At 35.9% G+C, this 72,089-nt stretch overlaps 5 protein-coding genes and 3 pseudogenes across 5 annotated transcripts; 4 read left to right on the top strand and 4 right to left on the bottom strand.

The window, feature by feature from the left end:
- The window catches only part of LOC110708416, a 9,057-nt pseudogene extending 4,275 nt beyond the window's left edge, over positions 1-4,782 (top strand).
- A 15,471-nt stretch (positions 4,783-20,253) lies between these two features.
- Positions 20,254-30,061, top strand: LOC110708413 (annotated as a pseudogene).
- A 148-nt stretch (positions 30,062-30,209) lies between these two features.
- On the top strand, positions 30,210-32,879 carry LOC110708414 (probable aldo-keto reductase 1). The gene is made up of 7 exons (XM_021886543.1): positions 30,210-30,709; positions 30,996-31,163; positions 31,494-31,697; positions 31,786-31,958; positions 32,071-32,167; positions 32,259-32,412; positions 32,549-32,879. Exons 1-7 carry the CDS (start codon positions 30,647-30,649, stop codon positions 32,737-32,739), a joined length of 1,050 nt encoding a protein of 349 aa, XP_021742235.1. The 5' UTR covers positions 30,210-30,646; the 3' UTR covers positions 32,740-32,879.
- Positions 32,880-32,883: 4 nt separating this feature from the next.
- Positions 32,884-36,448, bottom strand: LOC110708412 (annotated as a pseudogene).
- Positions 36,449-41,708: 5,260 nt separating this feature from the next.
- Positions 41,709-42,720, bottom strand: LOC110708411. The gene has a single exon (XM_021886541.1). It carries the CDS (start codon positions 42,470-42,472, stop codon positions 41,876-41,878), a length of 597 nt encoding a protein of 198 aa, XP_021742233.1. The 5' UTR covers positions 42,473-42,720; the 3' UTR covers positions 41,709-41,875.
- On the bottom strand, positions 42,488-43,240 carry LOC110708870. Its single transcript, XM_021887093.1, has one exon. It carries the CDS (start codon positions 43,238-43,240, stop codon positions 42,488-42,490), a length of 753 nt encoding a protein of 250 aa, XP_021742785.1.
- A 548-nt stretch (positions 43,241-43,788) lies between these two features.
- Positions 43,789-44,886, bottom strand: LOC110708869 (glutathione S-transferase T3-like). The gene has a single exon (XM_021887092.1). It carries the CDS (start codon positions 44,884-44,886, stop codon positions 43,789-43,791), a length of 1,098 nt encoding a protein of 365 aa, XP_021742784.1.
- A 919-nt stretch (positions 44,887-45,805) lies between these two features.
- LOC110708410 (peptide-N(4)-(N-acetyl-beta-glucosaminyl)asparagine amidase-like) lies at positions 45,806-59,994 on the top strand. The gene is made up of 17 exons (XM_021886540.1): positions 45,806-45,982; positions 46,088-46,141; positions 46,231-46,419; positions 46,695-46,793; positions 46,901-46,990; positions 47,696-47,778; positions 49,629-49,742; positions 51,819-51,873; positions 51,965-52,051; positions 54,079-54,134; positions 54,709-54,768; positions 55,218-55,305; positions 55,414-56,166; positions 56,274-56,334; positions 56,576-56,678; positions 59,220-59,354; positions 59,443-59,994. The coding sequence occupies exons 1-17, from the start codon at positions 45,905-45,907 to the stop codon at positions 59,525-59,527; spliced, it is 2,190 nt and encodes a 729-aa protein (XP_021742232.1). The 5' UTR covers positions 45,806-45,904; the 3' UTR covers positions 59,528-59,994.
- The last annotated feature ends 12,095 nt before the right edge of the window (positions 59,995-72,089 follow it).

Below are 72,089 nucleotides of genomic sequence, written 5' to 3'. Positions count from 1 at the left end.
ATTTTATTTTCTAAAGATATTTTCCGAAAATCAGAAAAAGGAATAAAATAAAATCTTTTTAATTTGAGAAAAAGATAAACGTTTAAATGATAACAGTTTTCCTAAAAACTAGCATGCACATATTTTATCTTTTAGACCAATTCCACACAGATTTTTCGAGTGCCATTTAATATCATATACTTACATAAATCCTAAAATATAAAAATATATTTAGTCTTCATGTTCTCTGATGAAGCTTCTACTCCGATGCTTCTGTTCCTGAGGAGGAACTTCTCTTCTCTGATGAGGCTTCTTCTCTAAAGCTTCTGTTCCCTGAGGGAACTTTCTCTTCTCCAGTCTTCATTTCTGAAGCGCCAGTTCATGTGGGGGAACTCTTCTATATGACTAGCTCTGCTTCTGGCCTTCTTGTTCCTCATGGTATTTTTACAAGACACTTCATTCTCCTAGTCTTTGTAACTGAGTACACACTTAAACAATCAAGCATTTATTAGTTTGTAAGTAAGTGAGGTTGTGTCATCATCAAAATCATTAAGTCCAACACTCAAGAAACTAGTTTAAGAAGGAAAAATTAGATACATTGGACTATCAGAGGATAGTGTAGACACAATAAGAAGAGCACATGCAATTCATCCTGTGTCTGCTGTTCAAATGGAGTGGTCTCTTTGGACACGTGACATTGAAGAAGAGATAGTTCCCATCTGTAGGTTAGTTATTCATGTATACTGCTAATAATTATCCACATATTCCAGTGTACGATGCTTTTTTTTGTTAGTACTTATTGAAGTTACCATGCATCTATCCGCACTGTTACTGTTTCTTCATCTTAGCTTTTTCTAGAAGTTCAAATCTCATTACATGTTATTACTTGCTAAAATTTGTATCTTCTGTTTCTATTTTCTTGGGTTGGTCGGAATTGATACATGTATACATACATACTTTGTATAATATACAATATATAATTGCTTGAAGGGTGTCAAGATTTCTTGTATGTATGTGATACTGTATTTATAGTCTGTATACAAAGTACATAACTAATGAGTGTAAACCTGCTATTTTTTTTCAACAGAGAGCTGGGCATTGGTATTGTTCCTTACAGTCTTCTTGGTCATGGATTTTTTGGGGGCAAAGCTGTCGTAGAAACATTGCCAGAAAACAGTATTCTAGTATGACAAAAGCTGATGACCATTTTGGATTTTTACACATCCTTTCCCTTCCATCTTTCCCCTCCACCTGGCCATGAACAAGGGTTGTTGAAGGACTTAAGTGGCTATTATTTCATTTTTCTAGACTTCACATCCTCGGTTTCAAGGGGAAATTTTGGACAAAAACAAGATAATATATTCTCGGCTGGATAATCTTTCAAAGAAATACGGATGCACTCCAGCTCAGCTGGCGCTGTCATGGATTCTGCATCAAGGGGATGATGTTGTACATATATCTGGTGGGTGACTTTATTCACTCTAATCCTCAGATGCTATGTGAAAATTATTCACCTATCAGACCTGTGGATTGGTGTGATAAAAACGTTTTCTTCCCTTGTTTGTGAATTGCTATCATAAACAACAATAGACCTTGTGAAATGAAGACACTATTCCATTGCCTAGAAAAAGACCTGGTGCTAAAGCTCCATGAAACGTATTTGCGCTTGCTGAGCTTTAGGTGATATCACCCCTGCACTTGGATAAGGTGGTACTGCTGATAGCTAGGCAATGGCTGATGCAATTACCTGCATGTACCATTATTCTTCTTATTTTTTATTGGAGCCGGAGGTGCACGTTATTAGTTTCCCTTGTGCACCACGGACACTGTAGGAGGAGCTTCTATCAGATCTACAAGATTTGCTGATGGAATTTTACTGATCAAAACTATCATTTTATCGATAAATTTATAAGCTAACGGAAACAAGGCCTTACTCTTACAAAGATTGTGTTCTCACTTTAAAATGATTTGTTTGCCTCTTAAACGAACAATGACTGGTTTCTTCTCAAAGTTGCACTTGAAGTCTCTTGTTGTTTCAACAAGGTCAGTTACTGATTTAGCACTGAAATGTGGAAATTAAAATGCTCTGCAGGGACAACCAAAATTAAGAATTTGGATGTCAATCTCGGTGCCTTGAAACCGAAGGAGTTAAGTGCACACTAAGGTACTCAACTTTAATAAAAGTTGCAATTAGAGTACCCTAGTTGCAAAAGTTGAGTCAATTTTCTTCAATTACACCTTTTTCATTGTTTTTTTATTCCAATTTTTCACTCTATTATCATGGTTGAAGAGAATAATCCATGGCTTGGACCACACTTGTCTCCCGCCAAAGGTATGCTACTGTAATAAATTTTTAATTTTTTTACTTCTTCTTTTTGTAATTTGTGTAATTTCATTTGTTTAATACTTGTTGTTGATAAAATATAGTTATAATTTTGTTTAGGATTGTGATTATGTTGCTATTAATTTTTTATTTTGGGGTTTAGGGTTTTGTTCTATTTTAATTTTCTTTGCAGTTTAATTTTTTTTAGTACGAATTTTTGTTTAAAGTATGAATTAATTGAATTATATAATTCAACAGTGTATGTGCTTGAATTGTGATAAAATTTCAATCTTTTTAAATTTGAAGTTGATGTAATGAATAAATTTTAATAAATGAAATGATTTTTTTTGTTTCTTATTATCACTCTTATTTGTTTTTTTATATGTTGTTACAGATTTTCAACTTAATCCATGTTTGATAGTGCACCATGGTGGATTTTGGTCAGTTGACAGTGGACTAGCCTGAACAATATGTGAGTGATTATTTCAGAAAGGGCACATACATGAAGGCTTATTCATACCTATTGGAGCCTTTGAATAATGCTGAGACATTGGTTACTGCCCCCCCATTGAAGAAGGTTCAACATAGGCCTCAGACAAAAAGAAAGTTACAAGTAGGTGAGGTAACAAAGTCTGGTAAACTGAAAAAGGTGGGCATTGTTATGACTTGTAGAACCTGTGGGATTCAAGGACACAACAAGAAAGGTTGCCAAAATGTCCCTAATGAAAACATAAACAACAAAAATGGGCCATCTGACAACAATGAACAGATTAGTTCAAGGAGTATACCAATGCACAATAGGGGTGTACGTGGGAGTATACACATATCCTAGTGGATATCAGAGGATAGCAACTGTAAGTGTCCACTACATTATTCATTAATTTTGCTTAACTTATAACAATCTGACTATTATTTAATGTTTATTTTGTGTAGCCTGCAAGACCAATAACACAGCCTGCATTCAATTTAAACCATCTTAGACCATCAGCAGTCTACTCAGACTTTGAAGGAGAGCCAAGAGTATCACTGGTCACAGACTGAAATGGGATCACAACACTCACTATTCATCACTACACAAGGCCTACAAGACTTAGCAATGGTTAAAAGAAATCAAAACAGGGCAAAGTAAAAGTAAGTTTACTCTCATGTAGAAAAATCGAAGAGAAGTTTCCCAGCGCGATTTTTCGTCTTTCTCAATTTCGCAACGAAAGATTTTGCTCCTAATTTTGCAGAAGCGGTGACAACTTCTACACTCCAATCATTCGGTGGCTTGATTTGCTCTTGTTCAGAGGTAAAAAATTTAAACTTTTCCTGTATTTACTTTTGATTTTCTGGTGTGCATTGTATGCGTATATAGTGGATTTTGCGGTGTTTGTGTATTTTTAGTTAATTATGTCTGAATCTGTAAAGAACTATGTTACGAGTGAAGCCATTGTGGCTGACCCATTTATGCACTTGTCCTCAGCGCCAAAGAAGGAAGCTGAAAAGTTCTCTCGGCGTGTTAGTACTTCTATTTTAGAAGACATTGATATTGTCGAAGTTGAGTCTGTCAGTATTTTTAATCAAAGCGACTCAGAAATTCTCATCGACGAGTACGACTCTAACATTGGCAAAATAAGTGTTTGAAGCGCGGAGATGCCGAGATCTAAGCGCCCAAATATCGGTTCTGGTCAGGCCGAGAGCTCCCTTAGACGCCCGGACAAAGAACCACTAGATGAACCTGAGACTCAAGGGCTGACATCCGTGATGAAGATGTTAAGTTAGTGGAGCGGAGCATAGATTCCGAGAGGGATGAGGATGAGGAAGAAGACGACAGTGTTAAGAGCATACTTAACATAATGTGTTTAGAGTACTAGCAATCTTGATCTTCAAGAAGAAAGACCTTTTGATTTTTTTTTTTTTTTTTTTTTTTGGTTTTGTTAAGAGCATACTTAACATAATGTGTTTAGAGTACCCTAACTGCAACTTTTGCAACTAGGGTACCTAAACTGCAACAATCATGCATGAAAGTTTAGTACTCATGACTGCACTTAACTCGAAAGCGAAGCTTACAGAAAAAGACCTGAAAGAAATTTCTGATTGCTGTACCTATCACTGAGATTGCAGGTGACATGACATATGCAGGCTTTAGCTCCAAGACATGGAGGTTTGCAAATACACCCTTGAAACTTAATTAGAGTGGAAGCCAACCACTTCGCTGGAAACTTTTAGGATTGGGGCATTTACAAGGGCATTGAGATTTTAATTACTCCATCTAATAGTCAAGTCTTATTACTACAATTCTTTCTTAATCCATACTATATTTCTAACCTAGAAATAATGTAATCATCTAAGCATGAAATACGCTGGTTATAGATTATGGTTGCCCCATGTTCTGCTTAAATAATTCATGTAAGAATTTGGAAAATATGTTCAACATTTTAAGCAGCTTGGCTCTTTTATGCTATTATCTGTTAGAGTATTGAAGAATTTAAGTAAAATTTCTGCATTTATTTATTTTATTTTATTTTGTTTATTTTATTTATGTATTTATTTATTTAATTTTTTTATTTTTATTATTATTATTTTATTTTTTTATTTTTTTGTGTGTGTTCATGTGAACTTTGCTAAACTTTCAATAAAATTGTGTGCAAAAACAGAGGGCACAAATTGAAGTGTTAGTTCAGTAGTTGATTATATAGTTATATATCTTCAGTGAACTGCAATTAGAAAAAAAAAAAAAAAAATCCATGTTGCAGATTATAACAGGCCATTGTTAAATAAATTATAGAAATATTGCACTTTCTGGGTGACAATTTCAAATTTCCAATCCTATATTATAATCCCAGGCCAGCCTATAAGATGAATATCATATTTTATGAACTATAGTCTTATGACTTATACGTCTGATCCATTATATTATTAATAGTCAAAGACAGGAAGAAGAGAAGTGCAAGGTTGTAATGGGCAAGAGAAGAGCGGGAACTTGAAGTTCCAAGGGTCAAACTTGGAAGCCAAGGACTTTTTATTATACTACTTCCATTAAATGTTTTCTGCAACTTTAGAGGGGTTTGCGGTTTATGATGCAAAATTTAAGAGGCAAATATTAGAGAAAGTTAAGGGAATGTAATACCCGAATATTTTATGATTTTATACAATATATTTTATAAAAATATAGTTTGTTTTTATTTATTATATAACTTTTCAAATCTCATATTTTTGTTTAGAGTTCGTAAAGTTTTAAAACCCTATCTTGTTTAGATAGCACTGTACTATTCAAAACGTATATAAACTATTTTTAACCCTAAAAATATTCTCTAACTCTCAAAAGATATTTTATATAAAAAAAAAACGAAGCTATTCCTTTTTTTTGCGTGAAAATCATATATGAAACCCAAGTCTTTAGCCTTATTCATATACTAGGTTAGATCCCGTTCCATGCACGGTAATTTCAATATTTATCATTAGTTTTTAATACAATTATTTTACTATAAAAAATAAAATTTAATTGCAAAAATAGGATGAAAGTTTAATTACAATTTTTTTTTTGAATCTTTAAAGAAAACAGAGGAAGAAATGCATGCAAGACTAATAAAAATAACTATGGATTACATTACAAAGTTATAGATAATATTACATTATTGTATTACATGACTTTGTTCCCGTCATAAAATATATAAATCTTTGTTGAATGTGTACAAATGAATATACTTGCCAAATAGAAAAGAAATATTATTGTAAAGTAAGTATTAAATTAAATACTTCTCTAAGAAGCTTTGGCAAAAAAAAAAAAAAAAAGGCCTTTTGGAGGGAAAATTTTTAACCAGGTTATGACAAGTGTCATTTCTGGTTTCGCCTTTAGTATAGGTATATTGATGACTTACAATTTGCTTTTTGATTCCTTTTTATTTGCCCATATTCTTCCAAACAATTATTTTCCTAATAATGTTAATTTAGTTCACGAAGTTTGGTTGTGTGATCAAGTAGTTTGATCTACAAGGCAATCACACTATCGATCTTTTGGAGTTGCTTAATTATAATGTGATTGTATTAAATTATTAGAATTTTTTTGTTATAATTTGTCTATTAATTGTACTCTGTATTATTATGTGTGTAAATTTTATAATTGTAATTCGTGTGATCAAATTTGTATATGTATATGATTGACTATTGGTATTATATGATTTGATTGGATATGAGTATCGTATTAATTTTATTGTTTATGATTGATTATTTTTAGGGTTTTTAATGTTGTTGTTATAAGGAGTATTGTTTTATTGAGGTTTTAGCATTATTAATGCAGAGTATTATTTTTGGGTTGTGAGATAATTATTTTTAGGTGCTAGTATTATTTCCCTAAGAGTTGAGATATTTATGAATTGAATCATTATGTTATTTGAAAACATGTGCCATTGTTGAGATACTATGTGAATGATTATCTGGTCGAAGTATGAGATCAAAAGGTTGAGAAATTATTATTTTGTTATTGGTTTGAGGCTCGGCGTTATAGACCTTAGTCATTGGCATGTTGGTAATGAGATAATAAACATGAGTTAAGAATGAGGTACAATCTTTATTATTTATTTTTCTATGGTCCCCTATATAGTGGGAATTGGCCCGTATGTGGTCTGGTTCAAGGTGTTTTTTTTTTTGTTATTAAGAGTATTCAAGTTTTTATACTTGTTGGTTTGTTATTCGAATTGCCCATGTCCAAGGCTAGGTATAGAACAAAGAGTGTGTCACACTTATGGGTTATGAATTAATTGAGTAGAGGATTGTATTATTATTCGAGGTTGAGTTGATAAAAGTTATTTTTCAGAGTACAATGTGTAATGAAGTTCTAAACTACATTGTTTAAGTGAGCTAATAATATTAATTATTATATTATACTCTATACTCTGTTATGTGATGATTACTCAGCTTTTTGCTGACGTGTGTACTGTTTTGTTGTGCTATTTGTGTTTGCGTCCATGTCTTTTCCTTATTGTGGCCCTACAACGATCTATTTTGGAATTTGTCCTTATTGGTGAGCAGTCAAGATTATTTAAGCAGGTTGATCAAGTGATTGTATCTAAAGGAGCTCAAGTGTTTCGATTAGTTTGTTATAACAAGTTTGTAAAGTTGTATAAATAGCTCACCTAGATTTATTGAGTTGTAAAGTTGGAATTTTGTAAGCCTTAACACTCGACAGGTTGTTGAGTGTGGCGGTGATACCTCCGATTCAGGTGTATGCTTCCGCAAATTTTATTTAAAGGTCGTTTATTTTCCTTTTATTCTTGTTTATTATTAATTTATTAGTTAGTAAATGGGGGGTGTTACATGGAATGATTAAATTTTTAAGGAGAGAGAATGTAGGACCCCCCCCACTTGCATTTTAGTGGGAAAATCTGTCAAGTAAGGAGGAAATTCCATTTCCCTCTAAATTTATCACCAAATATTTAAAAACTTTGAAATTTTGGAAGTTTAAAGCTTCCCACCTGTGTAAAAAAAAAAAACAGCCATCTTTTTTCTCACTTGTTTGCAAACAAGTGGCTTCCTTCATTTACGAGGCTTATAAATACAGCCTCTTTTTACTACAAGGATTCAATGTTTAATTCAAAAGTACAAGCCATGAAAACATTCAAATAATAACAAAGTTTTTCAAAAGTTAGCACTGACCCCACATAATTACCCCATCAGTACCCAAAAAATTAGCCTAACTACAATTAGTGTTGCACAAAAACAGACGATTCATTGGCTTGAGACCTCCATCATCCATACAAACCCATAGGGCAGCTTAATCTCCACAAAAACAAGCTACCGCCACCCCTGTGTCATCAACCCTAAACTGAAAAAAAGAAGGTAAGCACAACACATGGCAGAAAACTTGGAGGATTATGGGTTGTATGAACATGAGTCCGATTGCAATGAAAAAGAACAAATTTTGATTGCAATGAAAAAGAACAAATATCCATCAGAAGGTCATAAATGTTGTTGAGTAATACACTCCAAAACATTGTTACCTCAACAACAATCTCATACAAGAAAATGTTGGAGCAAAACTCACGTTTCAAGTGAAATTCAATGGAGTCCCTTCATCATATGGACCAATAATCCTACATATGCACAGTTCTGTAAATAAGAAGGGGGACTCCACAACTTCATTGTTACACATAACACAAAAGAGGGACTCATTAATGAACAGATATGTAAAGTTACACATACTCATAAGGGCAGCCATAGTTCCCTACATCAAATGATCATTGGGGACATAACAAAAACCAAACATCCATTCCAATACACCAAACCATGATGTACTGTCATCATTCATAAATCATAATCCCTTATGTGCTTTTGTTTTTTAATAAAAGAACATACAACATAATTGAACCCTTGCAGACTCCATAAGCTCAACAAGCATCCAACTTATATCCACCAACAATCCAACATGTATCCAACATCAAAATAACATAGCATATCCATCACCAACAACAATGTCAAAGGGAGTCCACAATATCAAAATAATCTATAATCTACCAAACCAGTCAACTATAACCAACAATATCATAATTCATTAGCAAATGCATATAGGTCCACAACCACAATCAAACCAGACCAACCCCATAATCCAACTCATCCATCACAGAACAATAATAATCCATAATCATCCAAGAAATCCAACATAAACCAATATCATTAAAAGTAATCCAACAAAAGCATAATAATACAACACAACCATCCTATCACAGAGCAACATTTTCCAACAGTAGGTATCCATAATCAACCAACAAATCCAACATAATGCAATATCATTAAAAGTAACCCAAGCAAAGCATAATGATCCAAGACATCCATCCTATCACAAAGCAACATATCTCAACTAATCCATCAAAGAAGAACGTAATCGAAGACCAAATGCATAATAATCCAAGCAAAGGGACTGATGAATAAATTAAACGAAAATGGAATAAAATCAGAGAAAATAGAAGGGTTAGTGATCGTTACGCAAGGGATCACTCAGAGGGTTGAACCCTAGGTGTAACACCCTAGAAATTCCTTTCCTTTAAATACCCATTCTACTCTTTTTTTTTAAAAAATACGAATTAGTAATAACTAAGACATTACCGCCACCGTGAAAACGGCTAAGGAAATTATCAAAGATACACAGCGGAAGACTCAAATTTTAAAACGACTAAACAAGTCAACCCAAAGTCAACCAAACAAAAATAAAGTTTAAAAACCAAACGAAAATAAAGTTTAAAACCCAATGGACAAGTTAAATAAAATCAAACTACAACTTGGAACCATTAAAGGCCCTTATTCAAAAACCGTTCCCAAAACCAAACCTTTATGTTAGTCCACACATAATATATCATAAATAAATAAAACATAAACACATTGTAATCTAATGAAAACTAGTAGGATTCACTCTTCACTCATGCCCCATCATGATCATGCTTCAATACCTGAAAAGTTTATCTCTACTTGTTTCCACTACTCTCCATTAAAAATGGGTCATCATAGGGCCAAGATAAAGACATGGCCAAAAACACAAACACACACAATCAGCAAAGCTGAGTTCATAAGCGTAAGATAGCCACACTAACATGCTTTCACCTATCAACACACACTTACCTCATTGCACCTGTTCACAAACACACCAATCAACACAACACAATGACTAAACCCTAATTAATTCATTTTGCATTGATTACGCATCAAACGGGTTTCCACCTATTAACCTCCCCCAAATAAATTTGAGGTTAACTGGCACGGGAGCTAATCGTGCCAGCGACAAAACCACACAAAGGTGGCGGAATTCCTGCGCATAATAATAAATAATAAAAAAGGAATATACAGCGTCCTGTACTCCATTGGAAGTTATGGTTAAAAATAAAACCCCATAACTCCCCCCATTGTTCATACTCAAGGTATATACGTTCCAAGAGTTTTGGTGCGTAATCTCTTTCACTTTACGTTATTTATATATTATTAGACTTGGTGATGACTCTCAAAGCATAATAAGTCAATCAACAATAATTATTCAATCAACACACATACCAATTTAATTCTTGAATAATTAGTGACCACATATTATTTATTGTTGAATCCTTTTTAATTCTACCTCAGTGTCAAAGACACCTTAAACGCATAAAGCGCCAAAATCCTATCCCTCGGTGTTAAAAACACCTTAAGTGCACAAAGGTACCAACATACAATTTATTCCTTGTGTACATAGACACTTATATAACTCCTTCCTCATGCTTAAAGCATCAATAAAAATTATTTGAACCATAATAAAATTCCATTTTAATATTCCAAACATAATTAAACATGTAGTTTAATTAATCATGCCTTCTAACATGCCATAAATAAAATTGTGGTTCAAACGCAACATGTCTAAAATATAATCTTCCAATCTAAAACCATCACAAATAATTCATGCTTCACAATTCAACCACAACACCATAAAGTCACAATTCCATACATAGACCATAGCATGATTCTACTTGTAATCAGTTGTACGTTATTAAAATTGCCACGACTAGTAGAAATCGCTTATTTCAAAGTCTCCTACACATTAAATCCATAATAGAGTATTAATATCCACTCTAAACAAATTTCCAGCAATATATACTATTTTAAAACCCTTCATAATTTAATTAGAATAAGCTGAAATTATATTTAAAACACCATAAATTAAGTCCCAATTAATGGGTAATTAAAATTTCTTCAAGAAACCTAATATCAAGTGTTCTATATAAAATTCCAGCACTTTATTATACTTAAAACTTGCTGTAATTTGGTTTTAAAATACTTAAAACAAAGGTCTACCCTATTATACATCATAATCTTTCAATAAATCATGAATCAAGAACCTAGGGTTTCAAAAATTGGGGCTTTTTAATTAAAAACCAAATCTGAAAATTAATTCACACAATTACAATAACCAAACATCAAAATTAAATCTCCAAACTCATAATTTATAATTAGACTATAGCATAGATTAGTTTTAGGTAATAATGATTTGATTTTTAAAAAGAAAACCTTTTTTTTTTGAAAAGGGGGCTGCCGACAGCAGGGGGCCGGCGCCACTGCCGGTGGTCGCCGCTGCTGCCGGCTGCCAGCTGGTGCTGGTGGCCGGCGGCTCACCGGTGGTGGTGGTGGCTGCCGGTGGTGGTGTGCACGGCAAGAGGGGAAGGGAAGGAGAGAGAAAGAAAAAAAAAGAAAGAGAAAAATAAAGAGAAAAGGGAGAGAAGTTTACCTTGGGTTTTCTCCACTATGGGCAACGTTGAATTGTCTCATAAGAGGGATATTTATACCCCTTCTCTATCTCCCCTTTTACCCTAAACTTTCCTCCTTTAGTTTTTCCTAATCCCTTCCCTACTAAAACTTGTTTAAATCATAATTTCTTAAAATAAAACCCCAACTTCTATTAATTAATTAATTAAATGACTTTTCCTTTTTTGTAAAATATTCCCAATTTACATGGGATAAATAATTAAAACATCATAATTAAAATGCTAGAGTTATTTAAATACCCTTATAAAATATATATATTAAATAAAATACGTATAAAATGTATATATATTAAATAAAATACGTATAAAAATACGGGGTATTACACTAGGGTTCATCCGCCTCACAGAGCGCTGGTGACCATGGCATGGGTGTTCAGATCTGGACATGGGAGGAACACTGAGGGAAGATCTCTTGGAAGAAGGAGTACCATCCTCCTCTTTCTCGCATTCCTCATCAGAAGACAGAAGGATCAACTCACGGTCAGGCAACCCACGAATCCTGTTAAGTGCCCTTGCCGCTGCTTTTCTATGTGCCCGGAGTTTTGTAGGAGGTCGAGGCCTCTTAGATCTAGCCCTTTTTGTGGGTATGGAACTCCCTTCACCACTTTCCGCCTTGAGATCTACAGCAATCTCAGTGAAATCAAGCGAATTCTTCCCTTTTGATACACTCTGACCCTCTCGCTTCAGACGTTCCTCTTCCTTAACACTTTCAAGTACTTTACCAAGAGCTTTATAGGTGTAATCAGTGCAGTAGGGGCCTGAAAAACTGGGATTCATAGAAGCAACGAGGAAAAGGTGACCCTGTCTTTATGGATTGAATCAGGGAGAGGATCAAGTTCCCTTCAGCTTCATCAATAGTTACCATGAAAGCATCGTGAAGGGAGTCCAAGTTCACCATGTTTGGGGGGACTCGAATTCGTAGAGAATGGAGAGAAAATGGACAGATCTAGAGAGAGAAAGTACAGAAGACGAATGATCAGGAAGAGAGAGAGTGTGTAGAAAAAATAAGAACAAGGGTTCTTCTAGAGAATTTTCCAGATGAAATTGAGAAACCCAACCATCACAATTAATTTTGGGTGGTTAGGATGAGTAATAAATGAGGGGAGGTGGGAGGGTTTCTGATTTAATATGGAAGGAGTAGTTAGTTTATAGATTTTAGATTATGTGTTAGTAATTAGGATTAAAGTAAAGTAAGGATAAATTAATGGAAAAAAATAAGTTAAGTAAGGGTAAAATTGTAATTTCCATGTTTTTTATATACCAAAAATAGAAATAAAACAGAAAGTTGCACATAACCCTGATCATCCCGAAATGACAAAAGTTGCAGAAAACATTTAACGGAGGTAGTAATTGATACTAATGATTATATAGCTTAAATTATTATTGTCATGGATGATTCTAACAATATCTTTTGATTTAACATATAAGTTAAGAACATAATATAATCATTAACTATTAATAACAAAAAAAAAAACAATACCCCGTCAAAAAAATAAAAATAAAAAAACCAGTGTTTTCCATGAATATTGTTCAAAGAAATCAAAATTCCACAATTACATTACTTTTTATAAAATTTCCCTTCATACCGTCCATGTCATCTACTCATCTATCCTTTTTTTTTTTTTTTTTTTTTTGTAGAACAAAACCGCTAATTGAGGGTTCATTTGGCATCATTGTGTTTTTTGATTTTTAAAATCATATGATATGTGTCATATAATGAATAAATATTAGTCAAACTTATTAAAAGCATGATACTTTTGAAAAATGACAACAAAAAAGTAAAAACACCTTATTCTTGTTTCCTGTTTTTGGTTTTGTGTTTTCAAAAAAACTGGAAACTGAAAACAAAAAACAATGCCAAACAAGCCCTGATTTAGCGGTTTATCTGAGTAAAAAATCACCTTACAAAAAAGTGTGGGTTTAATATAACATAAAACCGCTAATTGAGGGCTTGTTTGACATCATTTTTAGTTTTTAGTTTCCTGTTTTTTTGAAAACTAAAAACCAAAAACAGGAAACAAGAAAAAGGTTTTTCCATTATTTTGTTGTTAGTTTTCAAAACTATTATAATTTTAATAAGTTTAAATAATTTTTTATTCATTATGTGACATATATCATATATTTTCATACAACAAAAAACCCAAAAAAAGAAAACCACGGCAATGTCAAACGAACTCTGAATTAGCGGTTTTATGCAAGGTAAAACCCCTAATTCAATTAGCGGTGAATTAGCGGTTTTACTCTTAACTAGGAAAAAAAAAATCAAGTTTTAAGAGGTTGGATGACGGGGACGGTTGTAGACACCAAATTTCGATCCCCTATTTTCCATTTTTTTTTTACTTTCAATTCACTAATAAATTTTGTGTTATTTCATAATTATAATAATAAGATCTGATTTTGCTAACGACAACCGCAATAATTAGACATAAGAGACAAATTCAAGTAGTGTTTATTTATAATTTTGGAGTATACAAAACTCTTACAATTTGTACTCCTAATTTACGAACAAGATACGAGATTAATTCGAAGCATAATTCAAACCTTGTACACTCCGTGCTGGGAACTTCAAGTCGTCATTTATTCATGATTATGAAAATCATTAACGCCATTAGTAGCACCACTAACTCCATGATCAAAGCTAAATATAAATTTAGCACTCGAAAATGCTCGTCGAACGGAGATGGAGCTTGACGATTTTGGTTGCCGGGAGCCATGGAAACCGAAGAGGAAAAGGCAAGGGGTGTGTTTTTTGAGTAAAGGGTGATTTCGGATAAGGGAAATCTCCCTTTTATAAGGGATAAATCTTATCCGTATTTTTGTCGTATCCCAATTGTATAATCGTTTAGTCTAATAATAGTAGTAAGTGTATCTTTTAAAAATAACATAAAATAAAAACAATGTTGTTACCAGTGACATACGTAATAATCATGTCGTTTGACATATCTTGGTCAATAGTATCAAATTTTGACCCTTTAATCTGTACATTTTTAAAACCGTGACCATTTCTAAAGTATCACTTTATAACCCCTAATAAATTTTTAGTACTACTGATTCTTTTTATCCTATTGTTACTATAACTATTCTACTATTTTTATATTATAAGTGGGTTCATCATATGTTATGTAAATAATTGTTACATTGTTGTTGGATTTTGTTTGACGATATGCCTAACCCATTAACATATTCATGGCTTTTGTTCCTTTATAATTTTATTATTTTCTTTTTTTTTTTAAAAAAGGAAAAATACAAATCATAAAGGACAAATTAGCATATTTTGATTATGTAAAAGAATGCAAAGCATGCATACATTACACTAAGCTATTACCAATGCTAACAAAGTCACGGTTTTCCCCCCTCCCCAACTTATCATTTTTTTTTATTGTGTACTTTAATTTTTTATTTTTCACTCATAAAATGCATTTTTGTTAGATTTCACTTTGTTAATAACGTAATGCTACTACCTTATATTTCATCTTCTTCCTTCCTATTCAACTTCCCACCAAAACACCATTACCACTTACCTTCATGAGTCATCTTTTCTCTGTTTCACACACTCAGAAATAACAAGTGTAAGTATGCATGCTATTTCTCTTCTGGGTTATTGCAATGACGACAATATTTGACAGTAAAAGAGTGGCTCCAAGCAAAGATACCTCTGCCATTACCACTCATTTGACATGTCAAATCTCTACAGAAAAAGAAAATGGTAAGCCATGGTTGTAATTTAGCAACGAGAATTAGAAAATGGTGTGATATGACAATACGTTGTATCACTGAGCTGTGTTTCTTCCCAAACGGTAAGGTGATATGACTATCCACAATCAATGGCAAACAACTTTTTTTTCTTGTTATTTTCTGATAAGTAGGTGGTGTAATAGTCGTATGTTGCTATGGTGAGTTTAATATACGAAGAGTAAGTACACTCTTCAAAAGAAAGTAGTACTAATTAACCATTGTATTTAAATTATATTAGTACTTTTAATTATTTTTAGTCATTAATAATATTGTATTTTGTTCAGTCAATAGTAATTAAGTTTTACATAAAGTAGTAGACTATTCTATTTGTCCTCTACCTCATTAAGACGATTTTTGGTTATAATTTCTACCTAACTCTTGTATTCGTACGTATTTATTTCGTATAACAGTATATTCTCTGTTTTTTGTATTTTAGCTCCCATTTGCTCCCATATATATACCACCCCACTCTTCACGAAAGGAGCAGAAAAAAAGAGATCGAAGAGAATAGTTAAGAAAGGAGCTAAAAAAAAAACTCATAAAAGAAGTCTAAATTATTTAAGCACTATAATTAGATAAAAAAAAAAAAGGTAATCAAAATTTTTATTTTCAGTAAAAAAAAAAGAATATAAAAAAAATTGTAGAAGGACTTGGCCTAAAAAAATTAAATCGATCATTTTGACACTACCTTGACTAATTCCTCAAGATAGCTACTCAAAGCCAAAGGTAATATCTTCTTTCTTTTTATTTGTAATTTCATATTATTTTTTACATACATTTACTAAATTTTCTACTTTTGTGTGTTCCATAACCTCCTAGGGCACTATACGTGTCGGTTTCCTAATTTGGAAACCAAGTAGAATTTGACCGACCGCGAGCGAGTTTGAGAGTGAGTATACATGGTTTGTTTGATTTTTTTCTTGTATGTATCATCCTTATGTAGAGTATGAAATGGAAGCAATGATAATTGTACAAAATACGTAAGGAAGCTCCAAAGAATGAATGATGCAATTCTAGCAAGATAGCATTTTCGACTACTTATTTTTATTATGTAAAATATCGTTTTTCATCATAAAATTAAAAAATAAATTTTTTACAGTACGCTTATGTATTTTGGAGTGTATGAGACTTGGAATTTTATAAAAATAAATTTTAACCAACTCACAAAAAATCAGACATGAAGACATAGTAACACCACAAATTTCTTACTACAGGTCTGTCTATTTGCCAATTTTCGACCAATATCCTTTTTTAATAATAAAATTTGAATTGAATATCTAGAAAGAAGATTCCTTAAGCTTTGTAAGTGAGGGTCACACGTTCCCATAGGATAAATACTCTATTTTTTATGATTTTTACAAAACAAGGTATCAAAATGATAAACTGATTTGAGGCTGTTTTCCCCAACCAAGCATACTCTTTTTATTTGGCATATCAAATGACTTCTAAAAAGGGGGAATTTTCTACAAAGAATTTATATGCTTGTCCTTAACATACCATTAAAAGGATCATGCCAATTTCGAAGTACTTTTACCATTATCACCCAATTCCCCATGAACGTCCCAAACCGGAGTGTTTTTTTTTTAAAGAAAATTCATTATCTTTCATTTCAACAGCTAGATGAATCCTAATTTTTGATATGTTATATAAGACTTATAGAAATTTCCAAAGACCTATCATATGCTCAAATCCGACTGTTAGAACATGAGTTATGGTGGCCGAAATATTAGAGACACTTTAAACCCTTAAGCTTTTTAAGGAAAAATGGAATGAACATTATTATATAATTTGTGTCACCCTATCATGTATACCTCTGGTTTTTTTTTAGTCATTTGAGGAAGTTATAAATTACTCATGCCTCAACTTAATATTAATCCAAAAAAGAGACACATTTGTATCACTTTAAGACTAACACTTTTTTTTATTTAAAGAAAAAAAAAAGTCTTCTTCATTCTATGGCTATATGAAAGGAGCATTATAAATAATTCATTTAGTTTGGAATAGAATGTCTTATAATTTTTAAATAAATCTTGTTTAAGTTTTAATTCCATCATCGTTCGGAAGAGCAAAATTTCCTTATGCATTTCTTAATAAAGAGACAACTAACTTTTAATTAAGCAAAATATGGCCTTGCATGCTTGTATCATTTCATTAATAAAATAAATCTTTCGAGTTATGGTTTATGGCTTATATTTAAATAAGAGGGTAAAGTTGAATATTCAATCATGATAGGTTATAAGATGATCTATTTGCCGCAGAGAATTATGCTTTTAAAGTTTTATTATCTCTGATAGATCGCTTACTTAATCTAACATGATTAAGGTTTTCACATATACTACCTATCATTTAGATTTAAGCCATATAGAATGTCCATTCTGCGTAAGTCAATTTCATACAATCTAAACACATTTCCTTCATATTCTTCTCAAATTCATACCAAATAAAATTCCTTTTTTAGCACACTCAAATAAGCCCACACAATCTCTTTTTGGAAGTTGGTTAACCCTAAATAAAGTCGTTAATTGAAACGCATTTTACAAACAAAATCATTCTCCTCAAAGAAACTCCTATGGTGTCGCTGATTCTAGTGTCTTCCTCAACCTTGATAAATTGACCTCCACCTTGAAAGCAAGATTGCTCAACCTCATTCAAATGACCCTATATGGATCGACCACCTCTCCTAAAAAAATAATATAAACTTTCTTGAAACCTCGTATGAAATTTCGACCATGTATAAATGGAAGTTCGTAAGAACTACGTAGGGTTTTGATCCGGGAGTGGATTCAAATCCCACAATGAACGGTACGTAGTGCAACTTTAATGCTCAAACCCACCATATAACGTAAGGTTTAATTCACTTTTATTTTACATTTGAGTGTGATTGACAATGTGGAAATTTTCATGTTTTTATGCATTAAATTAAGGAAAAGTATGTGAATAATCATAACCAATTAACAACGTATTAGTAAGAGCCTATTCTTTAGAACAGAGGAAGAGACGAGTTTCAAACGTTCGATCTTCCTAACTTATACCCCGTACCTAGATTTTTGATTTTCCTAAGACCATACTTATATAGTGCCTCATCTAATGGAGTCAATGTCGTTTTCTATTTGAAAACGATCATAAACAAAAAGACCGTCTCTATTCGGGCAAAAATAGAGTGGCGACTCTAATTTATATTTTTTTTTAGTCAAATTATCGACTTACTTGGGATTTTGACTTCTAATTTTAATTAGTCAAAAAATGGGTACCACAACGGTATGTAGGAAATTTTGATAAAAACTAGAGTAATCGAGGAATTTTGAATTCTTTGAACCATATCCATGGAAATCACTCAAAAGAAACCCTATTAATAACAATAAATTTACTTTTTTTATATTAATAAAAATCTAGAATCAGAAAAAAAAAATCCATAAATATAATTTAAAAAATAAACTTTTTATACATAATAATTTATTATAAAATTGATGTTAGTATGAATTCAAAAATGCAACATATACTTATGTGTCAATTGCTTTCATTAATTTTTTATTCATTTATTTATTTATTTATTTTTATTTTTTGAAAAATGCTTTCATTAAAATTTTAGTTATGATAGATTTTGAATTAAGTAAAAAAATAACTTAGTATTACCGTGCTGCATAGTTTTGTAAATAAAACAATAACAGTTGCTAAAATATACTTCCTCTGTTCTTTTTTACTTGACCTATTTCTTTTATCACGCTTGCCAATGCAAAGCTTTAACAATCAATAACTTAAATTCTCCATAAGTAAAAATTATAAAAGTTATATATTATGATAGTAATTATTGAGACGAATCTAAAATGATCACACATGAATATATTTTTCCTTACATATTATTCACAAAAGACGGTCAAAGTAAGGGTGATGAACAGTGTAAAAGTCAAAGCGGGTCAAGTATTAAAGAACGGAGGAAGTATATTTTTATTGGGTGTAACGAAATTCACAAAAAACATTACTCCTTTATTTACATTCCTATTTCTAAAATTATACGGGAATTAAGGAATTGTAACCTTACAACCCATGATTGGAAAACATTTATTGTTGTCTTTGAATTAAACAATGATAAAACGATATTAAATGAAACACATGTCATCAATCCTCTTTAAAAAAAAAAAGGACCAATTACATTTTTTTGTTGAAAAATAAAAAGATGAATCATATTTCAATCATTCAATATAGTGCAATGCTGCACATGGATTCAAAGTGTTTAAAAGGGAGAGAGCCAAAATTTTGGTTTCTGTGCCATTAATTGCTAATGCTACATCACAACTATATAGGGATAATTGGGGATATTTGGCAAAAACTTATTTACTAAAGGAAAAGTAAGAATGTAATTGTAAAACACCCAAAATGAAAAACAGGAATGTAAATAAGAGACGGAGGGAGTACGAGATTTGATTTCATGTCTAGAGAATCCTTAATATTTGACCAACTTGTTCCCATTCACTATACTGATGTACGAGATGTATATAGTTAGAAAGGAAAAAATAGTAAAGTGAAAGTTATAGAAATTTATTTATTTATTTTACTTTTTTATTTTTGGGGAAAGGAAGTTATTGGGGGGTTGTTGACAAAAATAAAAAAGGAAAAAGAGGAGTGGACAATATTGCAAGATTGAAGTTTTGGAGGAATTTGTTGAAAAGTTACAAAAACAACTCTTAAATTATACCTCTGTCCGTTTTTAAATACTAGCTCTATTTCCTTATTTAGAAATCTTTTGCAATATTTAATTCATTTTTCTCATCTAGTGGACCCAATATAAATCATACGAATATTTTATTAATTTTATATTCACTTTCCCAATTCTCTCAACTACTTTTGTTTTTTACAATTTTTTCTCCAATTTCTCGTAAAATTCTTTGCATGGAAAATGGAGCAAATACAGTACTTAAATACGGATGGAGAATTGTGTACGTTGGGGCAAAATGGGTATTTTCACTATTTTGTATTGACAGTGAATATGAAATATCCCTCAACTGATCAATGTCCAGGAGAATATTCAAGATTCATCAATTTCTCAGAGAAAGAGTAGAGAGAAAGAGGGAAAATGGCAGCAAAGCAGGAAGTAGAAGTGCAAAGAGTGAAACTGGGTACCCAAGGGTTGGAGGTAATGAAAACCCATTTTCTCTCTTTTCAATTTCTACTAATTGCTTTTTTGAATTTAATAATATTTAATTATATGATTTACATGATCATGATTCCTTGTTACAATTTATTTGTATTTGAATTACTCTTTTTATGGATGATTGGGTTTTGGTCATTTCTTTTGATGTCTCTTTTATGGGTTTTCATTCTAATTTGTTTAGTTGAACGACCCCTAAACGATTTGGGGCTAAAATGTTTATAAATGTAATGGAAGGGTCATCATTAGTCATAAAGTGAGTGATCAAATGAATTGCTTAAAGAAATTATAGTGTCCAAGAGCCGTTATTGAAGTGCAAATCTGAACTACGTTGTTTTATTTATTTATATAATAATATCGAGTACAATTCTTAATAAAATGAAGTATTAATCATTGAATTAAACAATCATAAGGGAAGAAAGGAGTACGTAATTGTTGCTTATCAAAGGACTGTTTGTTTATCAATATGCCAAGAACATAATTCTTCGAAGTATTAATCGGTAGGAGCCAACGACATACGAAGTACTATTTTTGCCTAAACTCCAAAGCATTTGGTCTATTGCACATGTACACAAAGGATATCATGGCAAAGTTGCAATGTGATGAGAAAAAAAAAAAAAACAACTTATACTGTCAATTTCAAATTTCAACTACAAAGAGATCATCTAGGACTATTTTTGTTAATAGGTTATTACTTGTCCTCAGTCCTCTTATGTAAAGACTGATTTGAACTTCTGTACTAGGGAATCGTATCAATTATTATAACTACTATGACTCATTTGAGCTTCTGTAAACTAGTGGATTAGACCTGAAGTCTTTGTTTGCTCAAAGATGAAACGTCAGAACCCTGCTAATATACCTGCGTATATGTAAATTCAATAAGCTCATGCTTCTAGTGTACATACTGAGTAGATATTCGTCTTTGGTTGATAAGGGAGTAATAAATTATATTTACCTTTTGCTTAATATATGAAGAAATTACATGCCTAATCATATACTTATTCTCCTAATTGTTGTTCATGTACAATATGTATTCTCTTCCTCTGTTTTCTTTCTTTTCTTTGCTGTATGTACAGAGTGTACAGTCTGTCATCAGCTATTTCTTTTGTATTTTACTTGCCTAGGTGTTAGCTTTCTAGTGGTCAGCCTCTGTGTATATATTGTACCTATGTTACTCGGACTCTTTCATTTACCTCACGTGTCCGTGTCGACACGACACTTGTCGGATACCGACACCGATACTTGGACACTTCATTTTTAACTAAAATCACAATTTTTTTTCAAGAAAATGAGCGAGTCCGATGCTTGGACACCCGTGTCTAATTTGACACTTCTTCCGAGTCCAAGTAACATAGTATTGTACAATACTAGGTTTGCTAATCCCCAAGAGGATTGAGCGCCGCTTTCACAGAAATATAGAGAAAAATATTCTCCAAAGCATATGCTTGAAAGTGAAAGAAAATACTCAATCAAATCTTAAATTAACCAGAAACTTGAGCAAATAGCTCGGATTTCTTCATGGTATCAAATCTTAAAGTTTTCATCTTTAGCCTGTTTTTGTGAGTTCTTTATTTCTCCTTTCTATTCAAAATGCCAGAAAATGAAGTTTCTGATGCTCAAATGAATTATCAGGACCCTTTGTTCTTATCTCACTCTGATAATCATGCTGCTTCTTTAACACCTATGTTGTTTGATGGAAGCAATTTCATGATATGGAGCAGAAATGTGAAACTTGCTCTAGGAGCTAAGAACAAAAAGGGCTTCATTGAGGGAAAAATTCTCAAGCCTGCAGTTGGTCACAAGGACTACAGTAGATGGGAGAGGAACGATTACATGGTGAGATGTTGGATCTTTAGATCCATGACAGATCAAGTTGCTGGAGGATTAAGCCTGGTGCAGACTTCTAAGCAGCTGTGGGATGAACTTGTTGAAAGGTACTCTGAGAGCAACATACCTCTCTTGTATCAACTCAAGAAAGACTTGGGAAAGCTTGAACAAGGAGAGATGAGTGTGGGAGAGTATTATTGTAAACTGAAGAAATTTTGGGATGAGATATATAACATAGAAGCTATACCAGAGTGTACCTGTGGAATAGTTGCAAAGTGTACATGCAGTATGTACAAGAAAATGCTGGGAATGATTGAAACCAACACGGTGATTCAGTTCTTAATGGGACTGAATAGGGGATACCAGAACATTAGAGAGAATATTCTTGGGATGGATCCTTTACCTAGTGTGAACAAGGCTTTCCATATGGTCCAGCAGACTGAGAAGCAGAAGAGAGTAAGTGGAGAGATGTAGGAATTAGCAGAATCATCTGCTTTGCTTTTCAGGTCCAGAAGGAAGTCAAGGGATTTGCAACTGGAAAAAGGAATGAAAGTGGATACCAAAGGAGGGAAGGAAAGAAGGCAAAATCAGATGTTGTTTGTGATCATTGCAAGAAGAAAGGGCATGACAGATCTGGTTGTTTTAAGATATATGGATATCCAGACTAGTATAAAGGAAACAAGAAAACAGCAGCAAATGTGGGAAAGCTTGAAGATGAAATGGATTCTCCCTTAGATGAGGAAGAATATGAGGCAGGAAATAGCTCTAGAGCTATTCCAGACCCTCAAATGATTTCAGCTGTGGTGAAGGAGGTTATGAGAGCTTTTCAGGAGAAGCAAGGGACTGGAAGCAGTCAAGGAAAAGGGAGTGCAATGAGCAATTTTGCAGGTATAATCTCTTTTTCAAATGTTGCTAGCTTTCATGAAAATTTTGACTCCAACACCTGGATCATTGACTCTGGGGCTTCAGACCACATGGCTGTCAATAAGAGTTTGTTCAGTGGTTTGGGAAACCTAACAAGGCCTGTTAAAGTTGTTCTACCACATGGAACAATAAAAAAGGTTGTTGAAATTGGGACAGTGATTCTGTATGATGTGTTGTATCTTCCAGAATTCAAAAACAATTTGTTATCTTTGTGTAAGATGATAAAATCAGGCAACATCAAAATCATATTTGATAAGACTGGGTGTGTGTTTCAGGACCTTACTAGTGGGGAAAATTTGGCTTTTGGAAGAATAGCAAATGACCTCTACAAGTTTTGTTTGAAGAAAGAGCAGAAAGAAGAAAGTGGCACCAGCAAGACTGTCTTAACAGCAAGCTTGGTAAATAATTCTAATGCTTTAAGTTGTAATAATGTAGTTTATCTAGATGTTATGCATGCTAGACTTGTACATGGATCTTTGTCTAAGATGAAACACTTAGAATTTTGTAATTGCAAATCTGTTAAGAGTTTTAATTGTGATACTTGTTCTGTGTCAAAGCATCATAGACTTCCATTACCTACTAGTATCAGCATAGCTTCAAAAATCTTTGACTTGTTGCACATTGATCTATGGGGGCCTTATAGAACCCCAAATATAGATGGTTGCACCTACTTCTTAACCATAGTAGATGATTTCAGCAGAGCTACTTGGGTTCATTTGTTGAAAAGTAAAGAAATGGTGAAGGATGTAATAGAAAATTTCCTTGCCTATACTGAGAACCATTTTGGTTCAAGAGTGAAGACTGTGAGATCAGACAATGGCACTGAAATAGTGCAGTGGCAATATGTTTGCAAAGAAAGGGATAGCTCACCAAACAAGTATAGCTGGAGTCCCTGAACAGAATGGGAGAGTGGAAAGAAAGCACAGATTTCTAGTTGAAATAGCAAGAGCACTTACAATCCATGCTGGACTCCCTAAGAGATTTTGGGGGGAGTGTATTCTTGCTGCAACTCATTTGATTAACTTACTGCCAAGTGCAGTAATTGGATGGAAAACTCCTTTTGAAAGGTTGATGAAAAAACCACCTAAATATGGACACTTGAGAACCATAGGGTGTCTGTGTTATGCAAGTGAAGCAAAGAAAAACACTGATAATTTGCTGAGAGGGGAATCAGATGCATTCTCATAGGATATCCCCTGGCAGAAAGGATACAAGCTTTATGATCTTGAAAAAAGAAAGAGCTTTACAAGTATACATGTAAAGTTTAAGGAAGAAATTTTCCCTTTTCTCAGTCTTAAAAGGGAAGAAAAACAGGATAAAAGGATGTATAACAGCATACCTTTGGTTGAGCAAGAGATTCAAGTAGAACTTGAAGACAATGAAGCAGGAGAAATAGAAAAATAGAAAATACAGAAGAAAACACTGCTGAAATTCCAGCAACAATGGAAGGAACAACAGATGAAGGTGAACAGGAAGAGGGTGTTCAAGAAGATGAGGAAATTACTCCTGTTCCTAGAAAATCTTGCAGAGACAGAAGAATGCCAAGCAAATTCAGAAATTTTGAAGTAGATATTCCTCCAAGCAACACAGTTGGTCATGATGACCAATCTCCATCTTTCAGTGCTCACAAGCTTTCTGAAAAGGAATTTTATGATGCTGGATACATAACATCCCTCAATAATGTAATGCAAGTCATTGAGCCAAGCAGTTATGCACAGGCCTCAGAGAGAAAAGAATGGAGAATAGCAATGGAGGAAGAGTTGGCAGCTCTAGAGTGTAATAACACTTGGGAATTTGCAGACTTGCCATCTGATAAAAGGGCTCTGGATTCAAAGTGGGTTTATAAGGTGAAATTTGACAGGAATGGTAAGATAGTGAGGTTGAAGGCAAGGTTAGTGGCTCGGGGAGATAAACAGCTGAAGGGTAAAGATTACAAACATACATTCTCCCCAGTTACAACTGTGAGAATTCTGATTGCTCTTGCCACCCTTTCAAATTGGAAATTACACCAACTTGACATCAATAATGCCTTCCTACATGGGTTTATTGATGAAGAAATTTACTTGAAGCCCCCTCAAGGATATAAAAATGCTCCTAATGGAAAGGTATGCAAATTAAAGAAAAGTTTGTATGGGCTAAAACAAGCCACAAGGTTTCTGAAAGAAAGAGCATTCTGCCAATGCACTAGAGATTACAGTATGTTTTCGAGGATAAAATCAGGGAAACAAACAATTGTGTTAGTATATGTGGATGATCTTCTCATCACAGGAGATGATGAGGAGTATATTGAAGTTTTAAAGGGAGAATTGGATGCTCACTTCACCATAAAGGACTTGGGTGAAATGAGATACTTCTTGGGTTTAGAAGTTTCTAATTTCTCTAAAGGAACTCTCCTAAATCAGAGAAAATTTGTGCTGGATGTGTTGGAATTTACAGGGTTGAGTGACTGCAAGCCTGTGACAGCTCCTTTTCCAAAGCATGTGAAGTTATCTACTCAGGAAGGAGAAATTCTAGCTGATCCTGAGAGATATAGAAGCCTGATAGGAAAGCTTCTCTATCTCAATTTGAGCAGACCCGTATTTCTTTCTCTGTGTAGCAGCTGAGCCAATTTATGAGCTGCCCTCGAGAACCGCATTGGCAAGCAGCATTACATGTTGTGAAATATCTGAAAGGTACTCCGGATCTGGGGTTATTCTATCCCAACAATTCAGAAATGAGAATTGTTGCTTATAGCGATGCAGATAATGGATCCTGTGTTTTCTCTGGAAGATCTTTACAGGATATTGTGTTTTTCTGGGAGGAAGCCTTGTTTCATGGAAGACTAAGAAACAAAAAACTGTATCCAAGTCTTCTTGTGAATCAGAATACAGAAGCATGTCACAAACCACGAGTGAAATGGAATGGGTGGATGGAATTTTTGAAGACCTTGGTATGAGTATCCCAAAACCGATTCCCTTGTATTGTGACAACAAATCTGCAATGCACATAGCTGACAACCCTGTTTTTCATGAGCGTACTAAACACCTCTCTAAAGATTGTCACTATGTGCGTGAAAGACTAGAAGGAGGGTTCCTCTGTACTGTCTTTGTTCGATCTTCTTTGCAACTCGCAGATATAATGACAAAGTCTCTCTCTGAACAACAACACAAGTTCTTATCTGCCAAGTTGGGACTTGTTTCTCATAACCAAGTCCAACTTGAGGAGGGGATGAAGAAATTACATGCCTAATCATATACTTATTCTCCTAATTGTTGTTCATGTACAATATGTATTCTCTTCCTCTGTTTTCTTTCTTTTCTTTGCTGTATGTACAGAGTGTACAGTCTGTCATCAGCTATTTCTTTTGTATTTTACTTGCCTAGGTGTTAGCTTTCTAGTGGTCAGCCTCTGTGTATATATTGTACAATACTAGGTTTGCTAATCCCCAAGAGGATTGAGCGCCGCTTTCACAGAAATATAGAGAAAAATATTCTCCAAAGCATATGCTTGAAAGTGAAAGAAAATACTCAATCAAATCTTAAATTAACCAGAAACTTGAGCAAATAGCTCGGATTTCTTCAATATACCTGTTTATTCAATTTAAATTTTTTACTTTGTTTTTTGTAGGTCTCAAAGTTGGGGTTTGGATGCATGGGCTTTATCTGGAGTCTACAATGCTCCTGTTTCTGAAACCGATGGAATTTCTATAATTAAGGATGCATTTAATAAAGGAATAACATTCTTTGATACAGCAGATGTATATGGAGCTTCTACAAATGAAGTCCTTGTTGGTAAGGTATGCAATGCTCTGCATAAATTCGTGCTTGTCAATTTTCTCATGCTGCACTCTTTCTCATATATCTCTGATAGGAATGTATTGCATTAGTAGCTGACAAAAATGTAGTGTAACGATCATTCCATCCTTCTTCCATGTGAACTAGCACCATCGTAAAGTACATTCATCTTTAGTTATGTCACAGGAAAAGTGTATTTCTAGAGCTGCAGAATGGAATAATTTCCAAGTTAAGACAGCAGTTAATTAGTGCAATTAGTGGTTGTCGTGCTTTCACTTCTCAATCCTTAAGATCATAGTGCCACATATTTTATACGAAGTATAGGCCATCCCAATTACTTGGCCGCTAACTAAATCTAATTTATTATAATAAAACATTTACATGGCACCCTTAACAAAGAATTTCAAAGAAAGACTACTTTGCTCTGATGAAGCTAGATTCAAAATTCCTGAAAACAATGAAAAAGTGACCCCAGTAAACTATAGCGTATCATTTAAGGATTGAGGGAGTCATGATCCAAGGTTTTGAGTTGCTTGTTTGCCTTTGTGTTCTTGCAGTTCTAACTCGACTACTGACTTGTATGAAATGCACCTAAATGTGTACACTGTGCAGGCGCTCAAACAGTTGCCAAGAGAAAAGGTTCAGCTAGCCACGAAGTTTGGCATTGTAAGCATTGGACGACTTGGACCTGGAGTTATGGAAGTGAAGGGTACTCCAGAATATGTACGTTCATGCTGTGAAGCTAGCTTGAATCGTCTTGGTGTAGACTATATTGATCTGTATTACCAACACCGTATTGACACTTCGGTACCAATAGAGGAAACAGTAAGCAATCTATCCAGTTTACCTTTGTTTATATTGGCTCTGTAAGTTGTAAGAAGAAGTTGTCAATCTGATTTATATCTGAAGCGTTTTTCTAAAAGTATTGTGGACCTTGTGGAATAATTTTCAGAATAACTGCCATTCATGTTAATTGAATGTGCTTCTAGATGGGCGAACTCAAGAAATTAGTTGAAGAAGGAAAAATTAGATACATTGGGTTATCAGAGGCCAGTGCAGACACAATAAGAAGAGCACATGCAATTCATCCAGTAACTGCTGTTCAAATGGAATGGTCTCTTTGGACACGTGACATCGAAGAAGAGATAGTTCCTATCTGTAGGTAAGTGATTCAGATCTATTGCTAATAACAATCCACAGATTTCAGAGTACTAAACTTTGTTTGTTAGTACTTAATGAATTTACAATCTTTCAGCGTTGTTACTCTTTCTTCAGCTATCTCTATTAGCTCTAATTTAATTACATGTTATTACCTGCTGAAATTTGCAGCTTCTGTTTCTATTTTCTTGGGTTGTTTGGGAATTGATACATGTATACATACATATAACATATAATTGCTTGAAGGGTGTCAAGATTTCTTGTATGTATGTGATACTGTGTACAAAGTATATAACTAATGAGAATTACCTGCTATTTTCTTTTAATAGAGAGCTGGGCATTGGTATTGTTCCTTACAGCCCTCTCGGCCGTGGATTTTTTGGGGGCAAAGCTGTTGTAGAGACATTACCAGAGAACAGTCTTCTGGTATGTCAAAAGCTCATGACCAATTTGGATTTTCACACTTCCTTTCCCTTCCATCTTTCCTCTCCTCCTGGCCCTGAACAAGGGTTGTTGAAGGACTAAAGTGGTAATTGTTTCCTTTTTTTAGAGTTCACATCCTCGGTTTCAAGGGGAAAATTTGGACAAAAACAAGATAATATATTCTCGGCTAGAGAATCTGTCAATGAAACACGGTTGCACTCCAGTTCAGCTGGCGTTGTCATGGATTCTGCATCATTGGGATGATGTTGTACCTATACCTGGTGAGTGACTTTATTCACTTTGATCTTTAGATGCTATGTGAAAATTATTCACCTACCGGATTGGTGTGATGAAAATGTTATCATCCCTTGTTTGTGAAATGTGATCATTAAAAACTTAGATCTTGTGAGATGAAGACACTGTTCCATTGCCTGGAAAAAGACCTGGAGCTAACGCTCCATGAAACGTAATTGAGGTTTGCTGAGCTTCAGGTGATATCACCCCTGCTCTTGGATGAGGCGGTACTGCAGATAGCCAGGCAGTGGTCGATGCAATTACCGGCATGTACCATTATTCTTCTTCTTCTATTTATTTATTTATTTATTTATTTATTATTTTTTTTTTTTATTTTTTTTTTTCTATTGGAGCCAGAGGTGCACGTTATTAATTTCCTTTGTCGTGCACCACGGACACCATAGGAGGAGCATCTCTCTCGACAAGATTTGCTGATGGAATTTTACCGTTCAAAATTGTAGCTGATTAAAATTAGTTTTAAATTAGTTTTATTGATTAAAGCTGATTTTTACTGATCAAAACTATCATTTAATCGATAAACTTATAAGCTAATGGAAACAAGGCCTGACTCTTACAAATATTGTGTTCTCACTTTATCCGAACATAAAGAAAATGATTGATTTGCCTCTTCAATGAACATTGACTAGTTTCTTCTCTGAAATTGCACTTGAAAGTCTGTTGTTGTCTCAACAAGGTCTGTAACTGATTAGCACTGAAATGTGGAAATTAATTTTTTCTGCAGGGACAACCAAAATCAAGAACTTGGATGCCAATCTTGGTGCCATGAAAGTGAAGCTTACTGAAAAAGACCTGAAAGAAATTTCTGATGCTGTACCTATCACTGAGATTGCAGGTGACAGGACATACGCAGGCATGAGCTCCATGACATGGAGGTTTGCAAATACACCCTTGAAGATAGCAGGACAACTTAATAAGTGTGGACGCCAACCACTTCACTGGAAACATCTATGACCGGGACTTTTACAAGGGCATTGAGCTGTTATTTACTCCATCTATTAGTCGATAGTCTCAATACAACATTTCTTTCTTAATCCATCCTAGAAATAATGTAAGCATCTAAGCATGAAATACGCTGGATATAAATTATTGTTCCCCGTGATCTACTAAAATAATGTATGTGAGGATTTGGAAATGTTCTGCATTTGAAGCAGCCTGGCTCTTTTATGCTATTATCTGTGACAATACTTGAGAATTTAAATAAACTTGTGAAAGAAATGTCTTGCAACTTTGCGAAACTTTCAATAAAATTGTGTGCAAAAACAGAGGGAACAGATTGAAGTGTTGCTTAGTTGCTTCAGTAAACTGCAATTAAAAAAGTAAAATATCCATGCTGCAGATTAAAATAGACCATTGTTGAATAAAATACTGAAATATTGCTTTCTGGGTGACAAATCCAATCATATTATAATCCCGGCCTATAAGATGAAGTATCATATTCTATGACCTATAGTTTTATCCTGATCAATTATATATTAATAGGAATCAACTGTCCTAATCTCAAGAGTCTCCACATGCTATGAGATCTATCACATAATGCACGCATTTTTTTATTTCTTCTTTATTCATAAGTGTTTTTTAGTTGACTATAAATGTGCTTAGTCTATAATTATATTCGATTAGACTCATGGAATCAACTACAAATATGTGCTTTTCTATAAAAAAATATTATTGTCAGAATTTTTTTCTGGTTTATAATGGCTAACGCGGTAAGGTAGGAGTAGAACTGATCTTCTCTAGTCAAGTTGAGGAAAGGAAGAAAGAAGTGCAACTGTGCAAGGTTGTGATGGAAAGAGAAGAGCGAGAACTTGAAGTTCCAAGGGTCAAACTTGGAAGCCAAGGACTTGAGGTAAACCACCCAAAAACTTTTATCAGCATAAGTTGCATAATCTGTGTGTTGAATGTTGATCGTTCTAGGCATGGGATCTTGATCTTTTTCTGGAGTAGAATATAGCACATTTTTTTATAAACTCATTTAGAATGATTTTGTAGAGAAACTAACAGAAATAAAGTTTTTGGACGAGACAACAAAAAACCTCAAACTTTGTTGCTGATTCTAGCATCTTAGTGTTCCTGATCGAGGGTGACTGATGCTAATGTTGATGTGCCTAAGCAAGTTTAACTTGTTTTTGCAGGTATCAAGGTTGGGGTTTGGATGCCAGGGCTTAACTGGCCTCTTTGATATTCCTGCAGCTGAAGAGACCGGGATTGCTATTATTTATGATGCATTTCACAAAGGAGTCACTTTCTTTGATACAGCAGATTTCTATGGGGGATATACGAATGAAGTGATTGTTGGAAAGGTAAAGAATAAAGATTTATATTCATCTATGATCAGTGCCTTCTAGATGAATAAAGATTTATATTAATCCAGCAGACTTGCGTGATCAACAATCAATTTTCTAGCAAAAACCGCTTGAATCAGTGCCTTCTGTGATTGAACTTTGCTTGGTTTAATACTATGGTGAACTTTATGTCTTTATCCTGCTCATCATGGTTCATGGGGGTGTTTTTGGTATCTTGGGGTACTGGGGTTGACAAATTTTGTTCGTCATTGTTGTGAACACTGCAGTTTCTTTATGAGAACTGAAATATTTTTTTCCCTTGTTGTAACACATCATGTATCATTTCAGGCACTGAAATATATTCCTAGGGAAAAAGTTCAGATAGCTAGCAAGTTTGGCATTGTGAGCCTAGGCCCTCCTCAAATGATAGTGAAGGGAACACGGGAATATGTACGTTCATGCTGCGAAGCTAGCTTGCAGCGCCTTAATGTAGATTACATTGATCTATATTACCAGCACCGTGTTGATACTTCAGTACCCATAGAGGAAACGGTTAGGTCTTAAACCTCGTACAAACCAGATTAATATGTTCAGATTCCATGGTAAATTTAAGTTTGTAATTGTTATATATCATTATTAGATGGGAGAGCTTAAGAAGCTAGTGGAAGAAGGGAAAATTCGGTATATAGGACTGTCAGAGGCAAGTCCTGACACCATCAGAAGGGCCCATGCTGTTCATCCTATCTCTACTGTGCAGATGGAGTGGTCTCTGTGGACTCGGGACATCGAGGAAGAGATTGTTCCCCTTTGCAGGTAATCTTCTTCTGTTATTTATTGTGTTCTTTTAGCTATTAGTTGGGAATTGAATCAACAATGCTATAATGTGATTAAATTTTGAAATAGGGTATGTGAATGTTTTTGGCAGAGAACTTGGGATTGGTATTGTTGTGTACAGCCCTCTTGGCCGAGGATTTTTCGCTGGAAAAGGAATTGTGGAGGCTCTGCCTCAAAATAGTTTCTTGGTAAAATAAATTTGTTGCATGTCCATGTATGATTTATGAGGCAGACAGTAGATTTTAATGATTCTAAACTATGTTCTCTTGTTCTGGATAGGCCAATCACCCTCGACATCGTTCAGAGAGTTTGGACAAAAACAAGATGATATATGATAGGCTGGAGAAAATCTCCAAGAAACATGGATGCACACCAGCTCAACTAGCTCTTTCATGGATTATGCGCCAAGGGAATGATGTAGTTCCCATTCCTGGTAACGATAAACAAAATCTACACTATTTCTAGCTCTTAACAAACTTCAGAAATAACTTAATTTAATGGAGTTTTTAGTCCGTTTCTAATGAATGTAGGTTATCTTCTAAGCATTTGAGTATATTTCATTTTTATAGGAACAACCAAAATCAAGAACTTGGATACCAACATTGGATCCTTGAAGGTCAAGCTCACTGAAGAAGAATCCAAAGAAGTGTCTGATGCTGTGCCACTCTGTGAGGTTGCTGGTGACAGAACATATGAAGGCATGATTGCAAAGACATGGAAGTTCGCAAATACACCTCCATTGGATCACCCTCAAAACTGATTTTTTCTAGAAGGTCAGACGAAAAGTTGAACCTGAATGTATCATGCAATTCATGCAATCCTTTTTTTTGACAAATTCGAAACATATTTCCTTAAACATGACTAAAAACATGAAATCCACTGACTGAATCTCCTCTTGAATTTTGTTAATGTTTTGGTAGTTCGTACTTCATACATACATACATAAGGATTAAAAATTAAGAATAAGTCAGCATATGATTTTAGCATTTGCCACTAAGCAGCATAGTTGGTTCTAGGCTTAGAATGACCTTATCCTGCAACAGCTTTTCCAGTTCTTCCTCAGGAAGTGTAACAGTCACTCTCCTAGCTAAGCCTTCATCAGGGGAAGGCATCACCATAATCAACCCTTCACCTTGCACATTCTCCATATGATACGACACATGTGCAGGTTTTTGATCCTTAACAAATTCCATCCCATACATCAATGGCTGAGACTCTTTCACCCGGATACTAATGGGAGCAATCATGCTCTCCATGTTAACACACGTCAGCTCAGGACCGTACATCTGAAATGGAGGGAGGTCCTTGCCCTGATCATCCTTCCTAGACTTCAGCCAATCCACAGCTGACCAAAACTCCTCATCCTTGAACCCTGTCACATGTTGGTGCACGAGCTCTGTCACCTGGCCTAGATCTCCACTGCACATTTTGTCAGTGTTTACTGTCAACTTAGAGAAGTGTAAGGCATTGCCAAAGTATCCATATGGCAAAGGGGCACGCAAATTCTTCCTCATGTCCATGCAGATTGAAATGGACTGTTGGAGGTCATCACGGGTCTGAGCCTTGAGTTCTGCAATACGCGTCCAAAAAAGGGCTGTTAACAGGTCAAATGGGGTCACATCAGGGACAGTGGACTCAAATTTGGCAAGAGATTGCTTGATTGTTGAATCAGAGAAGCTGAAGGTTGCTGAGACCATTTTTAATTTGGGATTCGGATTCAATGCTTTGGACTTGGAAGCATAGTAAGAGGGTGAAGTAGTTGTAGTACTCGGAGTGATGAAGGTGGGCGGGGTATTGATAACATGAGTGTTGAGGAACGGAGGGTGGACAATGACATTGTTGTTGCAGGCTTCGGTCCATGACTTGATTAGTAGGGTCACACTGATAGGATCAGCAAGCATATGAGGGCAGCTCAATGAAATGGCTGTTCCACCACCTTCAAAATCAGTTACCTGCATCCATAGCGCGTGCCCAGATACATTTGAAATTCGTTAGATGCACCTTAATGATATGCAATATAGTCAATACCAACAATGGAAATTGTGAACATGTTAGAACCATTGCTGTGTAGTGTGTACTAGCATAAATAGCGTGATTATTAGTATACAGTACTCCCTCCGTTCCACAACGTTGTTACATTTAATTTTTGTACACGATTATTAAGGAAACTAATTTTAAATATTCTCTTAAATTGTAAATATTGTCAAGATTGAACATTATATTTAAGGTTAAATAAAGTACAGAGTAATAATATTTTAGACTGTATTTAATGGTTTCTCCAGTATTCATACCTTTCATTGACTATTGCATCCATAAAAAATAAACTCCAATTCATGGGCTCCACTACTCGATTTCTTTAATAACCAGGTCCATATCATTTTTCTTGGTTATAATTTCATGTTACTGCATATAATTAATGTTATTCTCCAAAAAGTATATAATTATTAATTAATGTTATTGTGTGTAAATGTGTAATTATGTCAAACCTTGTTCTATTTCAATTCCTAAAATATTCTCTTTCCCTTTTATTTAGGCCCACATACCTTATTAATCATCACCATTTTCACTAACCTGCTTACTCATGCTTTCCTAAATATAGCAACAACTTGACTCCTCAACTTAAAAAAAAAGTACGAAATAGATTAGTGACGAAGGAATTCTACTATTAAAAGGGTGACAATTTATTGTGATGAAAGTGAAAGGAGTCTGTCATAGACTCATAGTTGTAAGACTTGTACACGCATGTCAAACATAAAATATTATAAATAAATGGTTGATTTATTTACGAAAATATTATTTGATAAACAAAATTTGTTTATTACGGAGTATTACTATACTAAATTTGTAGATAATGCTTATGCAATATGCATCTAATATGCATATTGATTGATATGAAGTGCTTATATTTAAACTAGCTATCTATAATATTAATAATGGAATATTTTTTGATGCATAAATCGAAAAAAATCTTATTAGATGCTATCTATAATCATACATTTCATGATTTCAATGTAAATTATTTTAGTTAACATACTCTAACATTAATAATAGGGTGAATTTTAGTTACCGAGTACTATTTTCTATACACATCTAAAAAGTGCACTACTAGTCTACTACATTATTGAATTGAAACAAAGTACAGTAGTAATAAATTATAAAAAATTATTGTATACTTCCTCCGTTTTTAAATATTTGCTCCATTTCTCTTGAACACGCATGTCGATGCTAATCTTTGATCACTAATATCTTTAATTGTCAATAAGTATAAATTCTAACAATTGAAAATTAATAATCTATTCATCGAAATGATTTCAACAAGTACCCACAAGACTATATTTTTTCTTATGTATAAATCACAAACATTAGTCAAAGTAGGACAAATAAATAGTGCCAAAAATAGAAATGGAGCAAGTATTTAAAATTGGAGGGAGTATATATTTTTCAACTTCGAACCACAATTCTCCAAGTTCTAAACCATCAACTTCTACAAGCTATATCTTTTTTAACTACATATTCCAGTAACTCCACTAATTATTTTACTTTTATTGTTTTTCATCACAAGAATATTTCTCCTGTATTAACACGATAAATTCTACGTAGTAGTAAAACGAAAAAAGAGAGAATAATGAATAACCTGCATACAAAAAGGAGCCTAATACTGAGTATCATCAGGAACCTCCTGACCAACAATAAGTTTCATCTCATCATCAGCAGAGGCGGATCTAAACCAATCATCAACACTAACCCCAACCGTTGCACGGTGCACCCGCAATCCAGCATCAGCACACTTCACTACCCAACCACCGTCATCGTCCTTAGCTAACCGTCCAACCACATTCGGATACATGGTTAGCACCTCATTCAAAAAGGGTCTAACCCGGTTGAATTGGATCGAACCGGATTTGAAATAAAATATTACGTGTAGTGTGTGGTGCTCCATTGCCCGGTCTAGTGGTGATAGTGTGCAGGTCCTGCTAGGAGGGTTTACTGGTGTGCTTGACACCACTGTTAACACTGATTGCACCTTCACTACTTCTTTTGAGTTTATTATTTTTCCCATTTTTTTTTTTCAAAGGAGGAATAAATTTTAGTGAGAAATATGATGATTTTGATGTATTATTTGGTGGGGTATTTATAAAGGGTGATTGGAGGATGGGAGTTAAAGAGGGAAGGAATTGGTTGTGTTAATAGTGGAATTATGAAGTGGGAAATTTAATACACTTTGTGGTTGCATTTAATTTTATGGATGGGTTTTGTGTACTTTAGTAGTTTAGTCAGTGTATTCATATTATTAAAAAATAATGGTGGTGTGAATTATTTTGATGCAAAATTAGAGCAACGTTTTAATGAATGTGGTGTAAAGTGGTGAAACAACTATTTATTTATTGATGTTTGTATGTACAACAGGTCAACAGTACGTAACTACATACTAGTATCATCAGTATGTCATATACATACTTATCCCTACTTCTTATGAATCTCAACTGTAAAGACTAACGAAGTAAAGTGTGTTCATAAGTAAATATTGAGAAGCTTGGTGTTGTGACTGTGAGAACTGAGAAGGTGACATACGGATCGCGGGATCGGAGTATCTATAGTCTATACTCGGTTGTTCAAATTAGGTCTAAAATAGGTCGTCTGTCGTTATTTATGTTTTAGCCAAAATGCCAAATAGATACTCGTACGTACTACGTAATAACAGTAATGGTGATGATTTCTAATTTTCCATATAAAATGTTGAATATGAAAATTCAATTCCTTAATCACACCCATTTTTTTATATATAAATTTTTCCAATTTCAGGTCGTTGTCATCGTTCATGTTTTATTTGGCCTAAATAGATACTCATACATAGTATAAGTTATAATGGTGGGTGATTTTTGTATAAAATGTTTATATATGAAAATATAATTTTTCAATCTTCTGTCTCCCAAAAAAAAAGTCTTTTTAACAACATAAAACAATTCAATCAGCCAGTTACTACCTTGGAAAAACCACTGATCAATTAGCAATGAACAAATAAAATTAAATATACATGATGATATAGTGATATGGACAGTATAATGGGAATTACTGTATAAATTACTACTACATAGTAAATGAAAGATGAACTTTAATTTGATATTTTTGGACATTTTCTATATGGCAATTTCTAAGTAAAAATTTATGAGCCGGATTATTGCATAAGTAAATCTCAAGATAGATTTTTTTTTATATATATATTAATTTATTTAAATTTATTTTTCAATAAAAGTTCCTAATTTATTTTGTAAATTATTTCTATGAGCTTGTTCACTTTAGCTTAATTTCAGTTCAGTTCAGTTCAGTTCAACTCCAATAAGTTCACTTCAACTCCAATCAATTTAGTTCAGCTCCTAATTTCCAACTCAGTTCATTTCAGCTTCAATCAATTCACCTCAGTTCAGTAAATGTGAACAGGCCCTACGTCAATAATTTGATCAATTCAAATGTGTAAGAGGTAAATCTTTCGTTGCATGCAATCCACCTAAAACATAATGATTTTAAAATTTTAGCATGCATATGATAAAACTTATTTCTTCAGTGTTAAATATCTACATTAAGAAAAATAAAAATTAATGTAATTGCAACTAGCAGAAGTAGCACTGCATTCATTCTCCCAAATTCTTTCTCTCACAAAGATCCCTAGAACAATAATATATCTACTTGGGTAACCATAATTTGACCAAGTTGTGGCTGAATTAAATGTCTTTGTTTTTTTGAAACAAAATGTCACAAAATGTCATTGTTTAGTAGTTGATCTTTGTGTTGTAACTTTTTGAAAAATTGTTTCTAGTTGATCTTTTTTTAGATATAAAAAAATTATGGTGGAGTAACATGTATTGTAATATAAAATTAATTTAATTGCAATCTTTTTAATTTTTTTAAAAAAATCTAAAGTTAAATTTTTAGTCAAGTCACGAGACTGCGACACTTGACATTCTAACTTTTCGCCAAGTGTCGCGCCACCTTGTATAGATTTAAATAGACTTCATAAGATACAAATCGGCAAGTATTGCGCCACGACCTTGGATAGATTTAGATAGACTTTATAAGATAAAAAAAAAATTAGTTAAGAATTCCATTTTCAATCAAATTAGGATAGAACTTTAGAATAAGATTATTATTTTAGAGTTTCATCTTTGATAAAATACCAAATATTAAACTTATAATTAGGCGACAACGTTATTTAGTTTTATAGAGTTAAGAGTACAATTAGGTACTCAATTCTTAAAAATTTCACCTTTTAGGTACTCAATTTTTTTTACTTTGCTTTTGGGTACCGAGTTAAGAATTCCAGGCAAAAAAAATAAATCAGCCAAAGAATTCAGTACCTTGAGTTAAAGAATTTAGTACCTTTGGTTAAGAGTATGTGAGTCCTATACCTAATTAAAAAATTAATATTTTTTTTAAAAAAAAGTATTAAATTTGACTAAGAAACTAGTCGTTAGTTTCTCTATTTAAAGGGGCATGAACCTGGCAGAATCACCATTGTTGCTTAACAAAATTCATCCAAAACCATTTGTCCCTGATTCAATTTCAATAAAAAAAATAAAAAAATAAAAACAGCAAGACAGAATTTGTAGCAGTTTAACCAGCAACAAAATTCATCAAAACAGGTTCATTGACCATGTTTATTTAGGCAGAAATTCTTCAAGGTTTTCCCATATTTTGTAGAAAAAAAAAACACAAAAACAGAAGCTGCTGCTGCTTCCCCTGCTGCTGGTACTTCAAGTCTGCCCCTGCTGCTGCTTCTTCTGTCCAGCCACAAAATCAGTCATTGTTGCTTAACAAAATTCATCCAAAACCATTTGTCCCTGATTCAAATCCAACCCTTGCGCATTGTAAACAACATGAAATCAACATTCTGCTACAATGGAACTTCCAAACTATGACATGGGCCACTAAGTCAAATGATCAACCAAAACTTATAAAAACTACATAATTAGGAACAACTTACAACAAGTTCATATCATTACCACTTCAGGCCCAAAATTCTTAGTTTAACGGTTCAAAATTCATACCCCCTAACTATATGTAATTTGTATGAACCTAGTTCTGAAAATTCAGCCTCATAGAAGGATAACTTTGAATATTCTGTGAGGACACAAATTCAGCATATATACACTATTTCACCAAAACCTCCCCTGTTTTAGTGCGAAAAACATATAAACTAATCCAACCCTTGCGCATTGTAAACAGCATGAAATTAACATTCAACAACACTACCTTAATCCAACAACAAACAACAACAAAGCAACAAATTTAACACAAAAGACACAACCAATCGACATCATCAATTTGTTCAAAAAAAACCCCAAAATATCGAAAACCCTAGGTCGCAACAAACATCAACAAATGGGAAAAAAATCCAAAAGTTATATCAAATTAATAACATAAACGATGAGAAATTGAGCTTACCTCAAAAAAAATGGCGGCTTTTGGTGTCATTTTCCCCAAAATCGAGCCCAAGGTTGCTCGTTGTTCTTCGAAAGTGACGCAGCAATGTTTCCAGAAATGAGAAAGAATAAAGGAGCAAAAAGGGGAATAAAGAAAAAGAAAGGGAAAAAAAATGGGTTGACCCGCGAATTTTTTAATCGGGTGGGGTCACATACTCTTAACCAAAGGTACTAAATTCTTTATCCCAAGGTACTGAATTCTTTGGCTGATTTATTTTTTTTGGCCGGAAATCTTAACTCAGTACCCAAAAGCAAAGTAAAAATAATTGAGTACCTAAACGGTAAAAAAAGGAAGAATTGAGTACCTGATTTTGTGCTTAACTCAGTTTTATAACTTCTCACCAAATGTCGTACCACATTAGATAAATCTAGATAGACTTTGAAGCAAAAAAAAGTTAATTTAGAATTCTATTTTCAATCAAGTTGAATTATAATATAAACAATCCGGGTATTGCACGGGGCACAAAACTAGTATATATATAAAGGAAAGTTTTTTCCCGAGTTTTTAGAAAGCCACGTAAGATTTAATTTTTTCAGCGTGCCATATAGGATAATAAATTTAAGTGGTAACCAATTGAATACAAGATTATTAATTTCTTTTAGAATCAAATAATTTAAATGACACGTAAGCAAAATTGGCGAATGAGATTTTCCAGTTTAAATTAATTAAATATGAAATAATATTTTTTGATATCAGGAATTTTATCAAAATATATAACAAGTTTTAGCACATATATATGTATATATACATAAAAAATTCAAACAAACCGTACATCGCACAGGCTTCATCTAGCTAGTTTAATTTAATTGCATTTTAGTTCAAGCAAATTTAGGTTTTCAATAATCTTTATGTTTGTTTGCATCTAATCATTCTCTTATTTTGTGATTCAATGTCTATAACCCTATATGAATCATTGTGTTTTTTTTCAGTTCATTATGCTTTTATGTTATTAATTGTGCTTTTTTTAATCATTTTGTGCTTCTTTTTTAATTACACTATCTTAATTGTTTTAGTGCTTAAATTGTGGGTAAAAACGTGAAATATAAAGAAACCAAATCTTTGACTATTTAGTGGATTTCATTTCGAAGATGGATAATGATAGTAGGGATCCCCAGTATCTCAAATAGAGTTTTTGTATCTCAAAATGACATTTTTGTAAATAAATAGATTTGTGTTGGATTGAAAAGAGGTTAATCCTTAGCTTCAATAACAATCAAATGAATCAGATGAAAATTTTCTTCATGACTACAATAGATTGATAGACCCCCTTGTCGAAAAAGACTAGAAATCACAACAATATGAAAGAGGGTATGAAAAATATACGATTTGCAACAACGATCATTTTGAGAAAATGTGTTTATTTTATTCAATTGTCATGTACTTTGTATTTATTAGATTTAAATCTCTTTGTAGATTTCATATGACTTTATTTATGAATCATTTTTTTTTTCAAAAAAAGAAAAATTAACCTTTTATATTTCTTTATAATATGTAATTATATAAATAGTTATGGTCAAAGTTGTGCATTGACATATGTGTAAGTCAAAGTGTTGCAGCTATTACGAAATGAGTTGTATTTTTTAAATTTCCCTTTTCCATCACCAACTCCGTATGCTATGGTGATATAACTAGTGGCATCGATGGTCCCTTCATCCCTTGTAGTCATCCATAGTTTTTGCGGCTAATTGGGGTTAGTAAATTAGTTGTGAAGAGTAATGTGAAACATTTAAGCTAGTATTTTTTTCATGACGTGGTGGTTGCTCGTTACCGTGGGTGGTCATTGGTGGTGGCGGTGCTTTGCGGTAAGAAATGTGGATAGTGAATGTGAAAGTGAGAGTAAAGTGAGGTATCCTACATTTTATAAGGGGCACGTTCAACAAGTCAAGTCAAAATGCGGGCATTACCTAGCTATTAAAGTGAGTTCTTTTTAAAAACTTAGAGCATCATTATTGGTGAACACAAAAAAATGGTTCATGGGTCACTATCACCATTTCTCTCTCATCCACATCAACCCAACAAACCATTTACAATATTCACTCTTAACAATGAACACTAAACAATGGTTCATCATCAATACTCCCTACCCCACCTTATTTTATTTTTGTAAATATAATCTTTTTTGTTTCATAATTATAATTTATTAACCCGATGTCAATGTAATTAATTGACGTATTTAATATTTTAATCGTGATTACTAATTAAGAAATTATCGCATTTTTTTATCAGCTTTTTAAAAAACTAATTCTTGTGATTAATATTTTTTAAACAACAACGCAGCTAATTTTAATTAACAAAAAAAAAAAGAGGTACAAATCGTGATTACAGTTCTACAACTATAATCTAGTACATTTTATTTAAAAAAAACAACTACACATCGTTTTGTAAGATGTCCTTAGGGATAACCATTTGTTGTAAACCTAGTTGCCTAAGTTTTCGTTGTTACCAAATTTATTCCATATATGTTCGACCAAGTCGTTTTTTAGCTGCAAATGAGTCTGTTGATCCTCAATCTCTGTTCTACGAGACAAGTATAAGCCGATATCCACAATACGATCAGTACGGTACTCGGTAGTGTCCTCATTAGCGTTGCCTCCAGCATTCATAAACTCATTGGTATTAACGTTATTTTGATACGTCTCTCGTTCATCTTCAACGATCATATTATGTATTATGATGCAGGCGAGCATGATATTGTGGAGTATGTCGGTATCCCACGCCAAAGACGGCTTTTTAATAATGGCAAAACGAGCTTGAAGGACCCCAAATGCGCGTTCAACGTCTTTCCTTGCAGCTTCCTGGTGTTTTGCGAATAAACGATCCTGACGAGTTTGTGGACTCGTAATGGATTTCACAAAAGAAGCCCATCTAGGGTAGATTCCATCAGTAAGATAATACCCATTCGTATAATGATGACCATTGACTACGAAGTTCACAGGAGGTGTTCGACCCTCTAAGACGTCTTCGAACACAGGGGATCGATGAAGCACATTAATATCGTTGCAGCTACCTGGCATCCCAAAGAACGAATGTCATATCCATAGATCTCTGTCTGCAACTGCCTCCAGTACGAGAGTTGCAACTCCTTCTCTTCCTTGATACTGCCCCTTCCATGCGTGTGGACAGTTCTTCCACTCCCAGTGCATACAATCAATGCTGCCTATCATGCCAGGAAATCCACGTTCTTCCCCAATACGTAGCAATCTTTCCATATCTGCGATGTTTGGACGGCGTAGGTACTGATCACCGAACAGGTTGATGACACCTTCTGTGAACTTTTGGAGTGCCAATCGTGAAGTTGCCTCACTTATACGGACATACTCATCACAAGCGTCTGAAGCACACCCGTAAGCTAGTTGTCTAACGGCCGCAGTGCACTTTTGAAGTGGAGACAAACCAAGACGACCTGCCGCATCTCGCCTTTGTTGAAACCAGGGGTCATGTTGGGTCACTGCGTTGAGAAGGCGCTCAAACACATGTTTACGCATTCGAAACCGGCGCCGGAACAAGGAACTTGGATAAACTGGGACTTCCGCGAAATAGTCATTGTATAACCGTGCATGACCTTCTTCGCGTCCCCTATCCTTTCGGGGCTCAGTAGATTTGCGTCGGCGTTGCTGAGTGGCAGCTTGAATAATTGGTGGAATGTACTCATGCATTACGTGTTGTATCATAAGACACACTTCATTACGTTGTTGAACTCTAAGCTCCCTTCCCTCATCATCCGAGTTAGATGAAGATGAAGAGGAATCGGTTGAGCTTTCGTTTAAACTGTTTGAATTCATTTTGTACGTAAGAAATGTAAGAGAGTGAGGTTTGCTAATAGTAACTGCAAACGATTTATGTGTTTGTGTGTAAAAAAAATGAAAGAATGGTGTTTATTTATAGTGAACTAATTTGTAATTCTTCTTCAGAAATAACTGAATATAAAGAGACAAAGATCACATGGGCTATGACAAACAATGAATTACAACCACACAGAAATTGAATGGAGAAGAAGGGTTTCACATGGGCTATGACCAACACTGGATTAGAACCACACAGAAATTGAATGGAGAAGAAGGGTTTCACATGGGCTAACAAAGGGGAAATTAAGATACTGACACAATTATATATAAAGAGACAAATTGATATAATTGAATAAACAGAATAAGATCACATGGGCTATGAAAATGGGAAAGTGGAAAAGATCCATTTTACTGATTAATTGATAAAGTACAAACATAAGGAAATGAGTACAAGAGGTTGAACTGGAATTGAAAACTTATCACTACTGAAAATGAAGAACAACAAAGGAATTGAACACACTTAACTACAATAAAAATAAAGGACACTAAGCATCATTATTGAAACGTTGAATATTGTTCCGAAGTATTACTATCATTTCGTCTTCCCACTGTTCTCGGTTTACTTTCTGTTCTAGACGAGATAGTTGCTCCCAGTTGATCCTATATTGCTCTAGCTCAATTTTCTGTTGTTTCCTTGCCTCCTTGCGCTCCTGTATTTCAAGTCTCTTCATTTCTGCTTCGTTTGACACATTCATCGAATCCCCAAGTAGCTGCAATCGGCTGTTGAATGTTTCTAATTCCTTAAATTCTTGACTTGATGGAGCTTTACCCTTCAATCTCGACTTAGCCTTTTTAATACCTTCAGCACGAGCTACTCTCTCATCACCGACACCCACACTGGTTGGTGTGGTAGGTGAGGAATTGTCACCCTCATCCCGTGTCCTCTTCCCACTACTTCCGCTCCCTACAGACTCATCCGTTAGTGGAGTTGAATGTGGACGTCCCACCGAAGGCTTGAATGTTTGTTGGTCCAAGAAAGACCGGAATTTGTCCCACTTCCTTAATTGGATCCATTCCTCGTAGAAGGTGAATCGTCCGAATGAGTTCTCATGGATTTTGTGGGCCTCTTGGATAACATCATCTTCGTTATAGCCACTTCCCTTTCGCTTCCGGGCCTTATCATAGCTTCCGCACCACTTTAACACGGCTTCAGAGATTCGCATCCACCTTCCCTTCAAACTACTAATAGTTCGTAGGGATATTTCATCTGCATTCGATTCCCTGGCAGCATCGTATGCGTCCAAGACTCTCTTCCAAAATACACCCTTCTTTTGATTTGTGCCGGTAATTATGTCGGTGCTGGTGTTCATGTAGCCGGATATAAGAGCCGCAGTTTCTGATCGCGACCAACCTCTATTGTTTGAACCACTAACACGAAATTCCGGAGTTGATTGGAGTGGTTGCTGTAACATTTGAGTGAAGTTTTTATGGGGAGAAGGATTTTCATTTCCCTCACCATCATCCTCGCATTCTTCATTTGCCTCATCTTCTTCAGATAAGACATTGCTCGATTCCCAAATATTGGGATTCGGTTGTTGTGACGGAAAATAACCAGATGCAGCACCATATTCACCGTAACCCATTGGTATCATGGATGGATGTGGGAAATTTGAACTGCTTTGAGAAAAATTAAAATTTTGAGGGAAATTTGGTGGATTATTTGGGAAACTTGACTGGGGTATTTAAGGATAAACTCCAGAAAAATTATGGGGAATATTTGTGGGTGTTTGTGAAAAATTTGGGTGAATTGGAGGAAAATTGGCTTGATTCGGGATCATATTTTGACCCAAATTTTTTTTCTTCTTTCTATTTGTTTTGGGGTTGGTATTAGCATCCATGATTATAATTTATATTTGGAAAAAATAAAAATTTAATTATAATAATAATAATAATAACAATAATAATAAAAATAATAATAACGATAATAATAATAATAATAACGATAATAATAATAATAATAATAACGATAATAATAATAATAATAATAATAACGATAATAATAAAAATAATAATAATAATAATAATAACGATAATAATAAAAATAATAGTAACGATAATAATAATATTAATGATAATAATTAAAAATAATAATAACAATAATAATATTAATATTGTTATAAATAATAATAATATTGGTAATTATAGAGGGGATTTTTGAAGAGAAAAATATAGTAGAAAAAAATGAATTTTCAAAGTTGAAAAAAGTATATCAATATGGGTGTCTATTTATAGAGGGAAAAAAAATAGAGTCGTTGGTAATTTTTTTTTTTGATCCGTTGTAAAATTACAACGGATATATTTAAAACAGTACAACGACGTCGTTTTGCATGAATATCAGTCCAAAATATTGGTGGGGCCCACAGTGAATTAATTCTTGCAAGTGCTTGCTCCTGCAATCGAATCCATGACCACTCAACATGAACAATTAAAGAGTTTGCCATTAAGCCACCACTTTATTTGTTGACTCATTGTGAACTATTAAAATGTTTACCCTTAAAGATGCTCTTTGAAGAAGTATACGGCTTTCTCCAAAGTTTCAAACTTCGTCGGAGGAAAAGAACTAGTACTGGTATTAACAAAACAAAAAGCAAGGGATCGGAAATGGTAGCTCGGAAGCTTCTCGTCCGCCATGAAAACTCAACCTTCGACATCGATTACGACACCGATGATGGCCTCGAAGTACTCTCTCTACCAATCTCTTTCTTCAACCTTTCTCTCCAATTGCATTTTCTGCTGTAAAATGTTGTGTTTGAATCAACAATCTTTTGATTTTTCAATTTGCAGGTGTTCAAATTTCAACTATTTTCTCTCACTTCAATTCCTCCAGATGAACAGAAGGTGAATTAATCTCTAATTTTGTTTGATTCACTTTGAAATTGGAATATTTTGTCGATCAATTTTTTCATTTTTTTGCTTTAATGTTACAGATCGTTTGTGATGATGATCATCATGATATTAAGATCATTTGTGATGATTCTGACCTAAATTCAATTGAAGAAAAGGTTCGTTTGATTTCAATTGAAGAAGATGTTGTAGCTGAATCGTCGGCAACTGGTGATTCTCATGTTAATGAAGAATTGCTCAAGTCTGATGAAGAATTTGCTCGATTGCTTCAGGTAATTGCCTTTTGTTTTACTTTGATTTCGCCTTTCTTTTTCGAAATGATTGAATTAAAATTCTAGCATTGATCTACTGAGCTGTCGAATTTGTGGAAAATTGTTCTAGTTATTTCTAATTGCAAACTTTATCAAGAAAATTATGATGATTAACTGTATTAAAACATATATTTTCGCCTCGTAAAATCCAAGATTTCTCTATATTATTAATGTTTTTGTACTGTGATTTTCCGGTGAAATTTTCGTATTACTGATAAATGTTACAATTTTTTAAGGCTGAGGAGGAAGCATTGCTTTTTCAACAGTATGTTGCTCCTGAAGACAATGGACAAATAGAAGAACAACTCCGGGGTTATATTGATAAAGTTTTTATGGTGATTACGAATTGTCATTTTAATTTTTTTTTTATTCAGTCTAGATTCTTTGGTTAATCAAGAGTGTTACTTGCTACTGCTAACCGTCTTTTTTTGTAACATTGTAGTATGAGGACCCAACTCGCCAGGAAGCTGCTCGTAAGACAGTACCCGTTGATGAGTTGGAGGAGAAATCATTGGTGGCCATAGCGAAAAAGGTTGGGTTACTAATCATTTTCATTCAATGTTATGTTGCTAGATTATGAAAGATGAATTTGATGTTTACGTTGTGTTCAGTCGTCACTTCATATGTGGGCAAATCAATTTTGCTTGTAAAAAGTTTAACTCTTGATTCGGTAGTTTAATTACCTATTATACTAATTCCTATGAAAATATCTTGTTAAGGTCATTTAGTTTTCACCAGCAAGCAATTTTTTTTTTTTTTTTGGCTTATAAAAATTTTCTTATCTGTGTTGAACGGTTGTACCTATAGGTCTAGTATAAGAGTAGCTATTTTTCATTTAAGGGCAGGGGCTGAATATCTGTTTGTAAAGTCATAAATTAAGCATGGCTATATTTCATCCTTGAGTGTCACATATCTGCATTTTATACATGTCTTATAGGTTTATACTCTAGATCTCCTTACTTTTCATTGAATAACACTGTACCAGCAAGGGTGATTGCATCACATGAGATGGAAGTGGCTGGATTTCTAGCCATTGCTGTCCATAGGATTACAAAACAGGATTAGAAGTCATCTTGTCCATTAATCATTGTTTTGCTTTTCTTGCTATGACTTTTAATGAACCTCTAGTTGTGTATTGTGGGCTAAAGTACTTTAGATGCTTTAACTGTATACTTGTGAGCTATAAACTTTCTATGAACATATTCAAAAATTTTAAGGTTATCTCTTTGCTTTCTAGGAGGGGAACTTTGAACCAACAAAAGATGAACGGGATCATGCTTTCTTGCTGGAGTTGTTGATTTGGTTCAAACAATCATTCAGGTATTCTAGCTATATATTTTATTTCATCTTTTCTTCATTCTAGCTGAGAGACTTTCTTAAAATCTTAGTTATTTTGATTAGGTTTGATGCTTATTTGACATGTTACATGAGTGAAGTCCTCACACTCAAAGGCTCTCCTATTGTTGAGTTTCTTCTACTTAGTGGTAAAGTTAATGTTTAACATCTAGGGGGGGCTAACCAGAATTACAAAGGAATTAGGTATTACTATTGGGAACCTATTTATGGTAAACCTGAGGTCTGACCCTTATCGGAAAAAAAAAAAAAAAAAAAAAAAAGAAGAAGTATTCTGGTTTGAGAATATTCATGGTATTGTTTAGGCTCTTGTTCTAAATTTGAATTAATTATATAACCTTTCAAGGTTACGTAATGTAACAATGTTAGTTCTGTTCCCCTTAAGCTTTAATGTTTAGACTCTTGTTTTAAATTCAAACTTTCAAACTAATTGTATAACTTTCAAGGTTACGTAATGTAACAATGTTAGCTATTTTCCACCAAAAGCTTTGACTTAAGCTTTGTTTTCTGCATCTTATTCTTGCTAAAATCAGACATGCCAGACCATGAGACCAAAAAAAAAAAAAAAAATCAAACATTACTGTTATAGTAGGTTTAAAACAAACCTTCACTTAGGTTACCTTTGATCATACAAAATCTTGGTGGTTAATTTTTGAACATTACTTAAATTCAAGGCTACTATGAAATTCGCTTTATTGTTGTAACTTACTATTGTAAATATTAAATCAATTATCATTTGTCAAACTGTGATGCTTGGACTTGGCTATCACATCACTCCTGCAATGTTGCTAGTATACTAGGTCGTAATGATATGATACTCCGTATACTTTGTTCAGTCTGTTGTCTCCACCCGAAATAGGATAAGGGTCAAACTCCTATTTTGGACTAAATTCAAAATTCCAATTAACATTATCAATATCTTCCAGATATAAGATTTAAATTGAAATCCCTAGATTTATAAATGGAGCCATTGGTTTTTCCATAGTTTGTATATTCTAATTGGTATTAAAATCTTAAAGCATATAAGGGATCTCTAAAGCATAAAGAATTATTTCTCTTTGACTATCAACTTATAATATCACTAAATGGAAAGGAGAATGATCTCTCTGAAACAAAGGGAAGACTAACATTACAAAGTTATTACTCCCATCGTCCTCTTTTATTTTCCTTAATTTCCTTTATAAATTTTCTCTTTGAGTTTGCCCAATACGATAAATGAATTAGAGGGACTACAACTTTTCTCTTAAATACACTATATTTGATCCTACTTATTTTGTTTCTTATCAACTTCACCCAACCAAAAACTTAAAATGTAACAAAAGCTCAATGAATAAACTAAGGGGACGAAAGGAATTATGACTATAACTAGTGATTAACAATCGATTACTTGGGTATCTGGGCATTTTTTTTCCTCTCTTGACATTAGTTAGATATATGCTAAACATGATTCTTTGTATGTGGGGATTATTGCTTTCCCAAGGCATGGAAATTAATATGATGAATGGTTAAATTCATGAAGACAACTCCCTTGCGATGTTTCTTATTGAAGCATATTAATTCATTAGCCATAGCTTATGGAGTGCAATACACTTAAATGACACAATTAAATTTCTATGTTCATATTGAGACTATGGCAAATTGACCATGTTAGTAATAGGTGGCACTTTGTTTCTGAAAGAATCTAGGATTCTTAGGGATGACTCATATACTTGATTCTTGTACTATCCAATGTGTGCTCATTCACTCTAATGGCATGTCCAAATTCATATTGTTATTTTCAACCATGTGTGTTTTAAATGGCTTATTGCCTTCTGCAGTTGGGTTAATGCTCCTCCTTGTGATAGCTGTGGGAATCAAACTATAGGCCAGGGCATGGGTGTACCATCGCCTGCAGAAATGAAATATGGAGGTTCACGAGTTGAGCTATATCGGTATGAAAGAAAATTTATATCTATAGCTGTGTTTCCAATTCTGGTGTTTTGATGGATTCTTTTGTCCCATAGCTATACTGCCATATGTGTGGTTTAATCCTTTTGATATTATATTGTTGATCCTAGTTGCGTAAGCCTTATGAATCTTTCCATTTATTATATTAATGTTGCTTTACACTCGTTAGTCACTACTTTTAACTTTTATCAAACTTAAAACTGAAATCCATCTTTATGTCGAATTCTAGATAGGCAAAGTGAAGCCCTGATTTGATGTTATATTAGTACATATATAAGTTTCAAATGTCAATATCTTAGATGATGATGTTAATTATGGCATTCCCAAAAAAAAATTCACACATGAGATTGGTATGGTAATTTTTAAAAAATTTAAAACATATTTGTCTAATGTAAAATAAAAAATTTGGAAGTGGGAAGAGAAAAAAAAAAAAAAAAGAGTAGGAATTTATTTTTGAAAAGAAAATTAAAAGGATCAACAGAATAGGAGGAGAGGAAACAAAAAAAAAAAAAAAAAAAAAAAAAAAAAAAAAAAAAAAAAAGAAAAGGGGAAAGTATGAAGTTTTTTGGGACATCTCCAAATGAAATGTTTGTCATTGTGGGCAAGATATGGTTAAATGTAAGATTAGTAAGATCCTCATATCGGATGCATTAATTTGTCTATGGAAATATCTTCCTTCGACCACCTTTGTTGATGGAGGTAGTTTTTGTTCAATCATATGGAATATAATTAGGATTTGATATGATGTTGAAGAACATATAACATATAAGTAATAGATAAGTAGTTTTTGGGATTAGAACTTTTACAGGATATAGAAATATTAATTAGGATCTGCTAAGGATATGATGTGCTTGAATATTAGCAATTTGGATGATTTGAATTCTGTAACTTAGCATTGGGTATAATGATATTGTTTGGGGGTATGATGCCAAACTAATAGATCATGATATAATATCCATATTGTATTGGTGGATGAGAGTGGAGTTAGGGGGATGCAAATTTTAATATCTCGAGGGATTTAGACCAAGCTGGTGCGAGTACATGGAATCTAGTTTTATCACTCCCAGGAATTCAAGTGGGGATATAGTAATGTTGGACGATAAAAAAGTTCCGATTAGCGAGTGTATAATTACCTTGGGTCAATTCAATTTGCAGAAGAATTGACCAAGATGTTACCCACAAGATGAAGTCAAGTTGGCTTTAATCGTCTAATGGAGAGCACTGAGCTATTGTATGACTAGAGCATACCTTTCAACTTAAAGGGAAAATTATATTGGATGGCTATTAGACCAACGTTGTCATATGGGTCTAAGCTAAAGGATCATTTTGGGAAGATGGGGGTAGCAATGATGCGTGTGTTGATATGGATATGTGAGAACACCTTAAAGGGCAAAATTAGAAGTTAAAAATGAAGATATTAGAAGGAAGATTGGAGTTGATGCAATAAGGGAGAACCGTTTGTGTTGGTTTGGGCATGTTAGATGGAGATTGAAAAGACGCACTGGTAAATAATGTAGAGGATTAGGAGTTTGGGATTGTCGAGATCTTAAAAGAAGCAAAGGATGACCAAAGATGACTTGGATGAAAGGAGTTCAAAAGGAAATGAAGTTGGATTTGCAGGAGCATGGAAGGAGACTAGGACAGGATCATGGTTGGCCATTTTGCATGGTCCATGTACCTGACCTCATTTTTGGGATTAATATTTTGATTGTTGTATGAGTAATTATCAATGTCGAAAAAATTGTCTTGTTATTGGCTGATTGAATTATTAAAAATTATTGAGTTATGGTTGGATAGTTGGATTGGAATATTTTTATCCAAAAGCAAACTATTTACTTCTACTCGTGTGGTGCTAGAATTTTCTTACAAATCTCCGACTTCATATGCTAGATTTTGATAATTGCTTATATGGCTCTCCCAAAAAGTATATTTATGTATTATGTGGCTTAAGAATTAATTTTGTAATAAATTGTAATTTTTTTTTTATTCTAGTGATTATATTTTAATAGTTTCTTATTTAGTGCTCTAAATACTCACGGACTTTTGCTGTCAACCTACAGCTGCAGCTTCTGCTCGAGGATTACTCGTTTCCCACGCTATAATGACCCAATAAAGGTACTTTTTTTTTTATTACTTCTTATTTATGTGGTCTTATTTGCTTGTGCTTAGCTTCTGTTTGTTCTATTTGTATCGTTTGTCCATGCAGATCCTAGAAACTAAAAAAGGGCGTTGTGGGGAGTGGGCTAACTGCTTTACTCTGTATTGCAGAGCATTTGGCTATGAGTCACGTCCTGTGAGTGTCTCTATCAACTGTCTTTCCTCTTTCATTTTGCCTTGCTGATTATCAAGGTTCTTGCAATTATTACCTTCCCAAAGCTAACATTATATTGAAATGTTTTTGCCTTTTCTTCTCTTTCCTTTTTCTGTATATCATTTGCTACAATTAAACTTATGTTGCAAGCTTCTCATAAGTCATAACTATAGAGTTGTGGCTCCTAGCTCAGTGTGCCAGATTTCAATTATTATGATGAAGCATAATGCAAACAAAACCAATTTTTACCCACGTTTTTTTTTGGGTGAGTAAGATATATATCAATCATGCGAGAAATGTACATGTATAAAGACTCCCCTATGTACAAACAAACAGCATCAACCAAACACACAACAAACTACACAAAATTCTATACAGTATACAGCCAATCACAAGATCAAGTACTCCATTTGTCATCAACAACTTGCTGAATTCTCCAATAAATCTTCTGTTTAACCCTCAAGATCAAAGCTTTCTGCCATCATGCATGGTTTCTAGCATGCCAAATATGATAAGTGAGCTTCAAACGCTGCAAACCCCTTTTTCCTTTGCCTAGCATCTCTAAACATCCTGCATCACTTCCTCCAAACAATGTTCAGATCAAAATGCTGATCTGCATTCTTCCCCAGCCATTGCAACAACTTCAGGGAACTGCTACTAAGGACATCTGAAAAACTGGTGTGTTTCAGACTCAGCCTGTTCATGACATAAAAGGTAGCTAGCATCCTTTCAAACAACACATCTCAGAAGTATCTGCCTAGTTCTTAGCCTGTTGTGCACGGCCAACCAAGCAATCAGAGAGTTACTTATTGGTGTCAAACTGTCAACTGTCATTCAATTCTTAGTTTGAATGAAAGTCTTGCTATATATTTGGTTGTTAAGACTAGTTATTAACCTCAATATTCTGTATATCATCACAAGACAATGTCGTGCTTGCCTAATTGAGTGAATGGCATCAATTGTTTCAAAGATGTTTTTACTGTGATGTCTTGAATGTTACAAACAAATTAAAAATAAAAAATAAAAAATGAAAGAGATCTAAAGTAAAAAATTACAAGACAATTGCAAACACTAACAATACGTAGAAAGCCTGAACATATTAAGTAGGTGAAAATCACACCATGTGTACTAATCTATTTGACAAATATTAGTAGTTACACACCTCACAAATCACCCTAGATTGGGCATTGCAAAACCCTTCTCTGACAAAGACTTTCAAAGCTCCCTTATAATGTTTCTAATCTCCCATAAGGCAATGGAAGAATATTAGTTCTTACCTTCAGTAAGTTGACTGTTATTGATTCTAGAATATTACATTATCTATGATTTCATTGTTTTATCATTAACAGTAAACATTTATGGAAAGGAGAGACTAGAGTTCTAAAATACCATAGAAAGGAAATCACAATCATGACAAAAAGCCTTCAAAAAAATGCTGGGCATTCTGCATGGATGCACTTGCCTCTCTGGGATAGTGGGATGGACACGTCCACAGAGCTTGAACAGTATATCAGTTGTAGAAATTAACAAAACGGATATTGCCCTTAATCACTATCACTTTGTTTTGTCTTAACTTGTATCTCAACTATCCAACTCAAGACCTATCACTTTTAGACTTGCAACCTTAGCATTGATCATAGGATGGTTTTTCTATGTCAACGACTCAACTAGTGCTTAAGGTTACTTCAGCTAACCCTCAGGCCTCAGAACACAGATAAAAAAAAATAGGGGGAAAAAAGTAGCAAGACATTACAAACTATTATCATTTCTGGTGGAGTGGCAGTTGTGTTTCATATGTACTTTCATCCTTCTCTTTCAATCACTACAACTTGTGCTCATATTGAATATTACCTTGCCGGTAGTCATTTAGATCGGCTAATTGATTTGCAGCATTTAGTAGCTCTGTATCGAAAGACGTGTACTTTAAAGAAATTGTCTTGGAGATGGCATTTTTGTCTTTTAGGTATTTTTTTGGAGAGAATTGTCAGCTTAAAATTTTGCTATTGCAGGTTTTGGATTTCACGGATCATGTATGGACAGAGTGTTTTTCACATCATTTAGGGAGGTAAGATAACTATTTGTCCCGCTTTTATGTACAGATATGCATTTTTGATGTTTGTGGTTCATTTTGGGGAAACCAAAGATGAAGTTTGGAAAAAAAAATTATGCAGTTGCCTCTGGCTTTTTATAATCATGACTACTGCCCTCAGCATTTTATTTTTTTATTTTATAAATTTCAAACAATAATTTCAGTACCTCTATGGACATCCCCTTTAAGTTTGTCTCATGTCATTTTTAAAAGCTAATGCTTCATCCTTATTTATGTTAAAAGGGAGCTAGATTCCTCAAACGGCATTGTTTGTCGCTGAACTTTTCTTAGTCTTGACAAAAAAATTAAAAACGATTAAGGAAACAGTTTGATACTTTGACTGCATAATTACCATCCATCAAAAGTACATACTGTTCTAAATTTAGGAAGGTTGTATTCTTGGACATGGTAATCTGTAGGCATTTGGTTAAATTATTCATGAATAAATTGTATGAAACCTACCTTCTGTTTTTTCCCTATTTCCTTTGTGCTTTTCCATAGCTGTTCGAAGACTGATCACTTGGGTGGACTTGTATCTTCTTATACTCAGGTGGATGCATCTTGATCCTTGTGAAGGAATTTATGACAACCCATTGTTGTATGAAAAAGGGTACTCCCATTTTCTTCCTCATGTCTGTGTGTGTATATAGTATTTGAACTGTGAGAACCACATGGGTATATGTCATAGAGTTGCAAGGTACATCTCTTATAAGGTACATATCCCAAGTTTTAAAACTGAATTTTTTTACAAAAAAAAAAATTTAAGGTGCATGTCTTACCACTATATCCAATATATAATACGTATCATAGAGCTATAAGGTACATTACATTATTCTCATATATTTTAAAATTGATTTTTTTCACTCGTAAAGTAGTTTTTCTCATATGAAAAATTCAAAAACATGTCTAATGTACCATATAATTCTATGAGTATATGACATGTGTCCTATGTGTTTCAGTGGTTCTCACCATAGCCTTGGTTCTCACATGAACCTAAATTTGAATTCTAATGCTTTCTTTGTTCAATAACTAATGTAATTTAGCACCTATATTGCATAGGTGGAATAAAAAATTAAATTATGTGATTGCTATTGCAAAAGATGGGGTATATGATGTCACAAAACGTTACACAAGAAAGTGGCATGAGGTAATTTGAAGTAAAATACTATATTGGGTGCCAACACTGATTATTGTTCTTGGATCTTGTATTGTTCTGTCATAACTTATGCTGCCATCCCCCTTCTATATCTTTCAGGTTCTAACCCGCCGGAATATTACAACAGAGCAAAATTTATGCAATGATCTGGAAAAACTAACAAAACAATGCCGAAAGGGTTTAAAACCAGAAGAGATATCTTTGCTTGAAGAACGTTACAAAATTGAGAAAGAAGCTATTGAAAGAGATCTTCATTCGAAGGGTGATGCTGCTGTTTCACTACCTGGGAGACTAAGTGGGGACAAGCAATGGCGCATCTCAAGATCAGAATATGAATCTGGAAAGGATGGCTTGAGTTGCACTACTTGTCCTGTTCGTTTGTGTGTCGATGAGCATGTTTCTGATATTTATAATTCATTGGGAGTTGTCATTTCCCAGTTTGCGGATAGCTCTCTTTCAGTCTCCAGTGGGGTTGATGCCCTAAAGACCCTAAGAAGGATCTTGACAGATTGTCAGAAGTGTCCTTTTAGATCTAGAAAGATAATAAACACTTCACATGGTCTACAACCTTCTTTGCACCATTTATTGCCTGCTTTTGGCAAGCTAATGAACACCCTCTATCTGAAGTTTGAGCTCGACACTAAAAATGAGGTGCTTGTGCATATGGTTGGCCATCCTATAAAGACCTCCTTAGCTTTGCCGGTTGCACTAGATGCTCTGGATGATATGATTGTGAGCCTTGCTAAATGTCCCAGCATTTCAAAAGATTGTCTCTCTTTGCCGCTTCTGAGGTTGAATAGAATACATTCAGGTTCAGTCCTTGCAAGTGGAGAAGAGCTTCCTTTTGGAATTGTAAGTCAACTGGTGGAATATTTGTGTTTTCTGCTCTACATATGTGTGGTGAGAGGTTCATATCTCTTAAGATTTTTCATCGATTTATATATAAACTGTATTTTCAGGCTACATCAGCTTTTGATGGGTTACAGTCGTCAAAATGGGAAGAACCAAATGGAGCAAGAGGTTTTTTTTTCCCTTACAGTCACTGAAATTTATTCTCTTTTAATTTTGTCTACTTTCATTTTATCACTACTCTTTCTTTGTTCCCTTTTTTGTGGACAGTTCCTTGTGACGATTCATGTTAGCCAATCTTTTTGAGATTTGGGCTTTGTGCTATCCAATGTTTGTTTTTATGCGATCTCATAATATTATATTTTCATATGTGATCTATCCTTACATTACCTTTTGAATTTTGGTATTGCAGGTGGTTGGATTGCATACAAACTGAAAGAGGAGCAGATGTGTGAGGTTGTGGCGTATGAGCTGATGTCTGCTAATGATGCTCCAGAGAGAGATCCAATGAATTGGTATGATCAGTACATAACACTACTACACGTTCCCCCCCTTCCCCACAAAACAAAATCCTGTGGTGCAAATAGTTTACAATAATATACGTGAAATATTGTTATGTAAATTAAGTACCAGCTTTTGAACGAGTAACAACTATGGAGCAGAGAACAAATTACTTGATCTTTAGAATGAAAGAACAAAAGAGCTAAGCTAGTGTGTTCAGTGATCTCTCTAGAATATCTCCGTATGAACCATTGAGGTTGAGGTGGTGGAGTAGTGGAATGGCTCCTTAACTCATATCCCTAAGGTCTAGGGATCAAACCTCATGAGACTCATTGAGGGATTTCTCTTATCTCCCCCTCCAAGTGAGTCCCTTCTTACATTTTATGAACAACCAATAGTAGTTAGATAACATAAAAATGACCTTAGTTCAAAAATGTTCTTTGGACCTTGCCTATTATGTATAGTTTGTGTGCTTTTCGTATTTATCCTTATCGGCCTCCTCTCACGAGATGACACAGTTCTTTCACTTCAAGGACTGGGTGTTCCCTAAATTTCTCAATTACCTTCCTTCTGTTCAATATGGTCTTCCAGCACCCTGCTAAAGATCATAATTTCATCCAAGTACACAATTAAAAACTTGTTGCGGTATGCCGGTATTCCATAAAAGACTTGTTTCATACTTTCATCACATGGAAGATGCATTGGTTAGGTTGAACAACAAGGCAATTCATTCGAGTGCTCCACAATTTGTGACACAAGCTGTTTCAGCTCATTCCTCTGAGAGGTATTGATTATCTCAATTTTAAGTTGGTGAAGTACACTGCCCCCCAATTAGTCAATACCATCACAGGAAATGGAAATGGTTTTGCGCTGTACCTTGTTTCAGTAATTATTATTGCACAATAGGAGAGTTTTTCCCTTGGATATCATGAGTGTACCATAGGAACTTCAGAGGGGTATGGTTGATAGCCCTTATTGATTGGAGTATATTTAGTAGCTGAACAAGTTACCAAGTGCTTTATCCTCATTCACCAATATGACTATAAGGAACATGGGCTCATTCATCTTTTCTTATGAGAACAAGTAAACTGAGCCCTTTCTCCAGTTGTATAGCTGAGTGATTAGTTTGGCATCTCTTTTCTTATGAGAACAAATAAACTGCGCCTTGAACTTTGATGATTTGTGTCATCTTGACAGAATTCATAGACACAGTGGACTTCCTTTGGCCATAGTTGATTTTTTCCTTCTGGCAACACGCAAATCGCTATTATGGCCTGTGACATAGTATACACATGAAGGTCTTGTGGGGAGAGGGGCCTCTTTTGCTGGAAGGAGACAAAACCCCACTCTTTCACAAGTTTTCTCCCTTGCTTTGGTACCTATTTTCGTCATTGTTTGAACTTAAGTGTCATTTTCTGTGTTTCTTGTGGTGCTTGTTTTTGAATTATTTATTACTGTTCCCTTGATATCCCTGTGAAAGAATATCCCTTATGTTGAACAATGAACTGCTATATAGACCAAAAAGTACTTCATGTTGAAGATGAGATGTCGGCTTCTATAAAGTCTCTTGTGCCACCCGAACATTTGAGGTTTAGCTGGTTTAATTCTCCTTTTGCAACACCCTTTAGGTTTGTTGTCATGCATTAGGGTGGTGTACTTATCAGGTATCTCATCAACTAACCCTTGTACAAAGTTAAGTTCTTTGCGCGCATGCACTGCATAAATCGCTGATCGTAGTTGAGTTCAAGCTGTTTTGGATAGCCCAATCACTTTCTCTTCAAGTTGGTTTCCTTCTTTGGACTTGCCTAATAGCCACGCAAGTTTGTTTGGATGATTGTCATCTGGTTTAGCTGTCACTCGGATGCTTACACAGATCTCTTGATGCCTAGATTTGAACTCAACTCTGATATTAGTTGTTATGGTCATCACACACGATCTTGCAGTCTTGCCTATAAGTTGGCACTTGAGTGCACATTACAGCGCGAGCACTTGTCTATTGGTAACCAGAGTAAATCATGGGTCCATCAGGGTGGTGCATGTATAGATACAAACTGGTCCGATGCAATCTTATGGACTTCAATGGATTTGAGATGCAACATTTGTTCAACACAACATTAGTATAGATTATTATAGCAATGCAACATTTGTGGGTACTACCCTTGGTTATCATTAATTATCTCTCTAAAGTGCTTTATATTAAAAACACATTCCCAAAAGTGACTATGAAGTACATGATAATTCTTTCTAAGCCTATTGAAAAGCATTGATAAAGGAAAGTTCATGGAAATGAACTTTGGATTCTAATGCTGTTCCTAGCTTCTGTTTATTAGATCTTATGGCTATGTTACTCTGACACTCTGCTGTACGTCTCCTCCGACACTTCAACACGATATGACACCCAAATATATAGTGGCCTTATGTGAAATACTATAAAATCCAGAGTGTCAAAGGATCCGAATCCATGTCAGACTCGACACCTAAATCCAGTTTTGTGCAACATAGGCTTTGTGTATCTGTAAATATTTATGTCCCAAACTTCTGCAAATGTTTTTCAGGATTGTTGAAGGAAGCAGTGATGGAGGATCCAGTTGGTATGTTTTGGACAGACAAACTTCTCAGACATTTGATAGCCGTTTTCAGTGCAAACTGTACAGGGTTGGAACGCGGCATACACTATCAAACGCCATAAGGTATTCAACCCCCCCCCCCCCCTTCCCCTTCCCCCTCCTTCCCTTGCAGAAAAGTAACTGAGTATCTATTAAATGCTGAGTTTTGCAGGTTCACCTTTCTGTCAGTCCGAGATGTTAAGTCGACCTCAAGGCTACAAATTGGTAGTATTGACTTGTATGCAGGAAACTACTAACATCCAGTGCAGGAGGAAAGGGGAGGCAGAAAGGGATTATGTATAAATGACTCCAGAAGGAAGAAATGTAATATTGTTACTACTGATTACTGGTGCCAGTTTAGTCTGTGGCAACTATTATGCTGCTTTGATTTTGACTGACATCTATTTATTCAAATACGAGGGTTGTATTTATTATTTTTATTTCAAAATCCATCAGGTTTGAGAAGTTATAGGCTGAATAAAAATAGTTTATTCAGTTAATCCCTCGCAATGTTGTAAAGATGTAATTTTTATATAACAACTAATTGTTATGCCCTTGCATTGCCTAGGTGCCTCGTATTGCACAGATTTGTAAATGTTGTTATTTGATCTTGGCTCTTTTAAGAAATATTCACATTGTGTTCGAAGTTAATAACTGTCCCTACTTGAAAGAGTTGAAACATTCGTTTAACAATCGTACTTTAGAGTTAACTTTTCTTATTTAATTTGGAGTGCGAAGTATGAAGTGAATTATAAGCTTATAAATATGGAGTACATTGTAAATAGATCTTGTTTCAAAGTTTATTAAGTAGCATGTTGTTATTTGATCTTGGCTTTTTTTTTTCAAGTTTTTGCTAATGGCATAGTGGTATACTGGTATGTACTTTTTCACCAAAAAAAAAAAAAGGTATATTGGTATAATTGGATTTACAGTATTCCGTAGCTTTTGATTCTTTTGTTTAATTAATTTTCTTTATATTTATAATAGTTACTGAAAAATAATCTTTTTCCCTGACCTTCAAGTAAAACTTTTTTATTGACATTTAACTCTCACATTTTGGTTTACTAGGTTAGATCCCGTTCCATGCACGGTTTTTCAACCTTTGTCACGGAGTATCAATTTAAAATCTTTTTTTTTTTTAATCTCAAATCAAGCTACTTAAAATATTTATTTTTTTTATCTTTTTTGAATACATATTATATTGCTTTCTTCTATTTTGAACCTTAATGACATTTTTTTCCAAATATGATAATTTTTCATTCACCAACTATTATAAGTTGAAAAATATATATTTATGATTTTTTTTTTAACTATATATAAATAATCATTATCATTATACATTAAAAAGTAATCACTAATTCTTAAAAAAAAGAAAAAAAAACGTAATCACTTATGTAGGAATTTATTTATACAAAGATATAGTTAGATTTTTAAGTTTATAAATACTCCCTCCGTTTCTTATTTCTTGCAACAAAGGGGGGTTGCACATTTCCCAAGTCAAAAGATTTTAGGGAATAAATCATGGAATAAATCATGAGTTAAGAGCATGTGATTATCTTTAAAAAAGGAGGAAAGTAATAAGGGACCACCCTTTTTTTTTTTACTTTCACATGGGCAGAATTTGGGAGGGTACTTTTCCCTCCCAATTTTTCACCAAATTTTTAAATTTCTGTTTTCCTCCTTCAAATATTTCCCTCCTCTTGCTTTTTCCCCAAGCAAGAGAGGGTATAAATAGCAGTAGTATTCAGCAGAAACAACAATTCATATTTGTTCATTGCACTACCATTTTAAACTACCACCTAATGAATACATCTAAGCATTAAAATCAGCAAAAGTTAGCACTAAAACAAGTTCAAAAACTACCATAAATACACCCAGCCTACATCCTAACATCTAATTAATGCTAAATTAGGGGCAGCGGCTTCGTTTTGAAATCTTCAAAAACCAGGTTCCGTTTGAGTTGTCCAAAAAGTTGCACCCTCCACTTCATCACCATCACCTGACCTGGATCAGAACAAGGTAGTATCTGTTAATGGAAATGGATATGGAAGATTTTTTTTTCATTTAGAACAGTTGCTAGGAGAAGAACAAGAAGTTTTATCAAGTGACTCATCACTGTCCAGTACAGATTCAGAGGATGAGTACGGTGCAGAATGGGCATACTCGATCTCAGATTTTACAGAATCAGCAGACAACCCAACAAGGAGAGAAGAGGAAAGACCTTACCATTGAACAGAAAAGGCAAATAGTGGATGTCATTCTGTGAAAAATGCAAGGAGGTGATCTGCCAAGGGGTTTTTTATTACAACAAGCAAGACAGCATGACATTCATAGATCTACAATGTCAAGATTGTATGCAGATATTAAGAAGCAAATGGCCCAGGGGAATGTCATTGATGTTGTTTCGGGGTTTTCTGATGTCCTGCGGGAGAGTTACAATTCCGAGACTGGAACCGGACGCCTGTACCTGCAAAATAACGGAGACTCCTGGGAGCTCCGCCTCCAACGGTCAAGTTAGTACCTGATTAAGGAGTAATTATTGCGGAAATTAAAGTGATTTGGTCTCTCTAGGTGAGAGTGTTTAATGTAGGTAATCTGCTTTGTTAGCGAGATCAGCCGGTTATTACTGTGTAATTAATGTGTTTTTTCCGTAATGTTTCTGTTCTCCCCCTTAATGAGGATTAAGGGAGGTATTTATAACCTTGGAAAACGTGCCCATCCTAGGTTTAGGTAAACCTAGGGCCGATTGGGCTTCCCTCGGAAGTTGGGCCTGGGTGGCCGGTTTCTCCATTAGGCATGGAGTATGCCACATGTCTTGATATAACAGGTCCAAGGTGGACGAATAAGCGCGTGCCACGTGGCAAGCCCTGACAGTTCCAACTGGGGGACACTTGGCATGACCTGATGGGTCCACGTGGCGCATTCCGATTGGTGGGAGAAAAATCCCCTAATCATTTGTCCCTCACAGGTGGCACGTGATTGGTCACGTGTTACCTGTGACAGGTGTCGCACTGTAACAGGCGACGGCCTGCTACAGGTGTCAGTCGGCGAAAGGACGAGAGATTTTCCCGCCCAAATTTTGAATTCTGAAAGTGACCCTTCGCCTTCCCACTTCGCCTATATAAGGGAGAGTTGTCTTGAGTCATTTTCACACTTTGAGAACTTTTTGAGAACATTCGGACCCCTGAACTTGCTCTGACATTTTGGACCTTTTCTGCCTACCGCCTGTTCTGACAAGCCGACTGCACAGGATTTTCAGAACTTCATCAACCGTCACTCGTTCAGGTAACTCAGTTCTCTTACTCTTAATTTTCTTTTTATTTTCTGAAATGGCACCACGGAAGCACACGACACGACCTAGGTTAGTGATCAGCCGGTCACCGGGGACGGCTGAATCTAGGACTAGGAGTGTCGCCTGCCCTTTTCCGGACCCATTTTTGCCCTTTATACAAAGTCCGACTGTATCTGTGTCTATGCAGAGCAGGATGGCCAGAACGAAAAAGACAGCTAGGATCTCAAATTCAGACGGCTCCTCCCACAGGGTGCCGCTTAGTGAAACATCTGACCAGGCGCCAGATGTGGAAGTGAAACAAGGCGGCCTGGATGCCGGCAATTCTGTGGGGGGAGTCATAGTGACCCCTTCCCATTTAACAGTTAACAAATCTGCTCCTTTTCAAAGAGAGGAGGCGGGCCCCTCCGGGAGAGGGGAGGAGTCGTCCTCTTCGGACTCGTCGGAGGAAGATTCCGAGTCAAGCTCTTCTGGCCATGCTTCTTTGGGTACAGAAGAGAAAAACAGCCGCCTGCAAGAGGCGAGACTTTCTCACGCAGTTGAGAAGGGGGACAATTGGGCAGAACCATCCGCCTCTTACCGAGAGCTAAATACCCCCTACTACTGCACGGTACCTCGGGGCCGAATCACAGCCATGCAAGAGAAAGTGGAGAGCTTTATTGCAAACCACACCATGGGCCCCGATTTTCTAGTGTTTGTGCCGGATCCAGAAGACACAGTCGTCTGGCCGGCTGGTTCCAGTTATGATAGCGCCTGCTTTGGCTGCTACGAGGCGGCCATCAAGGCAGGGCTTCGCTTCCCATTACATCCGGCTGTTCAGCGGATTTTGGATGGGTATGAGTTGGGGTTATGGCAGTTAGCCCCAAACTCCTGGGTCAACGTACTCGGCTATGTGGCCGGGTGCGAACTGCACGGGGTGGAGCCGAGCTTCGAGGCTTTCGCCCATATGAACTATCTCAGCCGGACCCCTAAGACAGGCGGTACCGGCTGGTATCAATTGACAAGCCACAGAGGCTACCTCATGACAAGAGGTAAAGCAAACAAGTGGAAGGACTGGCGGAGCACCTTCCTCATCATTGAGAGTTCAGACATTGAGCTGAACAAGCGCTTCAATAGGTGGAACAGGAATCCGCCCCTTCTTGCAGGCGGCCGTAGCATGCCGCCTGTTCCCCCCAAGGCTAAGAAAGAGATCCTTGATAAAGGACTCTTTAAAGTAGAGTCGAGGGTCGACTCTACTTCAGGGGTACGAGAGCAAGTACCCCTGCACTGCGTCCCGAGCTTCAAGTGGCTCTATGACGAGTACTTTTTGGCCGCCTGCGGCCTCAGCAGTCGGTGCTCAAGAGGTAGTCGGCCTGTCGAATACTCTGTTGTTCCATACATTTGTTGTTTATCTTTTATTAACTTTGCTATTTGTTTTTGCAGCTGACGCCATGAGCAAAATCACCGCCTCCAAGACTGCGGCGGCCATGTTGCGGGCCTCTATTATGCAACAAGCTTCAACCGACTCCCCCAAAAAGGGGGCACCTTTCACCCTCTTTTTGGAGTGTTTATGCATATACTGACTTTTTTCTTCTGTTTTAGACGGGTGCTCCAAGAGCTTCATCTTCCCAACAGCCGGACCCCAAGGCCCGGAAGACGACTGTTGGGAGCTCTCCTGGTTCTGCCAGGAAACAGGTGGCGGCTGAGAAACAGCCGGCCACTTCTTCTAAAACTCCAACTGGGCCGCCTAGAGGTATGAAGTTGTCCTTGTAAATTTTAGACTTGCTCCCTTTTTTACTAAGTCTAATCCGTTTGTTTATGCTTGATGCAGCCGGCCCCCAGGAGCCTGACTTGGTAGAGATGGCCAAGTCTATGATCAGGGCAGTTCCTCCAGCCGAAAGGGAGACGGTCAGGGGTGTCGGCACCCTTGACCTTGACGGGATTGCAGGGGTCCTTGCTGAGGTATACTTAGCATATTTTTGAGTATTTGAATTTCTGGACGCCTGTTTTATTTTTTGTTTGGGAACTGACGCCTGTTTCTTTGTACTTAGGCCCTGCTCCGAGTGAACGGCCTTCGCAAGCCGCTTGATCGGAAGAACAAAGAGGTAAAGGCTGCAAAAGCTATGGCCGCCTCTGACTGTGATAAGGCAATGTTTCAAATTGCCCAAAATGAAGTTCTGACCATTGATATTCTTTATTATCAGGCGCAGGCTACCGCCGCTGTTCGGGCTCAGTTAGAGGCAGCCCAGAAGAAGAATGACGAGCTGGAGGCGACCATCACAAATCTCAAGGCCGAGCTGAAACCTCTTCGCCTGAAAATGTACTCTTACGAAGCCATGGAGAAATCCTTGGCCAGCGTAAAGGAACGCCTGGTGACCCAGGAGAAGAGTCTTACCCAAGAGCTCTCGGAAAAGGCCGAGCAAGAGAAGAAAGAGCTGGTCCGGGAGATGATGGAAGACTCCGCTCAAATCCAGCGCATGACCTGGGGCCGCCTCTTCCCCAGTGCCGACTTTGCCTCTTGGGAAAGAACGTACCGCCAGTGTTCGGATACATATAATCAAGAGATCCTGGCGGCTGCTGAAGAAGAGGCGTTGGGGGAAGCGTTGGAGGAGGAGGAGCCGGTAGTGGCGCTTGTGCCGCTTGGGGGTAAGGCATCAAAAAAGGATGCAGCTGAAGCCGAGTCCAGCAAGAAGAGTGTTGACCAGGCGGCAGCTGCTAATACTGAACTGCCCCCTTCTTAAGCTTTATGTATTCTTTCCACGGCCTGCGTGCTGTTTGCTTTGTATTTACCCGGCCAGGGGGCCGGGGCTTTGAATATTTTGCTGGTCTTTAATGACCGGCTTATTTTTAATGAATTTTTGTTTTGCCTCAAATTTGTCTAAGTATTGAATATTCCAATATCCAATTGTTCACTAGACCGACTGTTTTACATGGCCGATAGCTGCAGACAGGTACGAAAAGTTAGTCATGCCGCCTATGCCCCTGGACGACTGGTTGTATGTTTCCAGGATAGACGATCAGTCGGCCATTTATCCAATCGGTATTCGAACTATTTTAAAGACTGGATCCTTTTTAGGCAGGCGGTCCTGTCTTTTGTAAATTTAACCCAGTAGGAAAGTGGTCTGACCAAGTAAACATGAGTGTTACCTAGTCGCCAAGGAACTTAGTAGTTGAGATAACAAGCGGCGGGAACCGGTTGTTTCCCTTTATTCAATATTTGTTGGCTTTTAACTCGTAATTTGTTAACTTAGCAGGAGTAGTGGTTGAGAGCCCCTCTTCGATAAAAACAAGCGGACGACTCATACCTTTTAGGCTCCATACTAAGTTTGAGGGAGTGACTATAAGTTAACATAGGAGTTACTTAGTCTCCGTCACACTAGATTGAGTAGTAGAGGTTCCAGGCAGCGGAGGCCGGCTGATCCCCTTGATTCGCCAATGTTTGTTGGCTATTAACTCAATAGGTTACCTAGTAGGAATAGGGGTTTGAGTGCCCCTGTTTGCCAAAAAACAGGCGGTCTACTCAAACCTTTTAGGTTCCATACCAAATTTGAGGGAGTGACTATGAGTTAACGTTGGAGTTACTCAATCGCCGTCACTCTTGCTTGAGAAGTAGAGGTACCAGGCGGCGGAGGACGGCTAGACCCCTTAATTCGCCAATGTTTGTTGGCTATTAACTCAAGAGGTACCCCCTGCATTTATCCCAAGTAATACAGGCGGTCATCTGACTCAGATGTCAACTGCTACCACTGGTTTGGTTAGTGATAGAGTTATCCTTGTCTCAAAAACGGCTACGTGGTTGCCCTTGGGGACAGTCGTATAGGTGCCGTGTAATTAGTTTATAGAACAATGTTCCACCCAAAAGGGAGCTGCTCTCTGCGACGAATTTCATCCGGAGGGATGCCGCCGGACGCCTGCTATGATGTTGGGACAGGTCGTATTAGTTTTGTAGATTTGATCAGTTGGCTTGGCGCCTGGTCTGATCATTCGGCCTGTGGCCTTGGTAAGTTCTTGGTGAACGTAGATGCTAAAAGAAGGGTAGCCGCCTGATAGGCACAGGGTCGGCCAGGCCCTAATCTTTTTAGCTAAGTATTAGTGGGGTGGCTATGTGTTTGGAACCAGTCGACCATCTTCTTATGGAGAGTAGCCGACTATATGTCCAGACGACATGCCCCTGTTGTGAGTAAAATAATCAATGGAGAGTAGCCGACTGTAAAGGTACAGACGGCATGCCCCTCTTAAGTAAAAATTTAAACATGGAGAGTAGCCGACTATTTGTTAGTAGGCGTGCCCCTCTTAGTACAAAATTGAATAGTTAGTGCAAACTTTTATTAAGTAGCTCTTGACTATTTACATCATTCAAAAGAAATATTTCTTAAGATTATCCACATTCCAAGTTCGAGGCAACAGTTGTCCGTCTGGTGTTTCCAGACGGTAGGTACCGTCCCTGACTTCCTCATAGATTCGGTAGGGTCCTTCCCAGTTGGGAGTTAGTTTTCCAGACTCATTAGCCCTACCAACTGCTTCCATTTTTCTAAGTACAAAGTCCCCCACTTTGAGTGGACGCCTGTGTACTTTTTTGTTGTATGATCTAGTCATTCTCATGCGGTAAATTTCATGGCGCAAGACAGCATTGCCCCTCTTTTCAGGAAGTGAGTCTAATGCCAGGCGCATGGCTTCCCAGTTTGCCTCTTCGTCAGACATTTGCTACTGATGAGATCTGAGGAGCTTCCGGTATCTATGAGGATTCGGCCAACTCTCTGGTTGGCCACTTTACATTCAATAACGATAGGGTCGTCATGCGGCTCTCTTACCCCTCCTAGATCTTCTTCAGTGATGACAATCTCAGGAAATGAATATTTGGAGGGCCGTTCTTGGTGAACGGAATTTACATCTAACCGTCTGATATTGTCTTTGTTGCCCCTAATAGTGGGGCCGCCTCCTGAGAAGCCGCCTGCAATGGTGTAGACGACTGCATCATCTGTATCGGAGCTGTCGGCCTGTTGATTCTTTTTGGTCGACTGCTTTTTCGAGGAAATGTTCCCCGTAGATTTCTTGACATAAGTGTCAAGGTCACCTTGCTCAGCCAGGCGGTCCAGATACCGCATGAGAGTGATGCATTAATTGTTGTGATGACCAACATCTTCATGATAATCACAAAATTTTTCTTGGTTCCGATTGTTTGCAGAACCCTTCATGGGGACCGGCTTCTCAATTGAGATCCGTCCCTTAATTTCCTTTAGGATAAATTGGCTATCCTTGTTAAACACATACTTTGGGGAGTATGGTTTGAATTCTTTTTTCTTCTTCTGGGACAGCTGTTTAGAGGAATCAGTTGCCCAAACCTCTTTTCTCTTCTCATCTTTGTTTGACGACTGTTTCTGTCGTCCTTCTCTTTTGTCGAACCTTTTCCCGTCCGACTGTTTTATCGTACAAAGATCAGTCGCATGTATATAGGCTTCTGCTTCAATCAAGGCCTCTTGAAGAGTCGCCACCCTTTTTCGAACCAAATCAAATTTGAAGGTAGACCCGTCTTTGAGACCTCTGAAAAAGTCGGTATAAGCTACCTCATCCGGTAACCCTTGAATCTGTATTCTCATCAGGTTAAACCGCCTGATGTAAGAACGAAGCCCCTCCTTCTCGCCCTGCTGAATTGTTCCCAAATCAAGGGTCGTTTTCTTCGCAGGGATGTTCATGGCGAAGTTGGAGGCAAATAAGTAAGCAAGCGTCCTGAAGCTATTTACACAACCAGTCGGCAGGTTGCCGAACCATTGCTGTGCGATTCCTTTGAGAGTCGCTGGGAAACACTTGCACCAAGTGGGATCATCCAACCCTTGAAGGTACATCAGGTTGGTGAATGCCATCAGATGGTCTTCTGGGTTAGTAGTGCCGTCATAGGCGCCTACTAGTACATTTTTCACTTTGGCCGGCTGAGCGGCTTCAGTAATTTCCTTGGAGAAGGCCGACGGCTGTTTACCAAGTCTAAGCAACCGTAGCTGCCAGTCCATAGGTTGGACGTTTTTTGCTGCAGGTCCACCAAACGGAGGTGGCTGCAAAAAATACTGTTGTTGCGGCACAAATGGTAAGTTTGGTACCGCCTGGTCACTATGAAAGCCGGACTGACGGGAGGTGCCGCCTGACTGACTCTCATGGTACGACTGAGTATGCCTCATCGAGGCATTTCGCAAACTGTCCTGAAAGTTTGAAGTAGAGGCCGACTCTGACAATCGGTCACTCTTCTTCTGCTCTAGCAGTAGCCGAGCATCTGTGAATGTTTGCTTCGACCCGTCCGCCTGAATATGACGAACAGGTTTCCTATTTCCTGTAGGATAACAGAATTTTGTGAAATCAAGGGCAGGTGGCTCCCGCTTCCTAGATTTAGGATGAGGAGTCGCCTCTCGCCCTTGAACTGGCTTCCTCTTCAGTGAAGTGGAGGGTTTCTTGGCCGACTGCTCCTTGACTGAAGCAGGCGGCTTCTTGTTGATCAACTCTTGAATCTCTCCCTTGAAGTCCCTCATGAAGGTCATGAGTTCGTTCCTTGTGATGGGAGCAGACCCATCAGTCGGCTGTTGCCGAACAGGCGGTGCGCCTGCTGGCTCGCTTCCTGTTTGAAGATGCTCCCGTTCCCTCCTTTCGGTATGACGGGTACGTCGGGCCCTTAGGGTCCCGTCTGAAGCTGTATGAGCTTCAACTTCAAATTCACTTTCGGTATCATGGTCCGACTGAATTTGAGGGTCGTCTAGGGGACGTCTCTCTTCAGGAGTCAGTACAGACTTGGATGCCATCTCAGAAGTACTCTCCCCACAGACGGCGCCAGATGTTTCGGGGTTTTCTGATGTCCTGCGGGAGAGTTACAATTCCGAGACTGGAACCGGACGCCTGTACCTGCAAAATAACGGAGACTCCTGGGAGCTCCGCCTCCAACGGTCAAGTTAGTACCTAATTAAGGAGTAATTATTGCGGAAATTAAAGTGATTTGGTCTCTCTAGGTGAGAGTGTTTAATGTAGGTAATCTGCTTTGTTAGCGAGATCAACCGGTTATTACTGTGTAATTAATGTGTTTTTTCCGTAATGTTTCTGTTCTCCCCCTTAATGAGGATTAAGGGAGGTATTTATAACCTTGGAAAACGTGCCCATCCTAGGTTTAGGTAAACCTAGGGCCGATTGGGCTTCCCTCGGAAGTTGGGCCTGGGTGGCCGGTTTCTCCATTAGGCATGGAGTATGCCACATGTCTTGATATAACAGGTCCAAGGTGGACGAATAAGCGCGTGCCACGTGGCAAGCCCTGACAGTTCCAACTGGGGGACACTTGGCAGGACCTGATGGGTCCACGTGGCGCATTCCGATTGGTGGGAGCAAAATCCCCTAATCAGATGTCAAATCCAAAAAATTGGGAAGGACTGGTCCAAAACCCCAAGAGTACTCTGATGAATGGTTGCAATCTGTCCCATTATACAAAAGAACAACAGAGAGAAGCTATGCAGGTGCACTGAATGTTTCACATTCAACAATTCACAGATTAAGGAATGAAGAAAGGAAGACTGAGGACACACACAAGCACAAACCATCCTGCATTGACATCCATTCATAAGGTGGCAAGGTTGAAGTGGGTATTAAGTCACATAAACCCAATTCCAACTCAAGGGGACCCAAAGTTTGTTAACATGCAAGAAGTAATTCACATAGATGAAAAATGGTTCTACTTGAACCCTGAAACCAGAAAATTCTACCTCCTTCCAAAAGAGGAAGATCCTTACAGGTGTCAACAGTCAAAGATGTTTAAGATCAAGGCCATGTTCATGGCTATGATAGGCAAACCAATTTATGCAAGAGATGGGACTCTACTGCATGATGGAAAGTATGGTATATTTCCATTTGTGAAAAAACAGATGGCAAAGAAAAAGAGCAAAAACAAAGAAGCTGGTACATTGGAAACAAAGGCTGTACAGAATGTCAACAAAGATGCTATCAGAGAAATGCTAATGGAGCAATCATCCCAGCAATACACCAACAATGGCCAGAGACTGTTCCCAAAAATGTCAAAATACAATGGGACAATGCAAGGCCTCATAAAATCCCAAAAGATGAAGAATTTATTGCTGCTTGTCATGCTAATGGTTTTAATATAGAAATGGTGTATCAACCAGCTCAATCTCCTGACTTGAATGTCTTAGACCTAGGGTTGTTCAAAGTCATTCAGTCCCTACAATATCAATCCTTCCCCACAACTTTGGATGACTTAATCAAAGAGGTGACCAATGCATACAATGCTTTTGAGTCTAAGGCCAACAAGTACATATGGATAACATTACAGTCAGTCATGATAAAGGTCCTGAAAAAGCAGGGAGGAAACAACTTCTCACCACCTCATATGAAGAAGAAGAAGCTTGACAAGTTAGGAGTACTTCCTAAACATCTACATGTTCCTAGGCAGTTGATACATGAAGCTGTCAATTATCTAGACACCATGTTCACCCCAACAACTAATGCAGCAGAAGAAGACCAACAAATGGAAGTTGATGCTGACAGAAGACAGAGAAATGCAAACACCCTTACAAGTATGTATGACTGCCACACATAACCTTAATAGTATTTTGCTGACCTAGGTAAGAATTAGTGTTTGTTATTTAAATGTTACTAGTATTTGTAGGTAATGCTTAGGTTATGTGTATTTTGATCAACCAAATGCAACACATGTAAGACAGTCATGTAAAGTAAGGGCATTGTTATTTTGAAAACTGGGGTGTAATTGGTAAGCTGTTGGTTACTATGATATGAATGCATGAATTGAACAAATCAAAGATTGAATTACCATCAGCAAGGGTATGTGTATATCATCAGTTCAACTAGGGTTGTTACCTCAACACCAGGGCCATAAGGTCATTGATGGAGCAATGCTACCACTAGCAACTGTTATTCAAATGAGTCCCTTCATCACATAGCTCAATCAACTAAGGCTTAGTCACACAAAACCTAGGTTGGGACACACACAAAACATACATAGGTTGGGACCCTTCACACCAAGACTTCATAACACAACAGAATAGCATGACAATTAAATGAAGTGGGTAGTCAAAACACCATCACTCATAAAGGGGGGTTTGCTCAAACACAGAGAAACATAGGTTGTTATCCCAAAAGCCAATCATTGTGCATAAGAGTGGGACTTTTAATAGCATAAATTCACAAAGAACACAGTTTCACCAACAATATCAAAAAAGGCTTCATCATTCATCAACATTACAATCCCCTGGACAATATCAAACCAGCATTCAAGGCATCACAGAACAACCAAGACAAAGAGTACTAGCAAACCAAATACCATAACATAGAAAATAACAATCTAGAAAATGATAAACCGACTAAAACAGAGATTACCAGAAGCCATATTCACACAACAATGAAACAGGTACTCAAAAATCAAGTAAAGCAGCAACATTAAAACAAATGAAGAACACAATAAACATGAATTGAGGAGAAGAAAGGTTATACGCTGCAGGGTTAATTGTCAGAGAACCACTCAGGGTGCATATCCCTCAGAAAATCCATGTAAT

This window comes from Chenopodium quinoa, unplaced genomic scaffold (assembly GCF_001683475.1).
Source record: "Chenopodium quinoa cultivar QQ74 unplaced genomic scaffold, ASM168347v1, whole genome shotgun sequence".
Classification (NCBI taxonomy): Eukaryota; Viridiplantae; Streptophyta; class Magnoliopsida; order Caryophyllales; family Amaranthaceae; genus Chenopodium; species Chenopodium quinoa.
Note: the sequence above shows the minus strand (reverse complement) of the source record. Positions and strands in the feature narration are given on the sequence as shown.

What these genes read in the sequence shown, in the direction of transcription:
- LOC110708414 (XM_021886543.1), top strand. Translation starts at nt 30,647, where the DNA reads ATGGAAAGAGAAGAGCGAGAACTTGAAGTTCCAAGGGTCAAACTTGGA. An exon ending in TTGGAAGCCAAGGACTTGAG is followed by an intron (nt 30,710 to 30,995) that starts GTAAACCACCCA and finishes TTGTTTTTGCAG; the next exon opens with GTATCAAGGTTGGGGTTTGG. An exon ending in CAGTACCCATAGAGGAAACG is followed by an intron (nt 31,698 to 31,785) that starts GTTAGGTCTTAA and finishes TATCATTATTAG; the next exon opens with ATGGGAGAGCTTAAGAAGCT.
- LOC110708411 (XM_021886541.1), bottom strand. Translation starts at nt 42,472, where the DNA reads ATGCCAGGTAGCTGCAACGATATTAATGTGCTTCATCGATCCCCTGTG.
- LOC110708870 (XM_021887093.1), bottom strand. Translation starts at nt 43,240, where the DNA reads ATGAATTCAAACAGTTTAAACGAAAGCTCAACCGATTCCTCTTCATCT.
- LOC110708869 (XM_021887092.1), bottom strand. Translation starts at nt 44,886, where the DNA reads ATGGGTTACGGTGAATATGGTGCTGCATCTGGTTATTTTCCGTCACAA.
- LOC110708410 (XM_021886540.1), top strand. Translation starts at nt 45,905, where the DNA reads ATGGTAGCTCGGAAGCTTCTCGTCCGCCATGAAAACTCAACCTTCGAC. An exon ending in GCTATAATGACCCAATAAAG is followed by an intron (nt 51,874 to 51,964) that starts GTACTTTTTTTT and finishes TTGTCCATGCAG; the next exon opens with ATCCTAGAAACTAAAAAAGG. An exon ending in ACACTATCAAACGCCATAAG is followed by an intron (nt 59,355 to 59,442) that starts GTATTCAACCCC and finishes TGAGTTTTGCAG; the next exon opens with GTTCACCTTTCTGTCAGTCC.